This window comes from Pleurodeles waltl, chromosome 1_1 (assembly GCF_031143425.1).
Source record: "Pleurodeles waltl isolate 20211129_DDA chromosome 1_1, aPleWal1.hap1.20221129, whole genome shotgun sequence".
In the NCBI taxonomy this organism is placed as follows: Eukaryota; Metazoa; Chordata; class Amphibia; order Caudata; family Salamandridae; genus Pleurodeles; species Pleurodeles waltl.
Window position 1 is genome coordinate 913,626,437 of NC_090436.1, and position 72,089 is coordinate 913,698,525.

Here is a 72,089-nt window from a genome sequence, read left to right on the forward strand (position 1 = left end):
TCATTCCCACAAATAAAGTGTCATGCTCAGATTTCGGCCTCTATATACAAAGCCTTCCTAAGTGTAAAGCATCTATAGCTAATTTGCCCTGTGTCTTTATTGCAGTGTAAGCATAATCATTTGCAAACGTGCGTTTTTCTAATCCCTTTTCTAGCCTTTCCTTTAATGCTTTCCGTCTATCATCAGTGTGATCTAAGAAGCTCTTTTCTACAGGTGTTAGTAAGCAAGTTAGATTATTGTGGTGCGCATAAGCTGTCCCAAATGTCAGTGTCGGCTCAAAGAAACCCCTAACTAATTTTATGCTGTGTTCTTTAGCTAATTTATTTAGAAACTCAATCACAGGCACAAAGGAAAACACTACATCTAAGTTAGAATAAAAGTATTGAGCATGTTCTTGATCATAGAATCTTTTTAACAGCAAACTACAGCTTATCCCGTAAGTTAATGGCAGACCATGATAAGTAATCCCTTCTTGTACTGACAAAGGAATCTTTGTGAACACAAAGCAATTCTTCGCATCCATTGTGTCAACATACTCATTCAACAAGCGATAGAAGACATTAGTAGATAGTTCCCCTTTTGAATTAGTTCCCTCATGCAAGTATTTTGTATCCTGCTCAAACTTCTCCTGTGGTGTTAGTGTAGAAGTCTCAGGATTTGAAGCATTGTTAGTCACTTTCTTATCCACCAATGGCATTCCCACAAGCACAGCTATTATCACTACCGCACACATAATTCCCACACCAACAACCAAACATGCATATGTCCTACCCCTATTACTATTATCTCTGGTGTAACCCATGATCTGTAAAGAATCAGAAAGTAGAATAATACAAAACAAACAATCAACTTGAGGACGATATAAAAGCTCTTTTTTTTTTCTTCTGTGCAAAGTCTCTCTCTTTCTCTGCGAGTATTTACAGCGTTTCACTCACTCCACGACCCCTTTGTCAAATCAGGTTAGCAGCTTATCATAATGTTTTTTTTTTCCAGAGTCAATTCAGGTTAACAGTGTCACATCCGGTAATTTATCAGTCTCTTTTCTCAGCTTTTCAGCTTTCAATTTCAATTTCAATTTAACACAGTCTCTTTCTAAAGTTTAATTCAGGTGCCATAGTATTGACCTGGAACCTCGCGATCAAAACAGAATATCAAGAATTCTTGTTGCCATTCAGCTGATGTTGCATACGCCCATTCAGGACCTGCGTACCGTCTGTTTGCAACTCTCTTTCTTTTCAGTTTGCAATCACCCTGCAACTCTCCTTCACTAAGATCTTCTTTCGTGGTTGTGTCAACTTCTTCCTCTATTGTTTCATTAGGGATCACTTTCTCTCCTGCAGCTTGTGGCTCTGGCCAATTATCTCCTTTAAGTGTTTTCTTTCTGCTTGGCCTTTCAGGACGTTGAGCAGCGCCCTCCTCTTGTGCTATGGTGTTTTCTCTTGATGGCTCTGCAAGTGGCTCAGGAGGAGTCAGAACACCTCGACTTCAGGGTCAGTTATGGGCTCAACTTCAAACCTGTATCCGTCTGCTTCTGGGAGAACCTCTCTTTGTGTTGGTTCCCCTGTTGCCTCAGCTGAGATAGGCTCACTGTCACCCCTCTGGAACTTGTTTTTTGTTTGAGTGACTAAGCCGTCCTCAGCAGGTTCTCCTTCAGTCTCAGTTCCCCTTTGAATACTCTCCGGCCCTGAGACTTCCTTCTCTGCAGCTGCTGTTTTGGACACGTCAAGTTCCTCATCAATTGGACACGTCACCTTCTTTGTGTGACTGGCATGTATCCAATTTTGAAGACCTGCACATTTCACAGCAGTAGTAGTTGTCAGCATTACTTGATACGGCCCCTTCCAACGTGGCTCCAAACACGACTTCCTCACGTGTTTCTTGACAACAACCCAGTCACCGGCTTTCAGGTTGTGACCTAGATCACTTATCGGTGGCAATGTAGTAGCCTCCACCTGGTGAGAAAAAGAGCGGACCACGTCAGCCAGACCCTTGCAGTAGTCCAACACCATATCATCTGTGATATTCACAAGAGCATTTGCAGGCACTGCGGGCAAACGCATAGCTCGGCCCATGAGAATTTCATGAGGAGACAGTCCTGTTTTCATATCAGGGGTGTTTCTCATTGACATCAGCACTAAGGGCAATGCATCTGGCCACTTCAAATTGGTAGCTGCGCACATTTTTGCCATTCTCGACTTCAAGGTACCATTCATCTGCTCCACTAGTCCTGATGCTTCACGGCGATAGCTACAATGCAACTTCTGCTCAATGTTTAATGCAGCACACAAGAGCCTAATCACCTCATTGTCGAAGTGTCTGCCCCTATCTGTTTCTAAAGAAATCGGAAACCCGAAATGTGGTATTAACTCCCTAAGCAGCAGCTTCGCTACTGTGAGACTGTCATCCCTACGTGTAGGGTAAGCTTCAATCCAGTGGCTGAAAATGCACACAATCACCAACACGTACCACAATCCTCCACACACAGGCATTTCAATAAAATCCATCTGCATTCTGCTAAATGGACCTCCTGCTCTCCCAACGTGGCTCAAATTCACCACAGTCACTTTTCCTGCATTCATCTGCTGACAGATGATGCACCTGTGACAGATAACCTCTGCAGCTTGTCTGAATTTCAGATTGAACCAATCGATTTTGAACAACCTGATCATTGCGTCTCTCCCAACATGTGCTTGACCATGGTAAAACCTCACAAACTGTGACAAAAGACTGTTTGGCAAAACCATTTTTCCCTCCTCTGAAACCCATAAGTCATCAGATCTCTGTACGCATTGCATTCTCTGCCAGGAACGTTTCTCCTCTTTGCTGGCACGTCCCTGCAAGGATTTTAGCTCATCTAATGTGTCAACCACCGTTAATGCATACCCTGTGCATGTTTCATTTTCAGTTTCAGGTAACAATTCCCACTGATCTCGAAACGATATACAGTTCAATGAACAAAACCTTGCGACTTGATCTGCATATCCGTTTCCCATTGACACAAAATCTTGTGACTTAACATGAGCATTGCATTTCACCACGGCAATTTCAAGAGGTAACTGAATCACGTGCAACAAATCCTTAATCTTTTCACCATTTTTCACTGGAGAACAAGAAGAGGTCATGAAACCCCTCTGTGACCATAACTGGGCAAAATCATTTACAATTCCAAATCCATATCTGCTGTCAGTATAGATAGTGACTTTTAGATTTTCAGCTGCTTGGCATGTCCTAGTAAGAGCAATTCATTCAGCCACTTGAGCAAAGTACACTCTTTTGTGCCAGGAAGATTCTAAGATACCAATGATTGTACACACGGCATATCCAGCTCTCAGTACTCCTACTGCGTCTCTCAGGCATGAACCATCAACAAAAATAATGTAATAATTTTCTTCCAGTTGGGTATCTTTAATATCTGGTCTTGGTTTGGTGCACAGATCTGTTACCTCAAGACAATCATGTTCTACCTCCTCGGCATCATCAATGTCTACATTATCAATAGGAAGTAAAGTTGCCGGGTTTAATAAAGTACATCTTTTAAGGGATACATTAGGTGACCCCAGTATAATTGTTTCGTATTTTGGCAATCTCGCATTTGTCATGTGCTGCGTCTCGGTTCGGGTTAACAAGATTTCAACTGAATGGGGGATCATTACTGTTAAAGGATGTCCCATCACTATTCCTTCACACTGGGTGAGGCTTTGACCAACTGCTGCAACTGCACGCAAACAACCCAGTAAGGCTGCTGCGACTGGGTCCAAAGTAGCTGAAAAATATGCTACTGGGCGGTTTGCACCTCCATGGACCTGTGTCAGGACAGACAAGCATCACGTTCATAACAAAACAGTACAAAAGGCTTTGTGTAATCAGGCATACCTAAAGCTGGTGCCCTGCACATACTTTCCCTCAATTCCATGAATGCCTTCACCCCTTTCTCGGACATGGTTATGGCACCCGGGCCATCCTGAACTTCTTCAACAGTCAGTCTCACCAAAGGTTTAGAGATAATCGAGAAGTTGGGGATCCACTGACGACAGTAGCCCACCATTCCCAAAAAAAATCCTAACATCTATTTTTGTTGTCAGGGGATTCATCTGTAATATGGCTGTCACTCTTTCTTTGGATATTTTTCTCGACCCTTTCTCAATCAGGTGACTTAAGTATTTCCCCTCTCTCTGACAGTATTGCAGCTTCTTTGGGGACACTTTATGTCCGTTCTTTCCCAAATGGTTTAATAAGGCAATTGTGTCATACCTGCAGTCATCTTTTGTTCTGGCTACCAGAACTGCTAACGCGTCCCTTTATGACTAATTTACTCACCCTCGGACTCGTTTTGGGCCAATGAATCTTTTGACCCTGATTGAAGACACCTTAGGACGAGATAACTAATCAACATGTCAATAAATATGTCAATAACATCATTAATGTACTGTACTAGAGTCGAACTGAAAGGCAATTCTAACGATTCCAAATCCTTCTTCAATATCTGATTGAAGATGGAAGGTGACTCAGAAAACCCTTGAGGAATTATGCACCAACTGTAAACCTTATCCAGGAATTTGAAACTGAAGAGAAATTGGCTATCCTCATGAAGTTCCTTCCACTAGTTCCATGGCTTCTACACCCAGTCTCACAAAATTCAGGTATTCTTCCCTTTCTGACCTCTCTGCGGTCACTGTAGTAGCCTGCGGAGTGTTGAGTTTGTCTAACCACTCGTTCAATTGTTGTGCTGTTAAGCCTTGTAAGAAAATCTTTCCAGACTGCACCATTGGTGTCTGTGTTGTATTTGTACTCATTACCTGTGGGGTTAGTGTTCCCAACCCTGCTTGCCTCATTGTCTCCAAAGGAACCCCAATCAGACTAAAGTCTAACTAGGATCTAGACCTTTCAACTGTCTGTTCTCCCTGCAAGTGTCCTTGTGACCCTCCTCTTATTGCCTCTTGGGTCATTACTCCCTGATCACATACGCCAGGCTTACCTTGCGCATACAGCGGTACTGGTGGACCCAACAGTAATTGGCAATGATGTAGCAGCTGGTGTCTGACCAACTCCCAAATCCTGTGGAGCATTAACTCCCATAGCTTGATTCATCATTGGTGCTGTAGCTACTGACTGCGGTCCTGCAACTGAAGTGTAACTCGGAACCACCTGTTGCTGCGGCTGGGGCAGCAATTGCGGAGTTGGCTCAATCTGCACTAACTTTGATCTCGTGTATACCGGATCAGGCGGCACCCTCAGACTCGTAGTTGTTTCTAATACTGGAACATCAGGATAAAGCCTCTGAATCTGTGGTGGCTGCAACTGTATTTGTGTGTCTGGCGCAGTGGGTACACTGACACCATTCTGTATCAAAACTGTATCACTTGTCTGCACTGTATTTGAGATTCCCTTATTTTGTGCCGGGTCTTCAGAACTCACACTAGTGCCCTGTACATTGTCATTTATGGCATATGGTGGCGGGCGATCATGCAACAACTGATTTAGAAACTCTTCATCGTCTGAATCATCTGCGTCTACCCAAGACCTCTGAGTCTCCTATGGCTTACTAGAGCCCGTGTCTGTCTTACAAGTAGCTTTCTTTCACTGTGTCACTTCTTCTTGTGTAATTGCCGGAAACATTTTAAGTCCGTCAACTATTCCCCTTCTCCACATCTTGGTCTCATTATCCCATCTAGCCTCTGCTAAAGTCTTTTCTGCTCATTTCAAATCCCTGCTGTCTCTGTTGTATGGCCATCAAATCCCAGATTGATAATGCCTCATACTGAGCTGGTCTCTGAGGTTTTTTTAACACTTAATATCATTCGCAAATGTTCGAAAATTCTTACATTAAACGTTCGTGTTCCGGAAAAGCCAAACATCCCTCCTTCTCTGTCAATTTGCACCACAGTTTTAACCAAAGACATGGCGCAACTCCCTTCTCCTCCATTACAATATAAGCTGGAGTACCCTCAGTTTAGTTTGAATAAAATACTAGCTCCCCATGGCTCAGAAGAAGTTACTATTGCTAGTTTTTGTTATCATTTTAGGTCTTCTTTGTTGTGTCCTGATAGTAGTCTGGTCTCAGTCTTTACAAGTTCACAGTGTAAATAATATAACCCACCTACTCTGTGTTTTCTTTTAATCTAGTTGACTGTTTTGGATAAATCTTTGAGTAATCCTATGGTTGGGGTTTACCTAGTTGGGAGTGGGATCTCACTGTGATTCCTTTCTTTCCCTGTTAGCACGTTAACATGTTACAACTTCCACCACCATAAGATGGCAACTTAGGAAACCTTGCAGTAAAAAGATTTAGAGAGGTAGCAGCCCTTGCTATATCTACTCAGGTAAGTGAATTCTGGAGTGAAGTGAACTAGTTTAGTTAGTAACTAATTTTACTGAAAATGTTGTTTGTGTTTATCTACGTTGTTGTAAGCAATATAGGCAATGGCAATCCCCCCTACTGGTCACTATAGTTACAGAGGGTAGTAGGACAAGGGTATAACTAACAAGTATACACTTTTAAAGCAGATTTTGACTCGGAGGTGGTTTTTGTACACTTAACATCATTCACAAATTTTCCAAAATTCTTACATTAAACATTCTGTGGTCCGGAAACGCCAAACATCCCTCCTTCTCTGTCAATTTTCACCACTGTTTTAACCAAAGACATGGCGCAACTCCCTTCTCCTCCATTATAATATAAGCTGGAGTACCCTCAGGCTGTGTAGGCTCCCCCACACTCGCTGTAATGTATGTATCTCCCCTCCAAGCACTCTTCAGAGCCTTGAAAAACTTCATTTTTTGTGTCTTTTATTTTGTTTTAGAATCTAATCAGGAAGTGACTTTAATTCCCAGAACACTCTTCACCCACCTTTCTCAACCAATTGCCTCTCACGGACAGCTGCCAATCTGCGCGAGACCCCTCTAAGCAACTGACATATCCCAGTGCAGCTCAAATGACGTCACACTCACACACACTGCAGCTGACAAAGTCTTGCGGCTTGTCCTCCTCACACAAAACTAATGCAGAACATTGCAAGCACCTTTAACAACAAAAACCCAAATTTGCTGGTTTACTACAGGAAGGGTAACACAATCGCTTCAGAACTTTACAGAGATTTCACTTGAAGCCTCGGCCGCTACTCTCTCCTTCTCAGCTCCCGCACTCGCAAGCAGAATTCGACCCACAAATCATACTCTTGACTTGTCAATGGTTTGTTCTAGTGCACTTTAGAACTTGCCAAATCTCCATCTAAGGTTTCACTCACACAATTTGACTCAAACTCGACTTGTCAACCACGCCCGATTGACCTGTTAAACCGCACAAATTACAACATAAACCCAAGTGTCTCCTACACTTGTCAATATACTCCAGAGTCTTAGACCACGACGGGTCCATACATCACCAACAACCACGTGGATAATTTTTTAGCACAAAGCGCCACACTCACATGAAGTTCGCCGACTTCCCTACTCTCATACTGCGGAGTGCACCACTCCTACTAAAACAACATTAACTGACCTAAATCCATACAAACTTCACAAATCACCTGCAATATGCATAAGCTGAGCAAGCGCAAATTCAACACCACACATGCTAAAACGCCGAGAACATACCCAACTCACTTAGGCGAGCTCTGAGATTCCGGGAAAAGTCATGGGGAATTTAGATACGCATCATACCTCCAATTTGCATTATTTCGAGAAACACTTTTAAACAATGGTCCTTCGTCCTAGGGCCCCAAAAAGCCAGAACCATCGCTCTGCTACCAGAATTGCTAAAGCGTCCCTTTATGACTAATTTACTCACTCTGGGACTCGTTTTAGAATAATGAATCTTTTTACCCTGATTGAAGACACCTTAGGACGAGATAACTAATCAACATGGCAATCAATATGTCAATAACGTCATCAATGTTTGCCATAATAAGACAATTAAGATTAGTCGAAGACATTAATAAAACTTAGAAACCACCATGACCTTGCAGTCATGAATAACCACACCAGTTTAGTACTATTATATGAAGTTTATTCCCTATTGATTACAATTCTACTAGTAAGTTTATTAGTCTCAAAACCAAGAAACACATTAGCATAGTCACAATATGGCAACTCTGATAAGATTTCATCAAAGCAAAAATCATGAATATTAGAATATAGCATGGTGTCAACATAGGTTATCCTTAGCAGAGTATCATTATCACATTATTCAACAAAGCATAGATTCAGTCATTTACCTATTTGCGTCTGTTTAGTGTACCCCTCATCTAACCTCGAATTAGCATTGGCATGTTGGGCTTCATGCAAAACAATTTAGCAACACCAAGTTAGAAAATATCTAACTATGGTCTCTGTCAAAAGAAGCAGTTGGTACTTAGAAAGGAAAGCAAACAGACAATTACAATTTCATTGTCATATAGTTACCCTCCGTATTGGGTCAGCATATAGATTCAGTCTTCATCCTCAGGACATCAGTTGATTCGCCATCAGCCAGGAATTCAGCAAGTCGGGTAAAGGGACACTTCCCTCAAAGGGAGGTAAAGTGTAAACGGGCAATATAAGGGCAAGGATGGTTTGAAGAACCAAACAGCAAAGTCTCTATGCAGAGTAACAAAGTGTCTGGGTCATAGCAAATCGCAATGGCATCTCCCTAACTAACTCATTTTCTTGTGTCAAGGGTTTTTATTCCTATTCTGTTGTATAGTCCCCTAAATTTCAATTGGTTGGGGTTGGCACCCCACTATCTCCCTCCAATGGGGTTTCAATGACTTCATTAAAATTGTCACTCCATAACAGTTCTCACGTAGTTTATTGGCCCTTATGATTAACGTCTTCAGTGGGTAGAATGTCCGGTATGATTTCATACTCTCGTGGTCCTCTTTGCATCTTCAGTCAGTGGTGCCATTGTCTGTACCGGTTTAGGCGACCTTGTACCTGTAACTAGTCTACACTGTTGCATTCAGCAAGAATGTTTCACTAAGCAAGTCGAATTTCATGAGAAGAGATCTACTACAGTTACATTCATCTTCTAGCTTTGGAAAGATACAAGTTCATGTCCTTCAGCAAGTCAGCACACTGTACTTTAGAAAAAGACATTTAATATGAAACCAGGCAGCTAGGCCTCGACTCATTCTAGCTAAGGCCTAATGATTTATTAGCAAAACCCTTACATATAACCTTTTGTCTTAGTGCAAAATCATACTTTAACATAACATTTCATCATTATTTATCAATTTCATTAGTCATTGTATATATTGGAAGCCACTCCCCGTGGGCACATTTCAAGCGCACGTTTAGCAAAATACATTAAGACATTTTCTATGCTGCATTATTATACATTACTTCATAAACATTTCATATTAATTTCTAAGTATATAAGCTGCGCTCTCTGCTCTCTCAATCAGACAAGGCAATTTGTTGCAACAGATAACAGTTTTTACAGCAAACAAATCAAGAAGGGGCAAGAGCTATTTAAATTTGTAAACCATGCAGGTTCATTAAAATAATTAGGTGAACTACAGAAGGCAAAAGTAATAGTTACTCTAAAATGTATGGTAAATCAACATAGGGAACACGCATGCGGATCAATAAAATGCTGCAAAGAGTATGAAATGTCCAGAATGAAAATATTCCATATTGAAAGACAGGCTGATAACGTTCAGCTCTCAAGTATTTGTGGCAAAATAGAGTTTCAGGGTCTTTTATAGTAAAATACACAGTGAAAATCTCATTGTCAGCATAAACTAACCATACATCATTTTACAAATTGACAAACTAAAACACAAAAGGTAAATACAGCATCATCTAACACTATACCAATTACATCCTGATATTAAATAATAAAGTCATCTGTTTTGACCTAATGTCATCCAATGTGTCAGCACAAATTGTGTTACAGTCAAGCAATGACAATCTCATTTATTAATAGGCACACAGAAACACAGACAGGAACATCCTTGAATGTTGTGAGAGGTTTCCTGTAGAGTACTTTTAGAACTGCATGTCAATACAAAGTATTTCAGAATTTCATATTTTGGTATGCATGTTGAGAGAAGAAATGAAAGAACACATCATTGTTACGTTAAAGTCCAAAGTGGAATCTAGGGGCCAGATGTATCAGTTTATTAAATTGCGATTCCCTAATTGCGATTCCCAGTGAATCACTATTAGGGAATCGCTATTCAAATGTATGAAGCCCATTGAGTTTCATTTTGCATTTCCTAATGGGTCCCAAAGTGACCTACCTCATTAATATTCATGAGGTTGGCCACAATTTATGACCCATTAGGAACCGTTAAAGTCATAAGGATGGTGGCCTGCTGGTCTCAGCAGACCACCATGCCTGTGATTGCTTTTGAATAAAGCAATCTTTTTTTTTTTTAAAGCAGACGGTTTTCCTTAAAGGAAAATGGTATGCATTTAAAAAAGAAAAGTTAAGTTTTCTTTTAATTTTTTAAGAATTTTTTTTTTCTCATGCATTCACAAAGGGGAAGGGCTCCCTTGGGGACCCCTACCCGTTTACGGATGGGTCAGCACCTACTTGAAGTAGGTGGTAAAATGTGAATGTTTTGAGACCGTATTTTGGTCACAAAACACTCCTACATACCGCTGTGATTTGGTATTAGGAAGGGACGCCCTTAACATGCCCCTTCCTAATACTGAATCGGTATGTAGTCGCCATTCAAATTTGCGATTCGGCAACAAGTTACTGAATAACAAATTGGGATTCATACATACCAAAATGCATTTTTTGCATTTGCAAACGGCCCAATTGGGCCATTTGCGACCACAAAAATGCATGATACATCTGGACCTAGGTCTTTGTGGGTCCTAGTTGAGCCAAGGACATTTGTTTGTGAAAATGTTCATAATATTAGACACAGATTGTTTTAAAATCAGAATCAGCTCTCCTAAAGCCACCAATCATTAATGGACAGCCTATTCTGCCAAACTCTAAATAAGGCACAAATTAAACCATAATATTTTAGTTAATTCCTAACCATCTTCTTTACAGCTTGACTGGTGTTGAGCATATTCCTACCAAGCAATAACATTATTTATCTATGGACATACATTTTTCATATCAGTACTTTCTAATAGCATTAAACATTTTAAAGGTAATTTAGTCCATCTAAATCACATTGTAATTATGTGAGATAGAAATGTAGCACCAAGTGCACTTTTTTTTATTAAATCCTTAGACTATGTGGCAGTGAAGCATAGCTCAAATGCAAACACTTTCTTGTATCCAGAGTATTCACCTAATGGCTAAAAATACTGAATAAAGGTTTGATAGCCACAGAGATAGTGAGACTTGAAATAAAGGAAATAAAAATTAAGTGACATACAAGGCAATGATGCTTACAGTCACTGCAATGTTTCGCATTGGATCCTAGATCTATGGTGATGTTCTTTAGATGACTAACCCGCTTCCACAAATGTAACAAGATGAAATAGTTTCTTTTGCAGATGACATCGTCTTGTACCTAACGTTGAGAAGAAGACCTGTGCTAAAACAATGTGAATGTTAAAGTGAATGTAAATAAGCCAGAGAGAATTTCAGCACCAGTAGTTGGCCATGCATGGTGCAGGATTTACTTTAGGTCTGAGCTGGGGTACATTTACTCATGTTCTGGGCCCTTTTTGGCTGCAGTAACTTTAGAAGTGCAGTTTGTGAATGAGCTTACTCTTTTGCGGGTCGGTGTCCCTCCCCAAACTCCTTCTTAGCACTCTCTAAACCTCCCTGATTCTCCCTAAAATCCTCCCATTTAAGCCCTCATCACACGTTTGTCAGAATAGAGTGAGGTATTTACCACATGTGGCAAATACAACTACCCAAAGGTGAAGTATTTATCACATGTAGTGAATATGCTGTTATGAGTTTTCTACAAGTAAATAAGGCGCAGCATATAGAATAATTTTTAACACACCGAATTCCACGTTTTGCATTTTTTCTGGCCTTTTCTTCTGATAAATTTCAGCAAGTTTGACCTGCCGCAATTTATCAGACAAAAAGTGAGAGAGTGTAGCAATTATCACACAACTTGCAATTCCAATAGTTGTGAAAGCACATGTTTGCACCAGGACTGGAATTAAACACTTGTTAGACCTGACATGCCTTAGGGTGGTCACCCCTAACTTTTTGCCTGCCTCCCTCCACTTTTTGGACCCTGTTTTGCTGGCTTTTAGACTCTGCGCACTTTACCACTGCTAACCTGTGCTAAAGTGCATATGCTCTCTTCCTTTTTAAAACATGGTAACTTTGGATCATACCTGATTGGACTATTTAATCTATTTATAAGTCCCTAGTAATGTGCACTACATGTGCCTAGGGCCTGTAGATTTAATGCTACTAGTGGACCTGCAGCACTGGTTGTGCCACCCACTTAAGTAGCCCCCTTAACCTTGTCTCAGGCTTGCCATTGCAAGGCCTGTGTGTGCAGTTTCACTGCCACCTCGACTTGGCATTTAAAAGTACTTGCCAAGCCTAGAACTCCCTTTTTTCTACTTATAAGTCACCCTTAATGTGTGCCCTAGGTAACCCCTAGAGCAGGGTGCTGTGTAGGTAAAAGGTAGGACATGTACCTGTGTAATTATATGTCCTGGTAGTGTAAAACTCCTAAATTCGTTTTTACACTACTGTGAGGCCTGCTCCCTTCATAGGCTAACATTGGGGCTGCCCTCATACATTGTTGAAGTGGCAGCTGCTGATCTGAAAGGAGCAGGAAAGTCATATTTATATGGCCAGAATGGTAATACAAAATCCTGCTGACTGGTGAAGTCGGATTTAATATTACTATTCTAGAAATGCCACTTTTAGAAAGTGAGCATTTCTTTGCACTTAAATCTTTCTGTGCCTTACAATCCACGTCTGGCTGGGCTTGGTTGACAGCTCCTTGTGCATTCACTCAGACACACCCCAAACACAGGGTACTCAGCCTCACTTGCATACATCTGCATTTTGAATGGGTCTTCCTGGGCTGGGAGGGTGGAGGGCCTGCTCTCACACAAAGGACTGCCACACCCCCTACTGGGACCCTGGCAGACAGGATTGAACTGAAAGGGGACCTGGTGCACTTCTTAGCCACTCTTTGAAGTCTCCCCCACTTCAAAGGCACATTTGGGTATAAAACAGGGCCTCTGCCCTACCTCATCAGACACTTGCTGGAGAAGAAACCTGAACCAGAAACTACATCGTGCCAAGAAGAACTGCCTGGCTGCTCAAAGGACTCACCTGTATGCTTTCTACAAAGGACTGCTGCCTTGCTGTTGGCCTGCTGCCTGGCTGAACTCTTGTCTGGCTGTGAAAGTGCTCTCCAAGGGCTTGCCTCCTGTTCCCTGAAGTCTCAGGACCAAAAAGACTTCCCTTTTTCACTTGGACGCTCCGTGCGCCTAAAATTTCGACGCACAGCTTGTTCCGCGGCGAGAAAAACGCCGCACACTGACGCTGAGCAACGCGACGCTCGGGGGACGACCGGAAATCCGACGCACGGCTTCGCAAGGACAACGCCGCCTGACCTCTAGAGGAGAAATCGACGCGACGCCTGCCGTGAGATCGTAATTTCAACGCGCAGCCCCGCAGAACGACGCGCAGCCGGAAAACAAGCAGGAAAATCCACGCACAGACCCAGGACATCTGGTAATCCCCGCGATCCACAGAAAGAGACGCTCCGCGCGCCGGAAAACGACGCACGACTTCCCCGCGTGGAAAATAACGACGCAAGTCCGTGTGTGCTGGGGAGAAATCGACGCACACACTCTTTTTCCACGCACCTCTCCTTTTCTGGCCCTCTGAGGAGATTTTTCCACTCTAAACCAGGTACTTGTGCTTGAAAGAGACTTTGTTTATATTCTAAAGACTTAAGACACTTTATATCACTTTTCAGTGATATCTCTACAATTTCCCATTGCACCTTTATTCTTTTTGACCTACAATTATCCTGATAAATATTATATATTTTTCTAAACACTGTGTGGTGTATTTTTGTGGTGCTATATGGTGGTATTGTATGATTTATTGCACAAATACTTTACACATTGCCTTCTAAGTTAAGCCTGACTGCTCGTGCCAAGCTACCAGAGGGTGGGCACAGGATAATCTTGGATTGTGTGTGACTTACCCTGACTAGAGTGAGGGTTTTTGCTTGGACAGGGGGTAACCTGACTGCCAACCAAAAACCCAATTTCTAAGATTGGTGATCAGCAGTGAGGATAGGACTTGTATTTGTGCAGTGACATACAGTAGCTAAGTATTTCACTACCTACCCACAGATGAAGGTCAACTTGGCTTTTTATCTCTTTTTGCAAATCCGTTTTTTTCTTCCTGACAATTTTCAAAAACTAAATCCTCACTCAACATGTCTCTGACTGGGTCTCAGACAGGGGACTTTGACCTAGTCCAGTTGGATACATATACGGTCAAACAACTAAGAGGATTCTGTAGGGCATTGAGGGTACCCACCCAAGGGGCCTCCAGAAAGGAGGACTTTCAAGTGGCGCTGAGGGCCTGGGCAGAAGCCCATTTAGAGGATGATGAGGAAGAGGAGCAAGAAAATGGCACCTCAGAGGAATTTTCACTATCTGTGGATGGTGTTACCACTGCAATTGTGCCCCCTTCCAGACCAGGGAGCAGTGTCTCTATGCAAAGCAGGACCGCAGAGGAAAGGAGAGAGGAAAGGGAGTTCCAATTGCAAATGGCAAAACTGAAAATTGAGGCTCAACAGGAGGAGAGAAGGGCAGAGAGAGAAGCCAAACAAGCTAAGGCTGAAAGAGCAGCCAAACAGAAACAAGCGGAAGCTGAAAGAGCAGCCAAACAGGTGGAAGCTGAAAGAGCTTTGGCTGAAAAGAAATTATTGTTGGCTCATGAACTGAGTCTCAAGGAGCTGGAGATCAAGGCGAGACAGTCTGAATCCAGCAATAATGGTGCCAGCATACAAACAGGACCTGCTGGAGAAAAGAAGGTTCGTATACCCAAAAATGTGGTGCCCAGTTTTGTGGTGGGAGATGACATAGATAAATGGTTAGCTGCTTATGAAGTTGCACTAAGGGCTCATGAGGTTCCTGAAGGGCAATGGGGGGTAGCTATGTGGGGTTATGTGCCGCCATTGGGGAGGGACACACTTCTCACATTGGATCAACCTGATCAAAACACATACCCACTTCAGAAAGCCACTTTACTTGCCAAGTTTGGGCTGACCCCTGAGTGATACCGTCAGAGGTTCAGGGACAGCACCAAACAAAACACACAAACATGGGTAGATTTCTTTGACTTTTCCAGTAAGGAACTGAATGGATGGGTGCGGGGCAACAAAGTAAATGACTATAAAGGGTTATATGACTTGATTCTGAGAGAGCATATGCTTAATACTACTTTTACAGAGTTGCGCCAGCACTTGGTAGATAGTAAGCTGACTGATCCCAGGAAGCTTGCTGAGGAGGCGGACCTCTGGGTTAGCACCAGAGTGTCCAAAAAGGTACCTGGGGGGGACTCCCACAAAGGTGGTCAGGGTTCCCAACAGAAGAAAGAGGGGGGAGATAAACTTACAGATAAGGAACTCTCAAAAGGCCCCCAAAAGAATTCCCAGGGAGGGGGTGGCAACCATTCCTTCTCTAGATTTGGGAAGAAGCCAGGGACATTTGATAAGTCAGGGAAATCCAACCCCAAATGTATGGAGTGTTACCAGTATGGTCACTATAAAGGCGACCCCCAGTGCTCCAAAAGGATACCATCCACTACCGGACAGACACCTGGGCTAACTAGTGTAACGCTTGGAGGGGAGATGGACCCAGATAGCAATGGGGAGCAAGTAGAGATTTCCCAAGTGTCCCTGGGAGAAAGAGAAATGGTGCCCAAAGCCCACATGCCCGAAATACTTCCAAGTACAGGCAGTGGGTCACCATTAATGGGCAGAAGGTGGAGGCTCTGCGTGACACAGGAGCCAGTATGACTACTATCCAGAGTCAGCTGGTGTCCACAGAGCAGATAGTCCCTAATACATTCCACCAGGTCACAGTCGCTGACAATCGTGAGAGTCACCTACCGGTGGCTCTGGTTCCCTTTGAGTGGGGGGGGTCACTGGTACTCTGAAAGTAGCTGTGAGTCCTGCCATGCCTGTAGATTGTCTGTTAGGCAATGATCTTGAGCTCACTGCTTGGAAAGAAGTAGAGCTCAGATCTCACCTAGAGATGTTAGGGTTACCTGAGTGGGTCTGCATGACCACCAGGTCCATGGCTGCCCGGGAAGGGAGTCAAGGGCGTCTGGAGCCTGGACAAATGGCCCAGACCGCCGCCCAAGAGGGGGGCCAGGGGCGTGGGAAACCCGCCTCCAATGTTCCCACAGTGGTAGACGAGGTCCCTGAGGAAGAGGAGGCCCCCGAGCCAACCGGGGAGGACATAGCTGCCCTGGGTGACCTACCTGAACTTGCTGGCTGGCAAGTAGAGGGGGGGCCAACCAGGGAAGCATTCTGCAAGGCGCAGAGAGAATGCCCCACCCTTGAGGGTCTGAGGAAGCAAGCCACAGACCACGCAGCAGGTGACGCCTCTGGCGCTCACCATATTTACTGGGAGAATGATCTCCTTTACAGTGAGCGTAGAATTCCAGGTCCTGGGCCACACCGTGTGCTGGTGGTCCCCCAGTGTTACCGGAAATTCCTACTAGGACTGGCTCACGACATTCCCCTGGCAGGACACCTGGGCCAAGACAAGACCTTTGACAGGCTTAACACCCACTTTCATTGGCCCAGAATGAGGAAAGCCTCAGATAACTTCTGCATAGCTTGCCCCACCTGCCAGGCTAGTGGGAAGGCAGGAAATTGCTTAAAGCTCCCCTGATCCCACTCCCAGTCGTTGGCACCCCCTTTGAAAGGGTGGGCATCGACATTGTTGGTCCCTTGGACCCCAAAACTGCCCTGGGCAACAGGTTTATCCTGGTTTTGGTGGACCATGCCACCCGCTATCCAGAGGCAATCCCTCTGAGAACAGTGACTGCAAAGGTGGTGACCAGAGCCCTGATGGGAATATTTACCCGTGTGGGATTCCCTAAGGAGGTCGTGTCTGACAGGGGCACAAACTTCATGTCTGCATACATGAAGACCCTGTGGGATGAGTGTGGGGTGACCTACCGGTTTACCACCCCTTATCATCCTCAAACCAATGGGCTGGTTGAGAGATTCAACCAGACCCTGAAAGGCATGATTGGTGGCCTGACTGAGGCCATGAGGCGTAAGTGGGACGTCCTCTTACCCTGCCTGTTGTTTGCTTATAGAGAGGTGCCCCAGAAAGGGGTGGGGTTCAGCCCCTTTGAGCTTCTCTATGGTCACCCTGTCAGGGGACCCCTAAGCATCGTTAAGGAGGGCTGGGAGAGAGCTCCCCAGGCCCCTCCCCAGGATGTGGTCAGCTACATGCTGGCCCTCCGCAAACAAACCCAACGCTTCAGGAAGGAGGCCCAGAGTAACCTCGAGGCCAGTCAAGAGGTGATGAAGGAGTGGTACGACCAAAAGGCCACTCTAGTTGAGTTCTCACCTGGAGACAAAGTTTGGGTGATGGAGCCAGTAGAGCACAGGGCTCTCCAGGACCGCTGGACTGGCCCCTTTGAGATCAAGGAGCGTAAAGGGGAGGCCACTTACCTAGTGGACCTCAAGACCCCTAGGCAACCCCTAAGGGTCCTCCATCACAACCGGCTCAAACCTCACTTTGAGAGGTCTGAGGTCAGTATGCTCCTAGTCACCGATGAGGGCATGGAAGAGGAGAGTGAACCTCTCCCCGACCTCCTCGCTGTCAAAGAAGGGGATGGGTCAGTAGGTCGTGTCATTCTCTCTGACTCCCTGACTCCAACACAGTGAGGGGACTGCTATGAGCTGTTAGAGCAGTTCTCCCCCCTGTTCTCCCTTACACCTGGACTAACCCACCTCTGTGTGCATGACATTGACACAGGTGACAGTGCTCCTGTAAAGAACAAAATTTACAGGTTGTCAAATAAGGTGAAGGCCAGCATCAAGGAGGAGGTCTCCAAGATGTTGACTTTGGGGGTTATTGAGAAATCCAGTAGTCCCTGGGCCAGCCCTGTGGTATTGGTTCCCAAGGCTACTGCCCCAGGTGCGAAACCAGAACTCCGGTTCTGTGTGGACTACCGGGTTCTCAATTCAGTCACCCGGACTGATGCTCACCCCATCCCCCGAGCTGATGAGCTCGTTGACAGACTAGGCGCTGCCAAGTTCCTGAGTACGTTCGATCTTACTTCCGGGTACTGGCAGATTGGTCTGACTGAGGGGGCTAAAGGAAGATCTGCTTTTTCCACCCCTGATGGCCATTACCAATTCCGGGTGATGCCATTTGGGCTGAAAAATGCCCCCGCTACCTTCCAACGGTTGGTTAACGGGGTCCTAGCTGGTAAAGATGCCTTCTGTGCAGCTTACCTAGACAACATAGCTGTCTACAGTTCCAGCTGGGAGGAACACCTGCTCCACCTCAAGGAGGTGCTTCAGGCCCTGCAACAGGCAGGCCTGACTGTCAAGGCTAGTAAGTGCCAGATTGGGCAGGGTTCCGTGATGTACTTGGGACACCTCGTAGGTGGTGGAAGGGTGCAGCCGCTCCAGGCCAAGATTGAAACTATCAAGGCCTGGCAACCACCTAGAACACAGACTGAGGTGAGAGCCTTTTTGGCCCTCACTGGATGCTACCGCAGGTTCGTCAAGGGCTATGGTACCATTGTGTCCCCCTTGACTGAACTCACTTCCAAGAAACAACCTAGGTTGGTGAATTGGACAGAGGCCTGTCAGAAAGCCTTTGATTCTCTGAAGGAAGCCATGTGCATGGCCCCCGTGCTCAAGGCCCCTGACTACTCCCAGGAATTTATTGTTCAGACAGACGCTTCAGAGCATTGCATAGGGGCTGTACTAGCACAGCTGAATGAGGAGGGCTCAGACCTACCAGTAGTCTTTATTAGCAGAAGACTATTACCACGGGAACAAAGGTGGAGTGCTATTGAAAGAGAAGCATTTGCTGTGGTCTGGGCACTGAAGAAGCTAAGACCCTACCTGTTTGGGACTCACTTCCGGGTTCAGACAGACCACAGGCCCCTCAGACGGTTCATGCAGATGAGGGGTGAGAATCCAAAACTCTTGAGATGGTCCATTTCCCTACAGGGGATGGACTTTACGGTGGAGCATCGCCCAGGGGTTGACCACACCAATGCTGATGGTCTCTCCAGATACTTCCGCCTTAGCGATGAGAGCTCCCAGGAGGTCGGGTAGCTCTCCCCACTTTCAGCTGGGGGGGACACATGTTAGACCTGACATGCCTTAGGGTGGTCACCCCTAACTTTTTGCCTGCCTCCCTCCACTTTTTGGACCCTGTTTTGCTGGCTTTTAGACTCTGCGCACTTTACCACTGCTAACCAGTGCTAAAGTGCATATGCTCTCTTCCTTTTTAAAACATGGTAACTTTGGATCATACCTGATTGGACTATTTAATCTACTTATAAGTCCCTAGTAATGTGCACTACATGTGCCTAGGGCCTGTAGATTAAATGCTACTAGTGGACCTGCAGCACTGGTTGTGCCACCCACTTAAGTAGCCCCCTTAACCTTGTCTCAGGCTTGCCATTGCAAGGCCTGTGTGTGCAGTTTCACTGCCACCTCGACTTGGCATTTAAAAGTACTTGCCAAGCCTAGAACTCCCCTTTTTCTACTTATAAGTCACCCTTAATGTGTGCCCTAGGTAACCCCAAGAGCAGGGTGCTGTGTAGGTAAAAGGCAGGACATGTACCTGTGTAATTATATGTCCTGGTAGTGTAAAACTCCTAAATTCGTTTTTACACTACTGTGAGGCCTGCTCCCTTCATAGGCTAACATTTGGGCTGCCCTCATACATTGTTGAAGTGGCAGCTGCTGATCTGAAAGGAGCAGGAAAGTCATATTTAGTATGGCCAGAATGGTAATACAAAATCCTGCTGACTGGTGAAGTCGGATTTAATATTACTATTCTAGAAATGCCACTTTTAGAAAGTGAGCATTTCTTTGCACTTAAATCTTTCTGTGCCTTACAATCCACGTCTGGCTGGGCTTGGTTGACAGCTCCTTGTGCATTCACTCAGACACACCCCAAACACAGGGTACTCAGCCTCACTTGCATACATCTGCATTTTGAATGGGTCTTCCTGGGCTGGGAGGGTGGAGGGCCTGCTCTCACACAAAGGACTGACACACCCCCTACTGGGACCCTGGCAGACAGGATTGAACTGAAAGGGGACCTGGTGCACTTCTTAGCCACTCTTTGAAGTCTCCCCTACTTCAAAGGCACATTTGGGTATAAAACAAGTCCTCTGCCCTACCTCATCAGACACTTGCTGGAGAAGAAACCTGAACCAGAAACTACATCCTGCCAAGAAGAACTGCCTGGCTGCTCAAAGGACTCACCTGTCTGCCTTGCTGTTGGCCTGCTGCCTGGCTGAACTCTTGTCTGTCTGTGAAAGTGCTCTCCAGGGCTTGGATAGAGCTTGCCTCCTGTTCCCTGAAGTCTCAGGACCAGAAAGACTTCCCTTTTTCACTTGGACGCTCCGTGCGCCGAAAATTTCGACGCACAGCTTGTTCCGCGGCGAGAAAAATGCCGCACACCGACGCTGAGCAACGCAACGCTCGGGGGACGACCGGAAATCCGACGCACGGCTTCGCAAGGAAACCGCCGCCCGACCTCTAGAGGAGAAATCGACGCGACGCCTGCCGTGAGATCGTAATTTCAACGCGCAGCCCCGCAGAACGACACGCAGCCGGAAAACAAGCAGGAAAATCCACGCACAGACCCGGGACATCTGGTAATCCCTGCGATCCACAGAAAGAGACGGTCCGCGCGCTGGAAAACGACGCACGACTTCCCCGCGTGGAAAATAACGACGCAAGTCCGTGTGTGCTGGGGAGAAATCGACGCACACACTCTTTTTCCACACACCTCTCCTTTTGTGGCCCTCTGAGGAGATTTTTCCACTCTAAACCAGGTACTTGTGCTTGAAAGAGACTTTGTTTATATTCTAAAGACTTAAGACACTTTGGTGGTCATTCTGACCCTGGCGGTCTTTGACCGCCAGGGCGGAGGACCGCGGGAGCACCGCCGACAGGCCGGCGGTGCTCCAATGGGGATTCCGACCGCGGCGGTAAAGCCGCGGTCGGACCGGCACCACTGGCGGGGTCCCGCCAGTGTACCGCCGCCCCATTGAATCCTCCGCGGCGGCGCAGCTTGCTGCACCGCCGCGGGGATTCCGACCCCCTCTACCGCCATCCAGATCCCGGCGGTCGGACCGCCGGGATCCGGATGGCGGTAGGGGGGGTCGCGGGGCCCCTGGGGGCCCCTGCAGTGCCCATGCCACTGGCATGGGCATTGCAGGGGCCCCCGTAAGAGGGCCCCTACATGTATTTCTCTGTCTGCTGCGCAGACAGTGAAATACGCGACGGGTGCAACTGCACCCGTCGCACAGCTTCCACTCCGCCGGCTCGATTCCGAGCCGGCTTCATCGTGGAAGCCTCTTTCCCGCTGGGCTGGCTGGCGGTCTGAAGGCGACCGCCCGCCAGCCCAGCGGGAAAGTCAGAATTACCGCCGCGGTCTTTCGACCGCGGAACGGTAACCTGACGGCGGGACTTTGGCGGGCGGCCTCCGCCGCCCGCCAAGGTCAGAATGAGGGCCTTTATATCACTTTTCAGTGATATCTCTACAATTTCCCATTGCAACTTTATTCTTTTTGACCTACAATTATCCTGATAAATATTATATATTTTTCTAAACACTGTGTGGTGTATTTTTGTGGTGCTAAATGTGGTATTGTATGATTTATTGCACAAATACTTTACACATTGCCTTCTAAATTAAGCCTGACTGTTCGTGCCAAGCTACCAGAGGGTGGGCACAGGATAATCTTGGATTGTGTGTGACTTACCCTGACTAGAGTGAGGGCTTTTGCTTGGACAGGGGGTAACCTGACTGCCAACCAAAAAACCCATTTCTAACAACACTGAACTCATAATCAGGGTCTTAGTGGTAAATATGCCTAATTTTCCAGCCACTTCCCCTGGTGTCTCCCACATTACTATTAAGAAGTGAACTTACATGTGTAAGGATCTCCCCATGGAAAAGATAAGCGAAGTGGAGGTGGAGATTTACACTTGTATGTTTTTTTGTACTAAATAAATAGTACTAATATAGAACTAATTTAATCATTACAAAATTGAATTTTTTTATCAGGTCCACATTATTTACATTATACCTGAGCATCCTCATTAACTGCAGCCATATTGTGAAGGTTAGTGTAAAATATTGGAGATGAAAAATCATACACATTATGATTTGAACTTTTCCTTTTTCTTATAGCTAGGATATAATATAACCTCTTATCAGTGATGTCTGAGAAGATGTCAAAAATGGATGTTTAAGATGTAGTGGATGCCAGATAGATCCGTGGTTCTCTGCAGTTTTAATTTTGTTACACGTGATAAAAAGACATACAAAAAGAAAACTGATAAGTAGTAGTTCGCTTAATGTAGATTTCCTGGAACTTCTTTTTCCAAAAAACATATTTACTCTTTATGTACGATTATCCTTGCCTCACCCTTAGCTTCTAGTTAATAATACAAAAGAAGCTAGGGGGTTCCAGGGATTTTAGCAGAAGGCTTTATTGACTCAAACAACAAATGGTACATAATAAAGTGCAAATCTGATTAATTTGCCAGGATAACCATGACAAACTTTGGGATTGATTTGTGTCACGGGAAAGTTATACGGGACCCCGGAAATAGCTGTAAATCTCTTACTGATATTCAAAGGGAACAGAAATTCGATTTTATCAGGTTTCCCTGGGGCCCATTGTGAGTTCGGTCACCTGCTCAAGTAAGGCAATACATCATTAAAATTAAGCAACGTTGCTAGTTAGCCAAAAACTTTCACACAATCTATTGCACCATCGATCTACTTGACTTTTCTGATGTACTAAAAAGGCGATATGTGTGAAGTGCCAATAATCAGGAATAATTAGGAGATTCGTCTAATGACATTTTTAAATAGCCTTCTTTCTGAAGTATAGAGTAGAAATAGTCAATATTCCACTAACATGTTTGTGATCACCATCCGATTCCATGAACTGCGAAAATATGCCTATATCTCCTTGGCTAATATGTGGCCTGATCACAAGTTTCTTCATGCCAGATTTCGTATCTTTGCGTGGTAAACACAGGGGAATCTTCTTTTAATACAGTGCCCCTCATTGCTGTTGAGATGTGGGAGTCTCAGGAGCGTCTCTACCAACTCTTATGGGGGTGGCCATCATTTTGTGTTTCGCCACCGATTTTCCTGTGCATAATGGTTATGACCTTAACTTGAATTTAATATTCAGTGTAGGGTCCTCGGGATGTAATGTGTTGCCATCTTGATACACCAATCAGGTTTTTGGGAGATATGTTTTGCCAAACAGCTGGTGGGATGTTTTTTTGGCTCCACCACTTTATAGAGGATTGAGATAGTTGTTCAAGAACCTCAGTCTCACTGGCGCTTCCGAGAAAAGTGACATCAGGAAAAAAAAATCACTAAAAAGAAGGACATTGCCGTCTCATAAAAGCAGCAATGTAAACAACAGAAGCAGTAATGCATTAAGGTTGTATCCTTGACCCTAAATATGAGAAGCTCATCTCCAATGCAAATGTCAATTCAATTAGATTTCTGATCATGGGAAAGTTTCTAAACTAGCATTCTTCGTAAATCCTGTTTTTGTCCAGGCAAGCTTTAGTTATCCAACCATCCTCACAAGCTTTTGCGGCCTGGAAAAGAAGTGTCAACATGGCATTTGCTTACTTTATTAAAACGTGTTATGGTTACTATTGTTAAGACAACCATGTGGGCTTCATTAATTTTCAATAAATATGCACCAGATTCTCAGAATGCGCCAGATCCTCAGAATGGATTAAAAAAAAATCCTCACTGACGGATGATGATTTGTTTTCAAGCCTGCCGTCTGATATTCTCCCCATGGTGACCGTTCTGGCAAGCTGCTATTAATGTGGAAATAAAAATTCATTATAAAAATGAATGTCACCAGCCGTTGACGGCTGTGTAAATATATTTTCTATTCGGGGGAGGATGGCTTCATCTTTCTTTTCTTTCTCTCTGTTCATTGTTTAATTTTAGTACAGGCTGTGGAAGGTGGACTTTTGGGCTTCGCGCAGGAAGGCATTTTACTTTATGTAATGTAAATCCCATAACGACCGTCAGCTTCCTTTTACACCCAGCCCAGTCAGCCAGATGATAAATACGCTTATGCTGGTGTTAGGGTTTAACGAGCAATGAATTTCACTTTATTGCAATATTTATGAAAGCATTTAAAACGCGCTTAAGTGAAAGCCTTCCAACAGGCTGCAGTCTGTAATTCTCAAGCTGAATTACTTTAAAGCCGCTAAACCTGGCTCTTGTTTTCTGGAGGTGTTTTTCTTCCTTCAGTGCTCAATATAAGTAATTTGTTTAAAAGCACGACCACCCTTGCCCCACCCTTTCCAATTGCACTGGTTTCTTCAAATACAAATAGGGATGTTTCTGATTCCATTGGCTTCCTTTTAGTGACTGCAGAATGAACTGTCAAGGCAAAGAGACTGCGGCCTGGACATCAAAACAACCATAATTACCCCTTTCAGTTTGATTGGACGTGTTTCCTATTAAGCCCGGGAAGCAATTAGGAGTGCTTTATAACAGTTGGGAGGTTTGCTGTTTGACCCCATTTTCATTAAAGCTGTGACTTCTCCACGAACAATTTGTAGAAAGTGTCACTGTTAAAGAATATATTTATCCCCCCCCCCCAAAAAAAAAAAACGAGGACTTTTTCCAGATGCGTTCGAATCAAACTTCCCTTGGCGTGTTGAGAGTGGTGCTGTTGTCTTACATCCAAGAAACATTATAATTTAAACATGACAGGGTGGTTGGGTTATCCCAATTTCCTTCCTTTTTGTAAACAGAAGGCTGTGGGAAGTGTGGTTAGGGCATAAGTTAAAAAGCAAAAGATCGGAGGTTCATGGCCCGATTTTCTCCTGACATTCTAAAACATGATTTATGTTTTATTCAGCTGTGCTTGGCTTACTCATTTGAACGCAGTAACCATGCTGGCACCATTTTGTGACATCGTATGACAGTGATGTCCGATCTATGTCCTTGTAGGCCTGAAATGTGCCAGGTTGTATGCATTGCCTTTGATTATGTAGAATAGTTTTAGAAGAACTGCATGCAAATATATGTGACGTGTATTGAAATTGACTACGCAAAGATTTTTTGCTTTTTGGATTACTAATTTTTTTACTTTTTCACTCATGGTAATTAGATGGCAAATGGACAGTGCATGTTTGCCATCAGTGTCTGCCTTTTAAGATACAGTTGCTGCTCCTCAGCAGTGGGAAGTGGCAATTGAATGATTACATGCGAACACACGTGCACACGTGTGCACATGTGTGAGGACTACTCATGTGAGACTTTTGTTGTGTGCAGCCTGGTGACTGTGCACAGGTAGCATGGTGTAGAGGGGATGCTGCAGGATTAGATATTGACCTGTGGTGGGCCTTATAATGTTAATGCACATTAATAGGAAAAGTCAGTTGATTTACTGTTTTATCTGTAGTGACACATTATTAAACACATGGGGGAAAACTGCCTTAGAGTGCAGTTTTGATTCCCTGTGGCCTACGAGATCAGTGACGTATCAAAATGGGGTGTAACCTCTGCAAGACAATTAAATCTGCAAATTCCCAAAAGATATCTGTACAATTTATGGGTCATCAAGAATTGTTAGATTTCTTGGGCTCAGCTCAGGATCAGAGCCCAGGCCTTTTGTCACTGTGCTGTGTCAGGTTAAGTACATATTTCTCCAGCAGCAGGGAAAAAGGCCTCCCCACATAAAGGGAAGAGAGCAATTAACTGTGATTCACTCAGCTCCTAAGGAGAAAGGGGGTGGGGCAGAAGGATCTGCATCAACCAATCAACTATAACACTTGGCCAGAGATGGGCCTGCCCAAGCCCACAGAACAAAGGAGAGAGCCCAGACCTCTGGAGCCAACACAGGAGGAGGCTCCTTTTTGAAGATCTGGTGAGAGAGGCTTGGCAGTGATGTCAGTGAGGGGTGGAGCTGAGACCCCAGAGGAGATGTCACTAGGTTCTCCTAGATGATGCCTGTTAGAAATTGGGTTTTTGGTTGGCAGTCAGGCTACCCTCTGTCCAAGCAAGAACCCTCACTCTAGTCAGGGTAAGTCACACACTATCCAAAATTAGCATGTGCCCACCTTCTGGTAGCTTGGCACGAGCAGTCAGGCTTAACTTAGAAGGCAATGTGTAAAGCATTTGTGAAATAAATCATACAATACCATAATATAACACCACAAAAATACACCACACAGTGTTTAGAAAAATATATAATATTTATCTGGGTATTTGCAGGTCAAAACGATCAAAGATGCAATATGAATTTGTAAAGATATCACTGAAAATTGATATAAAGTGTCTTAAGTCTTAAGCAAACAAAGTCTCTTTCAAGCACAAAGTACCTCCGCAAGGGGCAGCAGAAGAAGAGATATGTGGAAAAATGGTGTGTGCGTCGATTTCTCCCCAGCACACACGGACTTGCGTCGTTATTTTTCACGCGGGGAAGTCGTGCCTCATTTTCTGGCACGCGGACAGTCTCTTTCTGTGGATCGCAGGGATTACCAGATGTCCAGGGTCTGTGCGTGGATTCTCCTGCTTGTTTTCCGGCTGCACGTCATTCAGCGGGGCTGTATGTCGAAGTTTCGCTCTCACGCAGGCGTTGCGTCGATTCCTCCTCTGGAAGTCAGGCGGCGTTGTCCTTGCGAGGCCGTGCGTCGAAGTTCCGGTCGTCCCGAAGGCGTCGCATCGATCAGCATCGATGTGCGGTGTTTTTCTTGCCGCGGAACAAGCTGTGCGTTGAAAATTTCAGCGCACGAAGCGTCCAAGTGAAAAAGAGAAGTCTTTTTGGTCCTTAGACTTCAGGGAACAGGAGGTAAGCTCTATCCAAGCCCTTGGAGAGCACTTTTACAGCCAGACAAGAGTTCAGCAAGGCAGCTGGCCAACAGCAAGGAAGCAGTCCTTTGGAGAAAGCAGACAGGTGAGTCCTTTGAGCAGCCAGGCAGTTCTTCTTAGCAGGATGTAGTTTCTGGTTCAGGTTTCTTCTCCAGCAAGTGTCTGATGAGGTAGGGCAGAGGCCCTGTTTTATACTAAATTGTGCCTTTGAATTGGGGGTGACCTCAAAGAGTGTCTAAGAAATGCACCAGGTCCCCTTTCAGTTCAATCCTGTCTGCCAGTGTCCCAGTAGGGGGTGTGGCAGTCCTTTGTGTGAGGGCAGGCCCTCCACCCTCCCAGCCCAGGAAGACCCATTCAAAATGCAGATGTATGCAAGTGAGGCTGAGTACCCTGTGTTTGGGGTGTGTCTGAGTGAATGCACAAGGAGCTGTCAACTAAACCTAGCCAGACGTGGATTGAAGGGCACAGAAAGATTTAAGTGCAAAGAAATGCTCACTTTCTAAAAGTGGCATTTCTAGAATAGTAATATTAAATCCGACTTCACCAGTCAGCAGGATTTTGTATTACCATTCTGGCCATACTAAATATGACCTTCCTGCTCCTTTCAGATCAGCAGCTGCCACTTCAACAATGTATGAGGGCAGCCCCAATGTTAGCCTATGAAGGGAGCAGGTTTTACAGTAGTGTAAAAACGAATTTAGGAGTTTTACACTACCAGGACATGTAACTACACAGGTACATGTCCTGCCTTTTACCCACACAGCACCCTGCTCTAGGGGTTACCTAGGACACACATTAGGGGTGACTTATATGTAGAAAAAGGGGAGTTCTAGGCTTGGCAAGTACTTTTAAATGCCAAGTCGAAGTGGCAGTGAAACTGCACACACAGGCCTTGCAATGGCAGGCCTGAGACAAGGTTAAGGGGCTACTGAAGTGGGTGGCATAACCAGTGCTCAGGCCCACTAGTAGCATTTAATCTACAGGCCCTAGGCACATGTAGTGCACTCTACTAGGGACTTACAAGCAAATTAAATAGTCAATCATGGATAAACCAATCAATAGTACAATTTACACAGAGAGCATATGCACTTTAGCACTGGTTAGCAGTGGTAAAGTGCCCAGAGGTCAAAAGCCAACAAAAACAGGTCAGAAAAAATAGGAAGAAGGAGGCAAAAAGTTTGGGGATGTCCCTGTCAAAAAGCCAGGTCCAACATGACCCCCTACCAGCCTAAAGCCAGGCGAGAACAATCACTATCCTGATGTACTTCCCTGTTTGAGGCGACAGAACAAGGACCCAGGCCCACAACAGCAGGGGCATGCTCCAGTTCTTTGCCTTCCTGACCCCAATTGGATCCCTCTGTCCATACTCTCAGGGCCCACTAAGCCAACCCATGGGGAACCTTTCTCCTTACCTGCGGATCCCATCTGTGCAGCACCTAACCTTACTTTGCTCACAGATGTATGCCAGGAGCAGGATAGTACCACCAGGACCAACACAGTGGTGTGGCCCACTCTACCCCCGGGGTGTGACACTTGTCCCCTCCCCAGGGATAACTCTGTCCACCCGGACAGCAAGCCACAGTGTTTACTGACAGCTGCCAGGGATGAGAGCCAGGCCCCAGGCCTCTCAAAGCTCTCCCCCCACTGTGGCTGTGGAGAGTGGGGGCGTTAGCCCCAGGTGCTGGGCACCCTTTAACTACTCTCCCTTCCACCAGGTCAGGGATGACAGCCTGAACCTTGTCCTCCCCTCTGGGGCTCTGTACCCTCCCTCCTGGAGCGGTACCCCCAGAGTCCAACATGGTCAGGGTGCTTATAGAAGTCGCCCTGTACCATTCCTCCACCAGTGCAGGGCTGTTAACCTGCAACTGGCCCTCCATCCTGGGGTCTGTACCCTCAGGTTGGACTAGGGCCCGGGGTGAGGCTTCCTTCCTGGGGTCCAGCACCCTCCAACTAGGAGTGGCCTCCTCAGAAGACAACATGGTAGGGGCACTGTTATCAGTAGCCCCTCCCTCCAGGTCCGGGGGGACACCCTGAACCTGGCCTTCCAGCCCAGGGTCTGTACCCTCAGACTGGATCACTACCTGGCAAACCAGGACTTTCTGGGGAGCACACCTACCCCCCACCAGGTCAGAGTTTAACCTCTGCACCTGACCATCCAACCCAGGGTCACCACCCCGTGGTTGGGCAATTGCCTGTACACCAGGACTTTCTGGGGGGGCACACCTACCCCCACCAGGTCAGAGGTTAATCCCTGAACCTGGCCATCCAACCCAGAGTCAACACCCTGAGGTTGGACAATTGCCTGGCACAGCAGGACTTCCTGGGAGGCACACCTACCTCCCACCAGGTCAGAGTTTAACCTCTGAGCCTGGTTATCCAACCCAGAGTCACCACCCTGAGGTTGAACCATTGCCTGTCATGCCAGGACTTACTGGGGGGCACACTCACCCCCCACAAGGGACACACCATCCCCAAGGGCCACACAAGAGTCTGGTTGGCGCAGGTCTCCTGACCTCGGCCCATCTGGCACAGTCTGGATCTCCCCCAAACCAGAAACGGTTTCACCTGGGTCATTCCTGGGGGGCTCTGCTCTCAGAGCTAACCCCGAACTCTCCAGGTCCTCCACTGGGGTCCGCAACCCCCTCTCAACCCTCTGTCTGGACTTCTGCACCCCCTCACTAGGAGTGGTACTGCCAGACACCAGAACTGTTGGGATGCTGGCTACAGTCACCCGCCCAAGTTCTTCTGACACTGCGGGGCTTCCCTCAACAGGTGGCCCTACAGTACAGGCTAGGCTCTGGGACCTACCTGGGACACTACAATCCTCTCCCACCTCACTTGGTTGGGAAACACCTAGACCACTCCCTTCAGGAGCACCCCCAAATGCCTCTTCAGAATCTCTGGTACTCACCCAGAAGTCTGCCTCCATTGTAAGCTCTCTGGGGTCAGAGAACTCACACTCCACCTGGTGTTGGCGTAGCTCTGGTAAATAAGGACCAGACATATGCTCTCCAGCAATTACATCACTCTGCCCTTCGCATGTATTAACCACAGTACCCTTCACCCACCCATCCAGTAACTCAGCCTTGGAAAAGCACTCTACATCACCCTCCTGAGACTGATGAGACAGTATCTGACTGTCCCTGACACTCAACCCATACTCTTCTGGGATGTCTCTACACTCTATATCCAGGACGTCCACAGGGGGGGAACCCTTTTCCCTGTCACTCTCTGCTAGAGCGAGTAAAGTGTCCCTCCCCCAGTAGGAATATGACTCCCTGTGCCAGGTCCCCAATCCTTCTCAGGGACCCTGTGCATAACTGGAACTACTTCATACCTTTGAACCACCTGGGGTGTGTCAACTCCCTTCTTCAAGGTGGGCACCACATCTCTGGGCTTGTGCCCTTCTTTAGCAGTACTGGATGCAAGATTTTTGCTGCCACCATCTGAACTGGACTCAGCCCTTCCGGCCTCCAGTTTCAGCTCTTCACAGCTCAGCTCTTGAGCTGCAATCCTTTCTTCTTCTAGGGCTAAGAGTCTTGCTGCCTCAGCCCTTTCAAGAAACTCATTTAACTGTTGCACCTGCCGCTCTTGAGCTAGGAGCCATTCATCTCTCTCTGGTTCTCTTTCCTCATCTGAGTAGTCTTCCTCCTCATGTGAGCAGTCCTCCTCCTCATCTGAGGAGTACCTAGTCATTTGGTTTTTTGCTGCCTCTCTCTCTGCCCATCTTTCTTCCCCCCCAGACTATGTAGTTATGTAGCATTTCCATCTTAGTAGACCTCCTTGATACAGGAAGGCCCCATTTTCTGCAAAGCCTCCTTAGGTCAGCCTTAGTGAGGTGGTCAGTAGGCAGAAAGAATGAGTAGGTAAGCATTCTTAATCTGATTACCGGCAAAAACCAAAATCCAAAATCCAAAATATCAATAGTATATCCAGGAGGACATCAGAGAACCAAAAGCAAAAAGATGAAAACATCAAGTTGACCTTCAACTGTGGGTAGGTAGTGAAATACTTAGCTACTGTATGTCACTGCACAAACACAAGTCCTATCCTCACCGCTGATCACCAATGTTAGAAATGGGGTTTTTGGTTGGCAGTCAGGTTACCCTCTGTCCAAGCAAGAACCCTCACTCTAGTCAGGGTAAGTCACACACAATCCAAAATTAGCTTGTGCCCACCCTCTGGTAGCTTGGCACGAGCAGTCAGACTTAACTTAGAAGGCAATGTGTAAAGCATTTGTGCAATAAATCATACAATACCATAATATAACACCACAAAAATACACTACACAGTGTTTAGAAAAATATATACTATTTATCTGGGTATTTGCAGGTCAAAACGATCAAAGATGCAATATGAATTTGTAAAGATATCACTGAAAAGTGATATAAAGTGTCTTAAATCTTTAAAAAGCAAACAAAGTCTCTTTCAAGCACAAAGTACCTGGTTTGGATTGGAAAATCTCCGCAAAGGGCCGCAGAAGAAGAGATACGTGGAAAAATGGTGTGTGCGTCGATTTCTCCCCAGCAGACACGGACTTGCGTCGTTATTTTTCACGCGGGTAAGTCGTACGTCGTTTTCCGGGGCGCGGACAGTCTCTTTCTGTGGATCAGGGGGATTACCAGATGTCCCGGGTCTGTGCGTGGATTCTCCTGCTTGTTTTCCGGCTGTTCGACGTTCCGCAGGGCTGTGAGTCGAAGTTTCACTCTCACGGCAGGCGTTGCGTCGATTCCTCCTCTGGAAGTCGGGCGGTGTTGTCCTTGCGAGGCCGTGCGTCGAAGTTCCGGTTGGCCCGAAGGCGTCCCGTCGATCAGCGTCGGTGTGCGGCGTTTTTCTCGCCGTGGAACAAGCTGTGCGTTGAAAATTTCAGTGCACGAAGCGTCAAAGTGAAAAAGAGAAGTCTTTTTGGTCCTGAGACTTCAGGGAACAGGAGGCAAGCTCTATCCAAGCCCTTGGAGAGCACTTTTACAGCCAGACAAGAGTTCAGCAAGGCAGCAGGCCAACAGCAAGGCAGCAGTCCTTTGGAGAAAGCAGACAGGTGAGTCCTTTGAGCAGCCAGGCAGTTCTTCTTGGCAGGATGTATTTTCTGGTTCAGGTTTCTTCTCCAGCAAGTGTCTGATGAGGTAGGGCAGAGGCCCTGTTTTATACTAAATTGTGCCTTTGAAGTGGGGGTGACTTCAAAGAGTGTCTAAGAAATGCACCAGGTCCCCTTTCAGTTCAATCCTGTCTGCCAGTGTCCCAGTAGGGGGTGTGGCAGTCCTTTGTGTGAGGGCAGGCCCTCCACCCTCCCAGCCCAGGAAGACCCATTCAAAATGCAGATGTATGCAAGTGAGGCTGAGTACCCTGTGTTTGGGGTGTGTCTGAGTGAATGCACAAGGAGCTGTCAACTAAACCTAGCCAGACGTGGATTGAAGGGCACAGAAAGATTTAAGTGCAAAGAAATGCTCACTTTCTAAAAGTGGCATTTCTAGAATAGTAATATTAAATCCGACTTCACCAGTCAGCAGGATTTTGTATTACCATTCTGGCCATACTAAATATGACCTTCCTGCTCCTTTCAGATCAGCAGCTGCCACTTCAACAATGTATGAGGGCAGCCCCAACGTTAGCCTATGAAGGGAGCAGGCCTCACAGTAGTGTAAAAACGAATTTAGGAGTTTTACACTACCAGGACATATAACTACACAGGTACATGTCCTGCCTTTTACCCACACAGCACCCTGCTCTAGGGGTTACCTAGGACACACATTAGGGGTGACTTATATGTAGAAAAAGGGGAGTTCTAGGCTTGGCAAGTACTTTTAAATGCCAAGTCGAAGTGGCAGTGAAACTGCACACACAGGCCTTGCAATGGCAGGCCTGAGACAAGGTTAAGGGGCTACTGAAGTGGGTGGCATAACCAGTGCTCAGGCCCACTAGTAGCATTTAATCTACAGGCCCTAGGCACATGTAGTGCACTCTACTAGGGACTTACAAGCAAATTAAATAGTCAATCATGGATAAACCAATCAATAGTACAATTTACAGAGAGAGCATATGCACTTTAGCACTGGTTAGCAGTGGTAAAGTGCCCAGAGGTCAAAAGCCAACAAAAACAGGTCAGAAAAAATAGGAAGAAGGAGGCAAAAAGTTTGGGGATGTCCCTGTCAAAAAGCCAGGTCCAACATGACCCCCTACCAGCCTAAAGCCAGGCGAGAACAATCACTATCCTGATGTACTTCCCTGTTTGAGGCGACAGAACAAGGACCCAGGCCCACAACAGCAGGGGCATGCTCCAGTTCTTTGCCTTCCTGACCCCAATTGGATCCCTCTGTCCATACTCTCAGGGCCCACTAAGCCAACCCATGGGGAACCTTTCTCCTTACCTGCGGATCCCATCTGTGCAGCACCTAACCTTACTTTGCTCACAGATGTATGCCAGGAGCAGGATAGTACCACCAGGACCAACACAGTGGTGTGGCCCACTCTACCCCCGGGGTGTGACACTTGTCCCCTCCCCAGGGATAACTCTGTCCACCCGGACAGCAAGCCACAGTGTTTACTGACAGCTGCCAGGGATGAGAGCCAGGCCCCAGGCCTCTCAAAGCTCTCCCCCCACTGTGGCTGTGGAGAGTGGGGGCGTTAGCCCCAGGTGCTGGGCACCCTTTAACTACTCTCCCTTCCACCAGGTCAGGGATGACAGCCTGAACCTTGTCCTCCCCTCTGGGGCTCTGTACCCTCCCTCCTGGAGCGGTACCCCCAGAGTCCAACATGGTCAGGGTGCTTATAGAAGTCGCCCTGTACCATTCCTCCACCAGTGCAGGGCTGTTAACCTGCAACTGGCCCTCCATCCTGGGGTCTGTACCCTCAGGTTGGACTAGGGCCCGGGGTGAGGCTTCCTTCCTGGGGTCCAGCACGCTCCAACTAGGAGTGGCCTCCTCAGAAGACAACATGGTAGGGGCACTGTTATCAGTAGCCCCTCCCTCCAGGTCCGGGGGGACACCCTGAACCTGGCCTTCCAGCCCAGGGTCTGTACCCTCAGACTGGATCACTACCTGGCAAACCAGGACTTTCTGGGGAGCACACCTACCCCCCACCAGGTCAGAGTTTAACCTCTGTACCTGACAATCCAACCCAGGGTCACCACCCCGTGGTTGGGCAATTGCCTGTACACCAGGACTTTCTGGGGGGGCACACCTACCCCCACCAGGTCAGAGGTTAATCCCTGAACCTGGCCATCCAACCCAGAGTCAACACCCTGAGGTTGGACAATTGCCTGGCACAGCAGGACTTCCTGGGAGGCACACCTACCTCCCACCAGGTCAGAGTTTAACCTCTGAGCCTGGTTATCCAACCCAGAGTCACCACCCTGAGGTTGAACCATTGCCTGTCATGCCAGGACTTACTGGGGGGCACACTCACCCCCCACAAGGGACACACCATCCCCAAGGGCCACACAAGAGTCTGGTTGGCGCAGGTCTCCTGACCTCGGCCCATCTGGCACAGTCTGGATCTCCCCCAAACCAGAAACGGTTTCACCTGGGTCATTCCTGGGGGGCTCTGCTCTCAGAGCTAACCCCGGACTCTCCAGGTCCTCCACTGGGGTCCGCAACCCCCTCTCAACCCTCTGTCTGGACTTCTGCACCCCCTCACTAGGAGTGGTACTGCCAGACACCAGAACTGTTGGGATGCTGGCTACAGTCACCCGCCCAAGTTCTTCTGACACTGCGGGGCTTCCCTCAACAGGTGGCCCTACAGTACAGGCTAGGCTCTGGGACCTACCTGGGACACTACAATCCTCTCCCACCTCACTTGGTTGGGAAACACCTAGACCACTCCCTTCAGGAGCACCCCCAAATGCCTCTTCAGAATCTCTGGTACTCACCCAGAAGTCTGCCTCCATTGTAAGCTCTCTGGGGTCAGAGAACTCACACTCCACCTGGTGTTGGCGTAGCTCTGGTAAATAAGGACCAGACATATGCTCTCCAGCAATTACATCACTCTGCCCTTCGCATGTATTAACCACAGTACCCTTCACCCAACCATCCAGTAACTCAGCCTTGGAAAAGCACTCTACATCACCCTCCTGAGACTGATGAGACAGTATCTGACTGTCCCTGACACTCAACCCATACTCTTCTGGGATGTCTCTACACTCTATATCCAGGACGTCCACAGGGGGGGAACCCTTTTCCCTGTCACTCTCTGCTAGAGCGAGTAAAGTGTCCCTCCCCCAGTAGGAATATGACTCCCTGTGCCAGTTCCCCAATCCTTCTCAGGGATCCTGTGCATAACTGGAACTACTTCATACCTTTGAACCACCTGGGGTGTGTCAACTCCCTTCTTCAAGGTGGGCACCACATCTCTGGGCTTGTGCCCTTCTTTAGCAGTACTGGATGCAAGATTTTTGCTGCCACCATCTGAACTGGACTCAGCCCTTCCGGCCTCCAGTTTCAGCTCTTCACAGCTCAGCTCTTGAGCTGCAATCCTTTCTTCTTCTAGGGCTAAGAGTCTTGCTGCCTCAGCCCTTTCAAGAAACTCATTTAACTGTTGCACCTGCCGCTCTTGAGCTAGGAGCCATTCATCTCTCTCTGGTTCTCTTTCCTCATCTGAGTAGTCTTCCTCCTCATGTGAGCAGTCCTCCTCCTCATCTGAGGAGTACCTAGTCATTTGGTTTTTTGCTGCCTCTCTCTCTGCCCATCTTTCTTCCCCCCCAGACTATGTAGTTATGTAGCATTTCCATCTTAGTAGACCTCCTTGATACAGGAAGGCCCCATTTTCTGCAAAGCCTCCTTAGGTCAGCCTTAGTGAGGTGGTCAGTAGGCAGAAAGAATGAGTAGGTAAGCATTCTTAATCTGATTACCGGCAAAAACCAAAATCCAAAATCCAAAATATCAATAGTATATCCAGGAGGACATCAGAGAACCAAAAGCAAAAAGATGAAAACATCAAGTTGACCTTCAACTGTGGGTAGGTAGTGAAATACTTAGCTACTGTATGTCACTGCACAAACACAAGTCCTATCCTCACCGCTGATCACCAATGTTAGAAATGGGGTTTTTGGTTGGCAGTCAGGTTACCCTCTGTCCAAGCAAGAACCCTCACTCTAGTCAGGGTAAGTCACACACAATCCAAAATTAGCTTGTGCCCACCCTCTGGTAGCTTGGCACGAGCAGTCAGACTTAACTTAGAAGGCAATGTGTAAAGCATTTGTGCAATAAATCATACAATACCATAATATAACACCACAAAAATACACTACACAGTGTTTAGAAAAATATATACTATTTATCTGGGTATTTGCAGGTCAAAACGATCAAAGATGCAATATGAATTTGTAAAGATATCACTGAAAAGTGATATAAAGTGTCTTAAATCTTTAAAAAGCAAACAAAGTCTCTTTCAAGCACAAAGTACCTGGTTTGGATTGGAAAATCTCCGCAAAGGGCCGCAGAAGAAGAGATACGTGGAAAAATGGTGTGTGCGTCGATTTCTCCCCAGCAGACACGGACTTGCGTCGTTATTTTTCACGCGGGTAAGTCGTACGTCGTTTTCCGGGGCGCGGACAGTCTCTTTCTGTGGATCAGGGGGATTACCAGATGTCCCGGGTCTGTGCGTGGATTCTCCTGCTTGTTTTCTGGCTGTTCGACGTTCCGCAGGGCTGTGAGTCGAAGTTTCACTCTCACGGCAGGCGTTGCGTCGATTCCTCCTCTGGAAGTCGGGCGGTGTTGTCCTTGCGAGGCCGTGCGTCGAAGTTCCGGTCGTCCCGAAGGCGTCCCGTCGATCAGCGTCGGTGTGCGGCGTTTTTCTCGCCGTGGAACAAGCTGTGCGTTGAAAATTTCAGTGCACGAAGCGTCAAAGTGAAAAAGAGAAGTCTTTTTGGTCCTGAGACTTCAGGGAACAGGAGGCAAGCTCTATCCAAGCCCTTGGAGAGCACTTTTACAGCCAGACAAGAGTTCAGCAAGGCAGCAGGCCAACAGCAAGGCAGCAGTCCTTTGGAGAAAGCAGACAGGTGAGTCCTTTGAGCAGCCAGGCAGTTCTTCTTGGCAGGATGTATTTTCTGGTTCAGGTTTCTTCTCCAGCAAGTGTCTGATGAGGTAGGGCAGAGGCCCTGTTTTATACTAAATTGTGCCTTTGAAGTGGGGGTGACTTCAAAGAGTGTCTAAGAAATGCACCAGGTCCCCTTTCAGTTCAATCCTGTCTGCCAGTGTCCCAGTAGGGGGTGTGGCAGTCCTTTGTGTGAGGGCAGGCCCTCCACCCTCCCAGCCCAGGAAGACCCATTCAAAATGCAGATGTATGCAAGTGAGGCTGAGTACCCTGTGTTTGGGGTGTGTCTGAGTGAATGCACAAGGAGCTGTCAACTAAACCTAGCCAGACGTGGATTGAAGGGCACAGAAAGATTTAAGTGCAAAGAAATGCTCACTTTCTAAAATATCATTTCTAGAATAGTAATATTAAATCCGACTTCACCAGTCAGCAGGATTTTGTATTACCATTCTGGCCATACTAAATATGACCTTCCTGCTCCTTTCAGATCAGCAGCTGCCACTTCAACAATGTATGAGGGCAGCCCCAACGTTAGCCTATGAAGGGAGCAGGCCTCACAGTAGTGTAAAAACGAATTTAGGAGTTTTACACTACCAGGACATATAACTACACAGGTACATGTCCTGCCTTTTACCCACACAGCACCCTGCTCTAGGGGTTACCTAGGACACACATTAGGGGTGACTTATATGTAGAAAAAGGGGAGTTCTAGGCTTGGCAAGTACTTTTAAATGCCAAGTCGAAGTGGCAGTGAAACTGCACACACAGGCCTTGCAATGGCATGCCTGAGACAAGGTTAAGGGGCTACTGAAGTGGGTGGCAAAACCAGTGCTCAGGCCCACTAGTAGCATTTAATTTACAGGCCCTAGGCACATGTAGTGCACTCTACTAGGGACTTACAAGCAAATTAAATAGTCAATCATGGATAAACCAATCAATAGTACAATTTACACAGAGAGCATATGCACTTTAGCACTGGTTAGCAGTGGTAAAGTGCCCAGAGGTCAAAAGCCAACAAAAACAGGTCAGAAAAAATAGGAAGAAGGAGGCAAAAAGTTTGGGGATGTCCCTGTCAAAAAGCCAGGTCCAACATGACCCCCTACCAGCCTAAAGCCAGGCGAGAACAATCACTATCCTGATGTACTTCCCTGTTTGAGGCGACAGAACAAGGACCCAGGCCCACAACAGCAGGGGCATGCTCCAGTTCTTTGCCTTCCTGACCCCAATTGGATCCCTCTGTCCATACTCTCAGGGCCCACTAAGCCAACCCATGGGGAACCTTTCTCCTTACCTGCGGATCCCATCTGTGCAGCACCTAACCTTACTTTGCTCACAGATGTATGCCAGGAGCAGGATAGTACCACCAGGACCAACACAGTGGTGTGGCCCACTCTACCCCCGGGGTGTGACACTTGTCCCCTCCCCAGGGATAACTCTGTCCACCCGGACAGCAAGCCACAGTGTTTACTGACAGCTGCCAGGGATGAGAGCCAGGCCCCAGGCCTCTCAAAGCTCTCCCCCCACTGTGGCTGTGGAGAGTGGGGGCGTTAGCCCCAGGTGCTGGGCACCCTTTAACTACTCTCCCTTCCACCAGGTCAGGGATGACAGCCTGAACCTTGTCCTCCCCTCTGGGGCTCTGTACCCTCCCTCCTGGAGCGGTACCCCCAGAGTCCAACATGGTCAGGGTGCTTATAGAAGTCGCCCTGTACCATTCCTCCACCAGTGCAGGGCTGTTAACCTGCAACTGGCCCTCCATCCTGGGGTCTGTACCCTCAGGTTGGACTAGGGCCCGGGGTGAGGCTTCCTTCCTGGGGTCCAGCACCCTCCAACTAGGAGTGGCCTCCTCAGAAGACAACATGGTAGGGGCACTGTTATCAGTAGCCCCTCCCTCCAGGTCCGGGGGGACACCCTGAACCTGGCCTTCCAGCCCAGGGTCTGTACCCTCAGACTGGATCACTACCTGGCAAACCAGGACTTTCTGGGGAGCACACCTACCCCCCACCAGGTCAGAGTTTAACCTCTGCACCTGACCATCCAACCCAGGGTCACCACCCCGTGGTTGGGCAATTGCCTGTACACCAGGACTTTCTGGGGGGGCACACCTACCCCCACCAGGTCAGAGGTTAATCCCTGAACCTGGCCATCCAACCCAGAGTCAACACCCTGAGGTTGGACAATTGCCTGGCACAGCAGGACTTCCTGGGAGGCACACCTACCTCCCACCAGGTCAGAGTTTAACCTCTGAGCCTGGTTATCCAACCCAGAGTCACCACCCTGAGGTTGAACCATTGCCTGTCATGCCAGGACTTACTGGGGGGCACACTCACCCCCCACAAGGGACACACCATCCCCAAGGGCCACACAAGAGTCTGGTTGGCGCAGGTCTCCTGACCTCGGCCCATCTGGCACAGTCTGGATCTCCCCCAAACCAGAAACGGTTTCACCTGGGTCATTCCTGGGGGGCTCTGCTCTCAGAGCTAACCCCGGACTCTCCAGGTCCTCCACTGGGGTCCGCAACCCCCTCTCAACCCTCTGTCTGGACTTCTGCACCCCCTCACTAGGAGTGGTACTGCCAGACACCAGAACTGTTGGGATGCTGGCTACAGTCACCCGCCCAAGTTCTTCTGACACTGCGGGGCTTCCCTCAACAGGTGGCCCTACAGTACAGGCTAGGCTCTGGGACCTACCTGGGACACTACAATCCTCTCCCACCTCACTTGGTTGGGAAACACCTAGACCACTCCCTTCAGGAGCACCCCCAAATGCCTCTTCAGAATCTCTGGTACTCACCCAGAAGTCTGCCTCCATTGTAAGCTCTCTGGGGTCAGAGAACTCACACTCCACCTGGTGTTGGCGTAGCTCTGGTAAATAAGGACCAGACATATGCTCTCCAGCAATTACATCACTCTGCCCTTCGCATGTATTAACCACAGTACCCTTCACCCAACCATCCAGTAACTCAGCCTTGGAAAAGCACTCTACATCACCCTCCTGAGACTGATGAGACAGTATCTGACTGTCCCTGACACTCAACCCATACTCTTCTGGGATGTCTCTACACTCTATATCCAGGACGTCCACAGGGGGGGAACCCTTTTCCCTGTCACTCTCTGCTAGAGCGAGTAAAGTGTCCCTCCCCCAGTAGGAATATGACTCCCTGTGCCAGTTCCCCAATCCTTCTCAGGGATCCTGTGCATAACTGGAACTACTTCATACCTTTGAACCACCTGGGGTGTGTCAACTCCCTTCTTCAAGGTGGGCACCACATCTCTGGGCTTGTGCCCTTCTTTAGCAGTACTGGATGCAAGATTTTTGCTGCCACCATCTGAACTGGACTCAGCCCTTCCGGCCTCCAGTTTCAGCTCTTCACAGCTCAGCTCTTGAGCTGCAATCCTTTCTTCTTCTAGGGCTAAGAGTCTTGCTGCCTCAGCCCTTTCAAGAAACTCATTTAACTGTTGCACCTGCCGCTCTTGAGCTAGGAGCCATTCATCTCTCTCTGGTTCTCTTTCCTCATCTGAGTAGTCTTCCTCCTCATGTGAGCAGTCCTCCTCCTCATCTGAGGAGTACCTAGTCATTTGGTTTTTTGCTGCCTCTCTCTCTGCCCATCTTTCTTTCCCCCCAGACTATGTAGTTATGTAGCATTTCCATCTTAGTAGACCTCCTTGATACAGGAAGGCCCCATTTTCTGCAAAGCCTCCTTAGGTCAGCCTTAGTGAGGTGGTCAGTAGGCAGAAAGAATGAGTAGGTAAGCATTCTTAATCTGATTACCGGCAAAAACCAAAATCCAAAATCCAAAATATCAATAGTATATCCAGGAGGACATCAGAGAACCAAAAGCAAAAAGATGAAAACATCAAGTTGACCTTCAACTGTGGGTAGGTAGTGAAATACTTAGCTACTGTATGTCACTGCACAAACACAAGTCCTATCCTCACCGCTGATCACCAATGTTAGAAATGGGGTTTTTGGTTGGCAGTCAGGTTACCCTCTGTCCAAGCAAGAACCCTCACTCTAGTCAGGGTAAGTCACACACAATCCAAAATTAGCTTGTGCCCACCCTCTGGTAGCTTGGCACGAGCAGTCAGACTTAACTTAGAAGGCAATGTGTAAAGCATTTGTGCAATAAATCATACAATACCATAATATAACACCACAAAAATACACTACACAGTGTTTAGAAAAATATATACTATTTATCTGGGTATTTGCAGGTCAAAACGATCAAAGATGCAATATGAATTTGTAAAGATATCACTGAAAAGTGATATAAAGTGTCTTAAATCTTTAAAAAGCAAACAAAGTCTCTTTCAAGCACAAAGTACCTGGTTTGGATTGGAAAATCTCCGCAAAGGGCCGCAGAAGAAGAGATACGTGGAAAAATGGTGTGTGCGTCGATTTCTCCCCAGCAGACACGGACTTGCGTCGTTATTTTTCACGCGGGTAAGTCGTACGTCGTTTTCCGGGGCGCGGACAGTCTCTTTCTGTGGATCAGGGGGATTACCAGATGTCCCGGGTCTGTGCGTGGATTCTCCTGCTTGTTTTCTGGCTGTTCGACGTTCCGCAGGGCTGTGAGTCGAAGTTTCACTCTCACGGCAGGCGTTGCGTCGATTCCTCCTCTGGAAGTCGGGCGGTGTTGTCCTTGCGAGGCCGTGCGTCGAAGTTCCGGTCGTCCCGAAGGCGTCCCGTCGATCAGCGTCGGTGTGCGGCGTTTTTCTCGCCGTGGAACAAGCTGTGCGTTGAAAATTTCAGTGCACGAAGCGTCAAAGTGAAAAAGAGAAGTCTTTTTGGTCCTGAGACTTCAGGGAACAGGAGGCAAGCTCTATCCAAGCCCTTGGAGAGCACTTTTACAGCCAGACAAGAGTTCAGCAAGGCAGCAGGCCAACAGCAAGGCAGCAGTCCTTTGGAGAAAGCAGACAGGTGAGTCCTTTGAGCAGCCAGGCAGTTCTTCTTGGCAGGATGTATTTTCTGGTTCAGGTTTCTTCTCCAGCAAGTGTCTGATGAGGTAGGGCAGAGGCCCTGTTTTATACTAAATTGTGCCTTTGAAGTGGGGGTGACTTCAAAGAGTGTCTAAGAAATGCACCAGGTCCCCTTTCAGTTCAATCCTGTCTGCCAGTGTCCCAGTAGGGGGTGTGGCAGTCCTTTGTGTGAGGGCAGGCCCTCCACCCTCCCAGCCCAGGAAGACCCATTCAAAATGCAGATGTATGCAAGTGAGGCTGAGTACCCTGTGTTTGGGGTGTGTCTGAGTGAATGCACAAGGAGCTGTCAACTAAACCTAGCCAGACGTGGATTGAAGGGCACAGAAAGATTTAAGTGCAAAGAAATGCTCACTTTCTAAAATATCATTTCTAGAATAGTAATATTAAATCCGACTTCACCAGTCAGCAGGATTTTGTATTACCATTCTGGCCATACTAAATATGACCTTCCTGCTCCTTTCAGATCAGCAGCTGCCACTTCAACAATGTATGAGGGCAGCCCCAACGTTAGCCTATGAAGGGAGCAGGCCTCACAGTAGTGTAAAAACGAATTTAGGAGTTTTACACTACCAGGACATATAACTACACAGGTACATGTCCTGCCTTTTACCCACACAGCACCCTGCTCTAGGGGTTACCTAGGACACACATTAGGGGTGACTTATATGTAGAAAAAGGGGAGTTCTAGGCTTGGCAAGTACTTTTAAATGCCAAGTCGAAGTGGCAGTGAAACTGCACACACAGGCCTTGCAATGGCATGCCTGAGACAAGGTTAAGGGGCTACTGAAGTGGGTGGCAAAACCAGTGCTCAGGCCCACTAGTAGCATTTAATCTACAGGCCCTAGGCACATGTAGTGCACTCTACTAGGGACTTACAAGCAAATTAAATAGTCAATCATGGATAAACCAATCAATAGTACAATTTACACAGAGAGCATATGCACTTTAGCACTGGTTAGCAGTGGTAAAGTGCCCAGAGGTCAAAAGCCAACAAAAACAGGTCAGAAAAAATAGGAAGAAGGAGGCAAAAAGTTTGGGGATGTCCCTGTCAAAAAGCCAGGTCCAACATGACCCCCTACCAGCCTAAAGCCAGGCGAGAACAATCACTATCCTGATGTACTTCCCTGTTTGAGGCGACAGAACAAGGACCCAGGCCCACAACAGCAGGGGCATGCTCCAGTTCTTTGCCTTCCTGACCCCAATTGGATCCCTCTGTCCATACTCTCAGGGCCCACTAAGCCAACCCATGGGGAACCTTTCTCCTTACCTGCGGATCCCATCTGTGCAGCACCTAACCTTACTTTGCTCACAGATGTATGCCAGGAGCAGGATAGTACCACCAGGACCAACACAGTGGTGTGGCCCACTCTACCCCCGGGGTGTGACACTTGTCCCCTCCCCAGGGATAACTCTGTCCACCCGGACAGCAAGCCACAGTGTTTACTGACAGCTGCCAGGGATGAGAGCCAGGCCCCAGGCCTCTCAAAGCTCTCCCCCCACTGTGGCTGTGGAGAGTGGGGGCGTTAGCCCCAGGTGCTGGGCACCCTTTAACTACTCTCCCTTCCACCAGGTCAGGGATGACAGCCTGAACCTTGTCCTCCCCTCTGGGGCTCTGTACCCTCCCTCCTGGAGCGGTACCCCCAGAGTCCAACATGGTCAGGGTGCTTATAGAAGTCGCCCTGTACCATTCCTCCACCAGTGCAGGGCTGTTAACCTGCAACTGGCCCTCCATCCTGGGGTCTGTACCCTCAGGTTGGACTAGGGCCCGGGGTGAGGCTTCCTTCCTGGGGTCCAGCACCCTCCAACTAGGAGTGGCCTCCTCAGAAGACAACATGGTAGGGGCACTGTTATCAGTAGCCCCTCCCTCCAGGTCCGGGGGGACACCCTGAACCTGGCCTTCCAGCCCAGGGTCTGTACCCTCAGACTGGATCACTACCTGGCAAACCAGGACTTTCTGGGGAGCACACCTACCCCCCACCAGGTCAGAGTTTAACCTCTGCACCTGACCATCCAACCCAGGGTCACCACCCCGTGGTTGGGCAATTGCCTGTACACCAGGACTTTCTGGGGGGGCACACCTACCCCCACCAGGTCAGAGGTTAATCCCTGAACCTGGCCATCCAACCCAGAGTCAACACCCTGAGGTTGGACAATTGCCTGGCACAGCAGGACTTCCTGGGAGGCACACCTACCTCCCACCAGGTCAGAGTTTAACCTCTGAGCCTGGTTATCCAACCCAGAGTCACCACCCTGAGGTTGAACCATTGCCTGTCATGCCAGGACTTACTGGGGGGCACACTCACCCCCCACAAGGGACACACCATCCCCAAGGGCCACACAAGAGTCTGGTTGGCGCAGGTCTCCTGACCTCGGCCCATCTGGCACAGTCTGGATCTCCCCCAAACCAGAAACGGTTTCACCTGGGTCATTCCTGGGGGGCTCTGCTCTCAGAGCTAACCCCGGACTCTCCAGGTCCTCCACTGGGGTCCGCAACCCCCTCTCAACCCTCTGTCTGGACTTCTGCACCCCCTCACTAGGAGTGGTACTGCCAGACACCAGAACTGTTGGGATGCTGGCTACAGTCACCCGCCCAAGTTCTTCTGACACTGCGGGGCTTCCCTCAACAGGTGGCCCTACAGTACAGGCTAGGCTCTGGGACCTACCTGGGACACTACAATCCTCTCCCACCTCACTTGGTTGGGAAACACCTAGACCACTCCCTTCAGGAGCACCCCCAAATGCCTCTTCAGAATCTCTGGTACTCACCCAGAAGTCTGCCTCCATTGTAAGCTCTCTGGGGTCAGAGAACTCACACTCCACCTGGTGTTGGCGTAGCTCTGGTAAATAAGGACCAGACATATGCTCTCCAGCAATTACATCACTCTGCCCTTCGCATGTATTAACCACAGTACCCTTCACCCAACCATCCAGTAACTCAGCCTTGGAAAAGCACTCTACATCACCCTCCTGAGACTGATGAGACAGTATCTGACTGTCCCTGACACTCAACCCATACTCTTCTGGGATGTCTCTACACTCTATATCCAGGACGTCCACAGGGGGGGAACCCTTTTCCCTGTCACTCTCTGCTAGAGCGAGTAAAGTGTCCCTCCCCCAGTAGGAATATGACTCCCTGTGCCAGTTCCCCAATCCTTCTCAGGGACCCTGTGCATAACTGGAACTACTTCATACCTTTGAACCACCTGGGGTGTGTCAACTCCCTTCTTCAAGGTGGGCACCACATCTCTGGGCTTGTGCCCTTCTTTAGCAGTACTGGATGCAAGATTTTTGCTGCCACCATCTGAACTGGACTCAGCCCTTCCGGCCTCCAGTTTCAGCTCTTCACAGCTCAGCTCTTGAGCTGCAATCCTTTCTTCTTCTAGGGCTAAGAGTCTTGCTGCCTCAGCCCTTTCAAGAAACTCATTTAACTGTTGCACCTGCCGCTCTTGAGCTAGGAGCCATTCATCTCTCTCTGGTTCTCTTTCCTCATCTGAGTAGTCTTCCTCCTCATGTGAGCAGTCCTCCTCCTCATCTGAGGAGTACCTAGTCATTTGGTTTTTTGCTGCCTCTCTCTCTGCCCATCTTTCTTCCCCCCCAGACTATGTAGTTATGTAGCATTTCCATCTTAGTAGACCTCCTTGATACAGGAAGGCCCCATTTTCTGCAAAGCCTCCTTAGGTCAGCCTTAGTGAGGTGGTCAGTAGGCAGAAAGAATGAGTAGGTAAGCATTCTTAATCTGATTACCGGCAAAAACCAAAATCCAAAATCCAAAATATCAATAGTATATCCAGGAGGACATCAGAGAACCAAAAGCAAAAAGATGAAAACATCAAGTTGACCTTCAACTGTGGGTAGGTAGTGAAATACTTAGCTACTGTATGTCACTGCACAAACACAAGTCCTATCCTCACCGCTGATCACCAATGTTAGAAATGGGGTTTTTGGTTGGCAGTCAGGTTACCCTCTGTCCAAGCAAGAACCCTCACTCTAGTCAGGGTAAGTCACACACAATCCAAAATTAGCTTGTGCCCACCCTCTGGTAGCTTGGCACGAGCAGTCAGACTTAACTTAGAAGGCAATGTGTAAAGCATTTGTGCAATAAATCATACAATACCATAATATAACACCACAAAAATACACTACACAGTGTTTAGAAAAATATATACTATTTATCTGGGTATTTGCAGGTCAAAACGATCAAAGATGCAATATGAATTTGTAAAGATATCACTGAAAAGTGATATAAAGTGTCTTAAATCTTTAAAAAGCAAACAAAGTCTCTTTCAAGCACAAAGTACCTGGTTTGGATTGGAAAATCTCCGCAAAGGGCCGCAGAAGAAGAGATACGTGGAAAAATGGTGTGTGCGTCGATTTCTCCCCAGCAGACACGGACTTGCGTCGTTATTTTTCACGCGGGTAAGTCGTACGTCGTTTTCCGGGGCGCGGACAGTCTCTTTCTGTGGATCAGGGGGATTACCAGATGTCCCGGGTCTGTGCGTGGATTCTCCTGCTTTTTTTCCGGCTGTTCGACGTTCCGCAGGGCTGTGAGTCGAAGTTTCACTCTCACGACAGGCGTTGCGTCGATTCCTCCTCTGGAAGTCGGGCGGTGTTGTCCTTGCGAGGCCGTGCGTCGAAGTTCCGGTCGTCCCGAAGGCGTCCCGTCGATCAGCGTCGGTGTGCGGCGTTTTTCTCGCCGTGGAACAAGCTGTGCGTTGAAAATTTCAGTGCACGAAGCGTCAAAGTGAAAAAGAGAAGTCTTTCTGGTCCTGAGACTTCAGGGAACAGGAGGCAAGCTCTATCCAAGCCCTTGGAGAGCACTTTTACAGCCAGACAAGAGTTCAGCAAGGCAGCAGGCCAACAGCAAGGCAGGAGTCCTTTGGAGAAAGCAGACAGGTGAGTCCTTTGAGCAGCCAGGCAGTTCTTCTTGGCAGGATGTATTTTCTGGTTCAGGTTTCTTCTCCAGCAAGTGTCTGATGAGGTAGGGCAGAGGCCCTGTTTTATACTAAATTGTGCCTTTGAAGTGGGGGTGACTTCAAAGAGTGTCTAAGAAATGCACCAGGTCCCCTTTCAGTTCAATCCTGTCTGCCAGTGTCCCAGTAGGGGGTGTGGCAGTCCTTTGTGTGAGGGCAGGCCCTCCACCCTCCCAGCCCAGGAAGACCCATTCAAAATGCAGATGTATGCAAGTGAGGCTGAGTACCCTGTGTTTGGGGTGTGTCTGAGTGAATGCACAAGGAGCTGTCAACTAAACCTAGCCAGACGTGGATTGAAGGGCACAGAAAGATTTAAGTGCAAAGAAATGCTCACTTTCTAAAAGTGGCATTTCTAGAATAGTAATATTAAATCCGACTTCACCAGTCAGCAGGATTTTGTATTACCATTCTGGCCATACTAAATATGACCTTCCTGCTCCTTTCAGATCAGCAGCTGCCACTTCAACAATGTATGAGGGCAGCCCCAACGTTAGCCTATGAAGGGAGCAGGCCTCACAGTAGTGTAAAAACGAATTTAGGAGTTTTACACTACCAGGACATATAACTACACAGGTACATGTCCTGCCTTTTACCCACACAGCACCCTGCTCTAGGGGTTACCTAGGACACACATTAGGGGTGACTTATATGTAGAAAAAGGGGAGTCCTAGGCTTGGCAAGTACTTTTAAATGCCAAGTCGAAGTGGCAGTGAAACTGCACACACAGGCCTTGCAATGGCAGGCCTGAGACAAGGTTAAGGGGCTACTGAAGTGGGTGGCATAACCAGTGCTCAGGCCCACTAGTAGCATTTAATCTACAGGCCCTAGGCACATGTAGTGCACTCTACTAGGGACTTACAAGCAAATTAAATAGTCAATCATGGATAAACCAATCAATAGTACAATTTACACAGAGAGCATATGCACTTTAGCACTGGTTAGCAGTGGTAAAGTGCCCAGAGGTCAAAAGCCAACAAAAACAGGTCAGAAAAAATAGGAAGAAGGAGGCAAAAAGTTTGGGGATGTCCCTGTCAAAAAGCCAGGTCCAACATGACCCCCTACTAGCCTAAAGCCAGGCGAGAACAATCACTATCCTGATGTACTTCCCTGTTTGAGGCGACAGAACAAGGACCCAGGCCCACAACAGCAGGGGCATGCTCCAGTTCTTTGCCTTCCTGACCCCAATTGGATCCCTCTGTCCATACTCTCAGGGCCCACTAAGCCAACCCATGGGGAACCTTTCTCCTTACCTGCGGATCCCATCTGTGCAGCACCTAACCTTACTTTGCTCACAGATGTATGCCAGGAGCAGGATAGTACCACCAGGACCAACACAGTGGTGTGGCCCACTCTACCCCCGGGGTGTGACACTTGTCCCCTCCCCAGGGATAACTCTGTCCACCCGGACAGCAAGCCACAGTGTTTACTGACAGCTGCCAGGGATGAGAGCCAGGCCCCAGGCCTCTCAAAGCTCTCCCCCCACTGTGGCTGTGGAGAGTGGGGGCGTTAGCCCCAGGTGCTGGGCACCCTTTAACTACTCTCCCTTCCACCAGGTCAGGGATGACAGCCTGAACCTTGTCCTCCCCTCTGGGGCTCTGTACCCTCCCTCCTGGAGCGGTACCCCCAGAGTCCAACATGGTCAGGGTGCTTATAGAAGTCGCCCTGTACCATTCCTCCACCAGTGCAGGGCTGTTAACCTGCAACTGGCCCTCCATCCTGGGGTCTGTACCCTCAGGTTGGACTAGGGCCCGGGGTGAGGCTTCCTTCCTGGGGTCCAGCACCCTCCAACTAGGAGTGGCCTCCTCAGAAGACAACATGGTAGGGGCACTGTTATCAGTAGCCCCTCCCTCCAGGTCCGGGGGGACACCCTGAACCTGGCCTTCCAGCCCAGGGTCTGTACCCTCAGACTGGATCACTACCTGGCAAACCAGGACTTTCTGGGGAGCACACCTACCCCCCACCAGGTCAGAGTTTAACCTCTGCACCTGACCATCCAACCCAGGGTCACCACCCCGTGGTTGGGCAATTGCCTGTACACCAGGACTTTCTGGGGGGGCACACCTACCCCCACCAGGTCAGAGGTTAATCCCTGAACCTGGCCATCCAACCCAGAGTCAACACCCTGAGGTTGGACAATTGCCTGGCACAGCAGGACTTCCTGGGAGGCACACCTACCTCCCACCAGGTCAGAGTTTAACCTCTGAGCCTGGTTACCCAACCCAGAGTCACCACCCTGAGGTTGAACCATTGCCTGTCATGCCAGGACTTACTGGGGGGCACACTCACCCCCCACAAGGGACACACCATCCCCAAGGGCCACACAAGAGTCTGGTTGGCGCAGGTCTCCTGACCTCGGCCCATCTGGCACAGTCTGGATCTCCCCCAAACCAGAAACGGTTTCACCTGGGTCATTCCTGGGGGGCTCTGCTCTCAGAGCTAACCCCGGACTCTCCAGGTCCTCCACTGGGGTCCGCAACCCCCTCTCAACCCTCTGTCTGGACTTCTGCACCCCCTCACTAGGAGTGGTACTGCCAGACACCAGAACTGTTGGGATGCTGGCTACAGTCACCCGCCCAAGTTCTTCTGACACTGCGGGGCTTCCCTCAACAGGTGGCCCTACAGTACAGGCTAGGCTCTGGGACCTACCTGGGACACTACAATCCTCTCCCACCTCACTTGGTTGGGAAACACCTAGACCACTCCCTTCAGGAGCACCCCCAAATGCCTCTTCAGAATCTCTGGTACTCACCCAGAAGTCTGCCTCCATTGTAAGCTCTCTGGGGTCAGAGAACTCACACTCCACCTGGTGTTGGCGTAGCTCTGGTAAATAAGGACCAGACATATGCTCTCCAGCAATTACATCACTCTGCCCTTCGCATGTATTAACCACAGTACCCTTCACCCAACCATCCAGTAACTCAGCCTTGGAAAAGCACTCTACATCACCCTCCTGAGACTGATGAGACAGTATCTGACTGTCCCTGACACTCAACCCATACTCTTCTGGGATGTCTCTACACTCTATATCCAGGACGTCCACAGGGGGGGAACCCTTTTCCCTGTCACTCTCTGCTAGAGCGAGTAAAGTGTCCCTCCCCCAGTAGGAATATGACTCCCTGTGCCAGTTCCCCAATCCTTCTCAGGGACCCTGTGCATAACGGGAACTACTTCATACCTTTGAACCACCTGGGGTGTGTCAACTCCCTTCTTCAAGGTGGGCACCACATCTCTGGGCTTGTGCCCTTCTTTAGCAGTACTGGATGCAAGATTTTTGCTGCCACCATCTGAACTGGACTCAGCCCTTCCGGCCTCCAGTTTCAGCTCTTCACAGCTCAGCTCTTGAGCTGCAATCCTTTCTTCTTCTAGGGCTAAGAGTCTTGCTGCCTCAGCCCTTTCAAGAAACTCATTTAACTGTTGCACCTGCCGCTCTTGAGCTAGGAGCCATTCATCTCTCTCTGGTTCTCTTTCCTCATCTGAGTAGTCTTCCTCCTCATGTGAGCAGTCCTCCTCCTCATCTGAGGAGTACCTAGTCATTTGGTTTTTTGCTGCCTCTCTCTCTGCCCATCTTTCTTCCCCCCCAGACTATGTAGTTATGTAGCATTTCCATCTTAGTAGACCTCCTTGATACAGGAAGGCCCCATTTTCTGCAAAGCCTCCTTAGGTCAGCCTTAGTGAGGTGGTCAGTAGGCAGAAAGAATGAGTAGGTAAGCATTCTTAATCTGATTACCGGCAAAAACCAAAATCCAAAATCCAAAATATCAATAGTATATCCAGGAGGACATCAGAGAACCAAAAGCAAAAAGATGAAAACATCAAGTTGACCTTCAACTGTGGGTAGGTAGTGAAATACTTAGCTACTGTATGTCACTGCACAAACACAAGTCCTATCCTCACCGCTGATCACCAATGTTAGAAATGGGGTTTTTGGTTGGCAGTCAGGTTACCCTCTGTCCAAGCAAGAACCCTCACTCTAGTCAGGGTAAGTCACACACAATCCAAAATTAGCTTGTGCCCACCCTCTGGTAGCTTGGCACGAGCAGTCAGGCTTAACTTAGAAGGCAATGTGTAAAGCATTTGTGCAATAAATCATACAATACCATAATATAACACCACAAAAATACACTACACAGTGTTTAGAAAAATATATACTATTTATCTGGGTATTTGCAGGTCAAAACGATCAAAGATGCAATATGAATTTGTAAAGATATCACTGAAAAGTGATATAAAGTGTCTTAAATCTTTAAAAAGCAAACAAAGTCTCTTTCAAGCACAAAGTACCTGGTTTGGATTGGAAAATCTCCGCAAAGGGCCGCAGAAGAAGAGATACGTTGAAAAATGGTGTGTGCGTCGATTTCTCCCCAGCAGACACGGACTTGCGTCGTTATTTTTCACGCGGGTAAGTCGTACGTCGTTTTCCGGGGCGCGGACAGTCTCTTTCTGTGGATCAGGGGGATTACCAGATGTCCCGGGTCTGTGCGTGGATTCTCCTGCTTGTTTTCCGGCTGTTCGACGTTCCGCAGGGCTGTGAGTCGAAGTTTCACTCTCACGGCAGGCGTTGCGTCGATTCCTCCTCTGGAAGTCGGGCGGTGTTGTCCTTGCGAGGCCGTGCGTCGAAGTTCCGGTCGTCCCGAAGGCGTCCCGTCGATCAGCGTCGGTGTGCGGCGTTTTTCTCGCCGTGGAACAAGCTGTGCGTTGAAAATTTCAGTGCACGAAGCGTCAAAGTGAAAAAGAGAAGTCTTTTTGGTCCTGAGACTTCAGGGAACAGGAGGCAAGCTCTATCCAAGCCCTTGGAGAGCACTTTTACAGCCAGACAAGAGTTCAGCAAGGCAGCAGGCCAACAGCAAGGCAGCAGTCCTTTGGAGAAAGCAGACAGGTGAGTCCTTTGAGCAGCCAGGCAGTTCTTCTTGGCAGGATGTATTTTCTGGTTCAGGTTTCTTCTCCAGCAAGTGTCTGATGAGGTAGGGCAGAGGCCCTGTTTTATACTAAATTGTGCCTTTGAAGTGGGGGTGACTTCAAAGAGTGTCTAAGAAATGCACCAGGTCCCCTTTCAGTTCAATCCTGTCTGCCAGTGTCCCAGTAGGGGGTGTGGCAGTCCTTTGTGTGAGGGCAGGCCCTCCACCCTCCCAGCCAGGAAGACCCATTCAAAATGCAGATGTATGCAAGTGAGGCTGAGTACCCTGTGTTTGGGGTGTGTCTGAGTGAATGCACAAGGAGCTGTCAACTAAACCTAGCCAGACGTGGATTGAAGGGCACAGAAAGATTTAAGTGCAAAGAAATGCTCACTTTCTAAAAGTGGCATTTCTAGAATAGTAATATTAAATCCGACTTCACCAGTCAGCAGGATTTTGTATTACCATTCTGGCCATACTAAATATGACCTTCCTGCTCCTTTCAGATCAGCAGCTGCCACTTCAACAATGTATGAGGGCAGCCCCAACGTTAGCCTATGAAGGGAGCAGGCCTCACAGTAGTGTAAAAACGAATTTAGGAGTTTTACACTACCAGGACATATAACTACACAGGTACATGTCCTGCCTTTTACCCACACAGCACCCTGCTCTAGGGGATACCTAGGACACACATTAGGGGTGACTTATATGTAGAAAAAGGGGAGTTCTAGGCTTGGCAAGTACTTTTAAATGCCAAGTCGAAGTGGCAGTGAAACTGCACACACAGGCCTTGCAATGGCAGGCCTGAGACAAGGTTAAGGGGCTACTGAAGTGGGTGGCACAACCAGTGCTGCAGGCCCACTAGTAGCATTTAATCTACAGGCCCTAGGCACATGTAGTGCACTCTACTAGGGACTTACAAGTAAATTAAATAGCCAATCATGGATAAACCAAGCAATAGTAGAATTTACACAGAGAGCAAATGCACTTTAGCACTGGTTAGCAGTGGTAAAGTGCCCAGAGGTCAAAAGCCAACAAAAACAGGTCAGAAAAAATAGGAGGAAGGAGGCAAATCGTTTGGGGATGTCCCTGTCAAAAAGCTAGGTCCAACAATGCCCTTTTGAAATGTTCGAACATGATTTGCAAGAGGGTTGGGACGGGATGAAGAGGTGACGTGGTGCCCTAGCACTGGCCAAAGATGCCTGGTTTTTGGAACTTTACACTCCTTGTTAAAAACTTGTGCACAAGGGAGGTACTCTCTCTAGCCTTGAGTTTTTCTGTTCTGCTCTGTAGAATCCTGGTACTATCATGGGCAACTGGAAGGAGGAACCCCTTGATGCCCAGAACGGACTAAGGCCCCAGTTGACCCAAGCCCAGTGGGTATCCCCAAGAGCAGTAAGGCTGGCCCCGTTTCACCGCCTAAGAACCCGTTAGGAGAAAGCCCTTGACGTCTGCATCCAGGGACAAAGACCAGAAGGAAGGCTGGTGTAGGGAACTAGGAGAACCAGCTCCCTGTGGATTATTCACCTTTGGAGGTGAGCAAGTCAGCTGCTACTGCCCCTGGTGGCTAGAGCTAACCACTACAAGCACAATGAGTCCAAGATCTTCCAGGTCACCTCAAGGGGACCTAAGTTATGACATTCGGATGATTGTCAGCCTTTGACCTCTTTCCTGAACAGAACATGTGGAGATCCACTTCCTTTACAAGAATTACCCTCAGGGTGGGCCAGGGCCCAAGGGTCAGTGCACAAAGGTTCTCGATAATCTTTCCAGAGAGGTGGCATGTGTGGAGCCCCCTCCTGAGACTCTCCCTTGGCCCAGCTACTCGATCCCCCAGGCCAAGTTTGTAGAAGGAGAGGGCCGGGATCCCATCTCTGACCCCCAAGTGCCAGAAGACAAGGAGAAAAGGGGAGCATCATTGCACCTCCCCAGTGTTGCTGTGCCTGCCCTCCAAACCTGTGTTTAGGGTGAGAGGGCAACCACCATGAGTATAAGGATCCCTTCCTGCAGAAATGGGCAGGAAAGGAAAAGCTGCTAACTCCCACAGCAGTACATGGAAGTGTAAGCTGCGTGGGAGCTGGCTGGGCAGCAAGAGGTGGGATCCCTCAGCTGCACTCAACATTGGCAACATGGAAATTTCTGGGTGAGACCGGGCACCCCCAGACTAAAAAAGGAGGAAAAGCCATGTGGTGTGATGCCACGCAGCACCAAAAAAAAACAACAGCGGATCCCCGGCACAGCGGGAGAGCCAAGAATTTCATACTCATTGGTCCGGCTAGAACGATCCATAACGCCCTGCATTGGCTCTTTCATTTGCATATCTTTCATAACTCATGGTGGCCCCAGGATCGCAGGGGCACCACCAAGATGCTAAAATAATGTGTGTGAGGGCTGCAGGAGCACAGCAGCTCCCCCCTAAAGAACTTATTTCAAGGGACTGACCCTATGCTTGCAGGGTCCTAAAATCCTCAAGGATTTTCTAAAATGCTTCAAAGCACTCTCATGGCTTCTGGTCTACAGCTGGAACTGCAGCATTTTCTAGGGGCTTTTTTCATGCCTTTATTAATGGTAGCTTGAAGAGTTTAAAGAAAGTACATATGTGCAGCATCCTCTAGGAGCTATTTCTGTGGTTGCATGTTATGGGATCAAAACGTGGTGTCTTCTAAGGAATGTATTTATGATGGCTTTTTTATGGTTGGAAAGTTTATAAAGCACACAGTCACGTTATGCTCATTTAAATGCTTTATTGAAATAATAATGTTGATAGTGATTCTGGATCACAGTGAATACTCTGTAATAACATCAACAAGCACATTTATACCTGATTATTATAACTGATGATTACATTTTGGTCCAAATTATGTTTTTACATGTGATTTGTTGATCTTGAACCTTTGACCAAGCCAACAGACTTGCCTAACATGTTTGGATGGTCTCTTTGTGGCTGGGAGATGTTTCAAAGGTGATTATGCAATGCCATCTATGGTTTTTTCCATCTGCCAATATCTACACTTGTAAATTAATGCATAGTTTATAGTAGTGTGTGCAATAAATGTACTTTTCCTTTTCTAAAGAAAAAGCACTAACTGGACGATCATTTATTAAGTGTTAATATTGTGTGCCAGTGAGCTGTGAGTACCAGCCCACACCACCTCCCCTGAATAAGCCTTGAACTGCTCTGCTTCGCTACCCTGAGAGAATCAAGTGCTATAATGAGGTGCTTGGTTCCCAGTAATGGGAAATTATAGACCTAATATTTGTGCAGGCCACAAAACTTATGGTCCCATTTCCTACAATATGTCTATCCTGAAAATCCACCAATGATTCAGCTCTCATGGACTTGTTGATGGGCACTCCTATCGTACACAGTCAAGCTGATAAAATAATAGCCCACCTGCAACCCAGGCAAGTATGATATGCAATGCAGGAAAATGTTAAAAAATACTATCATCAGGCAAACTTTCAAGAAAATATTGAGGTTACAAAATCAGTTGTCAGGAAATAGACATGGAATATGCCATAACCACACATAATAAACAAACAAAACTTCCAGCTAATAAGTCATGTTTGCTTCTTACATAGTCTGTGGATATGGGCTCCCAGGTTTTCTGAATATAAAAGCATTTGACTTACCACATCCATCAAAAATAGCAAAGACTACAATTACATTGTCAAAATGACAAAAGACGCCTGCTTTGCATAACCACTTTGTCCCGTATTCTAAAAAAATCTAGATTGTATGAAAAGCACTTCACAAAAACAAAATTATTACCCAAAAATGATTTATCAGAAACACAGCATACACAAACTGCAATAACAATGGAACACACAAATCAGGGAGTAGTGCAGAAGTAAAGGTACACACCTCTAGCATTACTACTTTGGTGAATTAATCTGCTGGTGGGGGTCAGGGGTGTGACGCTCCTTTGACCCCTCAATAGGGGCTACTGGCATTGGGGGAAACGTTGACATGGCCCCGGAAGCATGCCAGTGCTTCTGGACTGCGCATAGAGATGACGTGCCAGACTCCGCCCATAAAAGGTGGTCTCAGTCGTCCAGCGGGTCTCTTGCTCCCGCTTGCCAGCCGTGACCAAAGAAGTGCTTAGCAGCAGCCCAATGTGTATTAGGGACTTTGAGACTTTTCCTCTTTTCTGGTTTTCTTTTTTTATTCAGATGCTGGCACAAGGAAGGGAATGCTCCATTCGTGCTCTGCATATTCCGGCAGCAATTGTATCATGCCCTCCAGCGCACCTCACTGGGAGTCGCATGGGTATGAGCCTCGCTCACCTGACCCAAGTCTTTATTTGTGGTGGCTCCAGTGGGGACCCTGGTGCTGCAGTTGAGGGGACAGTTGGGCCATAACTTTAGTATTTGAAGTATATTTAGAGGGCTTTATTGGGCCAATTTGATGAGCATATTTGTGGCATAGTTTACAGGGTGTGTTGTGTTGTTTATGCCATATTTTCAAGTGTATTGGACGTCTTCTGGCAGTGTGACGTCAGTGGGGTTATTGCTAGGTATTGCAGGAGGAGTGGTCTTTTCCCCTTGCTGTGACATTTGGGTACACTGGTTCTATTTGGCTGCTCTTTGGATGGTTGGGTGTGTATTCTGTGTAGGGTTTGGGTTCTTCGTGGGCTGGGCCACGTGCTCTGGTCTTTTGTTGTTTAGTAGTATTTTGGTTCCCTTCACCATGGCAGCAGGGGTGCATAGAGGTGCAAAGCATTCATGCTCAGAGGCATTGCTGGAAGTGAATATGTTTCGGGTGTACGCTATGGATGAGGCCAAAGTATCATTGAGGTTGCAGACCTCTGTCTCAGATCCATTACCCAGTGATCAGGTGGACAGGGCCAGGCAGACGGGGGAGCCTCCTAGGGAGGCATTTGCCCCAGTTGCGGTTCTGAAGTGGATATGTGGGCAAAAGAAGGGTAGGGGGCTACACTAGGACAGGCAGGTCACGCTTTCCCAGGTCACGCTTTCCCAGGTGTCTGGTGGTGCAGAGGTGTTTCCAGAGGGCCTGGCCCCATTACAGCCCCCTCCTTTGCAGACTGTGGCTCAATCAGTGGCTGTGGTGAAACTAGCGCTGCCCACTAGTGTGACACCATTGCTGGCAGGTACCACCCAGGTCACCATGAATACAACAACTGAGAGTTTAGCTTGGGCAGTGGTGACTGGTGGTGGGTCCGGTATGACAGTTGGTGCTACCCCCTGTGGGGGAGTAGGGCAACAGGACTTGGTAGGTCACATAGCATCCATAATAGCATGGCTTTCTGAGGTGGGTATGCTACCTGCCTCCCTGGTTTGAGGCCCCTTAGCAGGTACAGTGGAAGAGAACGTTATGGAGAGGGCACAGCATCTGTTTTTGCATCTAGGCAGTACAAGGGGTAGTCAGGGGTCTCAAGGTAACGTGACTGGGACAGAGCACAGCAAAGAGGCAAAGAAGGTAGATCCCGCAGCACCCACACTGGACTGCCCTACTGAAGGTCGGGTCACCCCGTGCCAGTGGTGTCGTTCCAACAATCGGTCAAAGCGCCGGCAGCTATGAGCACTACAGTGACATTTTTTTCTATCCAGGGAACAGCAAACTCAGGTACAGGTCACGCTTCACCCCTTATGGACCTTCATGATATTCACTCTGAGCATGAGTACCTAGGGCTGAATGTGTTGATTGAGGTGTACGAAATTGTTTGAAGGGGGGCTTACATTGACATTTTTGAGCTACTTATTGACAAATCAGAAAAGGATCAGGTTAAGAGGTGTAAAGAGTTCGCTCATTCTAGGTAGTGTAGCCAGTAGCCTCAGAAGAAGAAGGCTGAAGAGTCATTGCTGAATTGGGTGGGTGCTTGCTTGATCTATCAGTCCATACTAGAGGACCATTTTAGAGATTTGGGAGCCCAGTTAGCCTGTCATCTGAATAGGATAGAGGGTGCACATGACGAATATGGTGGTACTAAGTGAAGAGATTATGATAAGCAGTTTAGGAGGATTAAGGCCAATAAGCCTACCCTAGGTTGGGACCAGATTTATACAATCACATGGCTGTGATACATGAATCAACCACAGGGGGTTGGAGAGCAGCCCTTTTGACAGGGTCAGGAACTGCCTCAGGCACCACAGGGAGGAGCATGACAAAGAAGGGGACCTGCTGGAATTTCAACTGGTGCACATGCTCCTGGCCCCGGGGCCCTGCCGTTTCAAGCACTGCTGTTCTTTCTGTGGCCAAGCACCCCACCCTTAATTTAAGTGTTTCAAGAAGTCACAAGATAAAGGTAGCAAGAAGCAGGATTGATGATTTGTTAGAAAGTAGAAATGGTGATTCAGTTCTTGGCAAGGCCTCATCCCCTGTTAATTTGTTGGCTATGGTACCTTGGCTCAACCCCTTCTGTGCCGAGGACGTAGTGGTTACGTCCTTCGGCACAGTGCTGCTGTGCCGAGGACGTAACCACTACGTCCTCGGCACACAGCCCAGAGGGAGCGCTCTCGCTCCCGCTGTGTGCTTCCCCCCACCCCCCCAAGTCAGGGATGGAAGGGGAAGCCCTTCCCCTTCCACCCCCGACCCCCCCCGTGACATCAGCGCACAAGCGCGCGCTGATTTGTCACAGGGTCTCCCAATTGAAAGAGAAATGCTCAGAATTTCTCTTTCAATCATGTGGGGGAGGCCCAGAGAGGCTTCAAAGGGAAGGAAATGTATTTCCTTCCCTTTGAAGGCTCTCCCAGGGTTTCAAAAGCCGGATTGCTTGCAAACCCCACTAGACACCAGGGACGTGTTTTTTTTTTTTGTGAAAGTGACATAAGGGAGCGACCCCTTGGGCAAGGGTCGCTCCCAGGGGGGCATTTTTTTTTAAGGCCTTTTCTGCCCCCAGGGGCGGCAGAAACATCTAGACACCAGGGATACTTTTTGTTTTTGTTTTTTTGTTTTGTGTTTCAGGTCTGGGGAGCGACCCCTTGGGCAAGGGTCGCTGCCATAGGGGGCAAATTATATTTAGGCCATTTCTGCTGCCTATTTTCATGAGGCCAATCTGCCCCCAAGGGGGGTAGAAACCACTAGAGTTTTTTCTTTTGTTTGTTTTTCACGTAAGGGGAGCGGCCCCTTAGGCAAGGGTCGTTCCCCTGGGGGGCAAATTTATTTTAGGCCATTTCTGCCCCCTATGGCGACAGGTCAGCCTATTGTAATTAGGCCGATCTGCCCCCAAGGGGGGCAGAAACCACTAGGCACCGGGGATTTTTTTTTGTTGTTGTTTTACAGATGGGGAGCGTCCCCTTAGGCAAGGTTCGCTCCCCTGGAGGGGCAAATTGTATTTAGGCCATTTCTGCCCGCTTTGGGGGCAGATCGGCCGATTATAGGTCAATCTGTCCCCAAGTGGGGCAGAAACCACTAGGCACCAGGGATCTTTTTTTTGGCGCCAATGTCACGCAGGGGGAGCGACCCCGTAGGCAAGGGTCGCTCCCGGGGGGGTTGGGGGGTCAAATTTATTTTAGGCCATTTGTGCCCCCCCTGGGGGCAGATCGGCCTATTGTTATTAGGCCGATCTGCCCCCGGGGGGGCAGAAACCTCTAGGCGCCAGGGCAAATCTTTTATTTTGTGTGTTTTTATTGTTTGTTTGTTTTTTCAGAGATGGGGAGCGACCCATTAGGCAAGGGTCGCTCCCCTGGGGGATAAATTGTATTTAGACCATTTCTGCCCCCCTTGGGGGCCCATTGGCCGATTTTAGGTCAATCTGCCCCCAAGGGGCAGAAACCACTAAGCACCGGGGATTTATTTTTTTTGGCGCCAATGTCACACAGGGGGAGCGACCCCGTAGGCAAGGGTCGTTCCCGGGTGGGGGTTGCGGGTGTGGGGGGGAAATTTATTTTAGGCCATTTCTGCCCCCCCCCCGGGCCGGTTGAGCTAGAGGCCAAAATGCACAGGTAGGCACTGTTTTCTATGAAAAAATGTGATGTGTCCATGTTGTGTTTTGGGCCATTTCCTGTCGCGGGGGCTAGGCCTACCCATACAAGTGAGGTATCATTTTTATCGGGAGACTTGGGGGAATGCTGGGTAGAAGGAAATTTGTGGCTCCTCTCAGATTCCAGAACTTTCTGTCACCGAAATGTGAGGAAAACGTGTTTTTTAAGCCACATTATGAGGTTTGCAAAGGATTCTGGGTAACAGAACCTGGTCAGAGCCCCACAAGCCACCCCATCTTGGATTCCCCTGGGTTTCTAGTTTTCAAAAATGTGCTGGTTGGCTAGGTTTCCCCAGGTGCCGGCTGAGCTAGAGGCCAAAATCCACAGGTAGGCACTGTTTTCTTTGAAAAAATGTGAAGTGTCCACGTTGTGTTTTGGGCCATTTCCTGTGGCGGGCGCTAGGCCTACCCACACAAGTGAGGTATCATTTTTATCGTGAGACTGGGGGAACACTGGGTGGAAGGAAATTTGTGGCTCCTCTCTTATACCAGAACTTTCTGTTACCAAAATGTGAGGAAAATGTGTTTTTTTAGCCAAATGTTGAGGTTTGCAAAGTATTCTGGGTAACAGAACCTGGTCAGAGCCCCACAAGTCACCCCATCTTGATTTCCCTAGGGTCTCTAGTTTTCAAAAATGCACAGGTTTGGTAGGTTTCCCTAGGTGCCGGCTGAGCTAGAGGCCAAAATCTACAGGTAGGCCCTTTGCAAAAAACACCTCTGTTTTCTTTAAAAAAATGTGATGTGTCCACGTTGCGTTTTGGGGAATTTCCTGTCGCGGGTGCTAGGTCTACCCACACAAGTGAGGTATCATTTTTATCGGGAGACTTGGGGGAACGCTGGGTGGAAGGAAATTTGTGGCTCCTCTCTGATTCCAGAACTTTTTGTCACCAAAATTTGAGGAAAATTTGTTTTTTTAGCCAAAGTTTGAGGTTTGCAAAGGACTCTGGGTAACAGAACCTGGTCAGAGCCCCACAAGTCACCCCATCTTGGATTCCCCTAGGTCTCTAGTTTAAAAGAATGCACAGGTTTGGTAGGTTTCCCTAGGTGCCGGCTGAGCTAAAGGCCAAAATCTACAGGTAGGCACTTTGCAAAAAACACCTCTGTTTTCTTTAAAAAAATGTGATGTGTCCACGTTGCGTTTTGTGGCATTTCCTGTTGTGGGCGCTAGGCCTACCCACACAAGTGAGGTATCATTTTTATCGGGAGACTTGGGGGAACGCTGGGTGGAAGGAAATTTGTGGCTCCTCTCTGATTCCAGAACTTTCTGTCACCAAAATGTGAGGAAAATGTGTTTTTTTAGCCAAAGTTTGAGGTTTGCAAAGGATTCTGGGTAACAGAACCTGGTCAGAGCCCCAAAAGTCACCCCATCTTGGATTCCCCTAGATCTCTAGTTTTAAAAAAGGCACAGGTTTGGTAGGTTTCCCTAGGTGCCGGCTGAGCTGAAGACCAAAATCTACAGGTAGGCACTTTGCAAAAAACACCTCTGTTTTCTTTAAAAAAATGTGATGTGTCCACGTTGCGTTTTGGGGCATTTCCTGTCGCGGGCGCTAGGTCTACCCACACAAGTGAGGTATCATTTTTATCGAGAGACTTGGGGGAACACCGGGTGGAAGGAAATTTGTGGCTCCACTCTGATTCCAGAACTTTCTGTCACCAAAATATGAGGAAAATGTGTTTTTTTAACCAAATTTTGAGGTTTGCAAAGGATTCTGGGTAACAGAACCTGGTCAGAGCCCCAAAAGTCATCCCATCTTGGATTCCCCTAGGTCTCTAGTTTTCAAAAATGCACAGGTTTGGTAGGTTTCCCTAGGTGCCGGCTGAGCTAGAGGCCAAAATCTACAGGTAGGCACTTTGCAAAAAACACCTCTGTTTTCTTTCAAAAAATGTGATGTGTCCACGTTGCATTTTGGGGCATTTCCTGTCACGGGCGCTAGGCCTACCCACACAAGTGAGGTATCATTTTTATCGGGAGAATTGGGGGAACGCTGGGTGGAAGGAAATTCGTGGCTCCTCTCTTATACCAGAACTTTCTGTTACCAAAATGTGAGGAAAACGTGTTTTTTTAGCCAAATGTTGAGGTTTGCAAAGGATTCTGGGTAACAGAACCTGGTCAAAGCCCCACAAGTCACCCCATCTTGATTTCCCCAGGGTCTCTAGTTTTCAAAAATGCACAGGTTTGGTAGGTTTCCCTAGGTGCCGGCTGAGCTAGAGGCCAAAATCTACAGGTAGGCACTTTGCAAAAAACACCTCTGTTTTTTAAAAAAAAATGTGATGTGTCCACGTTGCGTTTTGGGGCATTTCCTGTCGCGGGCGCTAGGTCTACCCACACAAGTGAGGTATCATTTTTATCGGGAGACTTGGGGGACCGCTGGGTGGAAGGAAATTTGTGGCTCCTCTCTGATTCCAGAACTTTCTGTCACCAAAATTTGAGGAAAATGTGTTTTTTTAGCCAAAGTTTGAGGTTTGCAAAGGATTCTGGGTAACAGAACCTGGTCTGAGCCCCAAAAGTCACCCCAGCTTGGATTCCCCTAGGTCTCTAGCTTTGAAAAATGCACAGGTTTGGTAGGTTTCCCTAGGTGCCGGCTGAGCTAAAGGCCAAAATCTACAGGTAGGCACTTTGCAAAAAACACCTCTGTTTTCTTTCAAAAAATGTGATGTGTCCACATTGCGTTTTGGGGCATTTCCTGTTGCGGGCTCTAGGCCTACCCACACAAGTGAGGTATCATTTTTATCGGGAGACTTGGGGGAACACTGGGTGGAAGGAAATGTGTGGCTCCACTCTGATTCCAGAACTTTCTGTTACCAAAATGTGAGGAAAACGTGTTTTTTTAGCCAAATGTTGAGGTTTGCAAAGGATTCTGGGTAACAGAACCTGGTCAGAGCCCCACAAGTCACCCCATCTTGATTTCCCCAGGGTCTCTAGTTTTCAAAAATGCACAGGTTTGGTAGGTTTCCCTAGGTGCCGGCTGAGCTAGAGGACAAAATCTACAGGTAGGCACTTTGCAAAAAACACCTCTGTTTTCTTTAAAAAAATGTGATGTGTCCACGTTGCGTTTTGTGGCATTTCCTGTCGCGGGCGGTAGGTCTACCCACACAAGTGAGGTATCATTTTTATCGGGAGACTTGGGGGAACGCTGGGTGGAAGGAAATTTGTGGCTCCTCTCTGATTCCAGAACTTTCTGTCACCAAAATTTGAGGAAAATTTGTTTTTTTAGCCAATGTTTGAGGTTTGCAAAGGATTCTGGGTAACAGAACCTGGTCAGAGCCCCAAAAGTCACCCCATCTTGGATTCCCCTAGGTCTCTAGTTTTCAAAAATGCACAGGATTGGTAAGTTTTCCTAGGTGCCGGCTGAGCTAAAGGCCAAAATCTACAGGTAGGCACTTTGCAAAAAACACCTCTGTTTTCTTTAAAAAAATGTGATGTGTCCACGTTGCGTTTTGGGGCATTTCCTGTCGCGGGCGCTAGGCCTACCCACACAAGTGAGGTATCATTTTTATCGGGAGACTTGGGGGAACGCTGGGTGGAAGGAAATTTGTGGCTCCTCTCTTATACCAGAACTTTCTGTTACCAAAATGTGAGGAAAACGTGTTTTTTTAGCCAAATGTTGAGGTTTGCAAAGGATTCTGGGTAACAGAACCTGGTCAGAGCCCCACAAGTCACCCCATCTTGATTTCCCTAGGGTCTCTAGTTTTCAAAAATGCACAGGTTTGGTAGGTTTCCCTAGGTGCCGGCTGAGCTAGAGGCCAAAATCTACAGGTAGGCACTTTGCAAAAAACACCTCTGTTTTCTTTAAAAAAATGTGATGTGTCCACGTTGCGTTTTGGGGCATTTCGTGTCGCGGGCACTAGGTCTACCCACACAAGTGAGGTATCATTTTTATCGGGAGACTTGGGGGAACGCTGGGTGGAAGTTATTTTGTGGCTCCTCTCTGATTCCAGAACTTTCTATCACCAAAATTTGAGGAAAATATGTTTTTTTAGCCAAAGTTTGAGGTTTGCAAAGGATTCTGGGTAACATAACCTGGTCAGAGCCCCACAAGTCACCCCATCTTGGATTCCCCTAGGTCTCTAGTTTTAAAAAATGCACAGGTTTGGTAGGTTTCCCTAGGTGCCGGCTGAGCTAAAGGCCAAAATCTACAGGTAGGCACTTGGCAAAAAACACCACTGTTTTCTTTAAAAAAAATTGATGTGTCCACATTGCGTTTTGGGGCATTTCCTGTCACGGGCGCTAGGCCTACCCACACAAGTGAGGTATAATTTTTTTTCGGGAGACTTGGGAGAACACTGGGTGGAAGGAAACTTGTGGCTCCACTCTGATTCCAGAACTTTCTGATACCAAAATGTGAGAAAAACGTGTTTTTTTAGCCAAATGTTGAGGTTTGCAAAGGATTCTGGGTAACAGAACCTGGTCAGAGCCCCACAAGTCACCCCATCTTGATTTCCCCAGGGTCTCTAGTTTTCAAAAATGCACAGGTTTGGTAGGTTTCCCTAGGTGCCGGCTAAGCTAGAGGCCAAAATCTACAGGTAGGCACTTTGCAAAAAACACCTCTGTTTTCTTAAAAAAAAATTTATGTGTCCACGTTGCGTTTTGGGGCATTTCCTGTCGCGGGCGCTAGGTCTACCCACACAAGTGAGGTATCATTTTTATCGGGAGACTTGGGGGAACGCTGGGTGGAAGGAAATTTGTGGCTCCTCTCTGATTCCAGAACTTTCTGTCACCAAAATTTGAGGAAAATGTGTTTTTTTAGCCAATGTTTGAGGTTTGCAAAGGATTCTGGGTAACAGAACCTGGTCAGAGCCCCACAAGTCACCCCATCTTGGATTCCCCTAGGTCTCTAGTTTTAAAAAATGCACAGGGTTGGTAGGTTTCCCTAGGTGCCCGCTGAGCTAGAGGCCAAAATCTACAGGTAGGCTCTTTGCAGAAAACACCTCTGTTTTCTTTAAAAAAATGTGATGTGTCCACGGTGCGTTTTGGGGCATTTCCTGTCGCGGGCGCTAGGCCTACCCACACAAGTGAGGTATCATTGTTATCGGGAGACTTGGGGGAACGCTGGGTGGAATGAAATTTGTTACTCCTCTCTGATTCCAGGACTTTCTCTCACCGAAATGTGAGGAAAATGTGTTTCTTTAGCCAAATTTTGAGGTTTGCAAAGGATTCTGGGTAACAGAACCTGGTCAGAGCCCCACAAGTCACCCCATCTTGAATTCCCCTAGGTCTCTAGTTTTCAAAAATGCACAGGGTTGGTAAGTTTTCCTAGGTGCCGGCTGAGTTAGAGGCCAAAATCTACAGGTAGGCACTTTGCAAAAAACACCTCTGTTTTCTTTAAAAAAATGTAATGTGTCCACGTTGCGTTTTGGGGCGTTTTAGAATCCCAAGGACGCAAATTTGGCATGGATAGCTTATGTGGGCAAAAAGTTATAAGGGCCTAAGCGCGAACTGCCCCAAAAAGCCAAAAAAAGGCTCGGCACAGGAGGGGGAAAAGGCCAGGCAGCGAATGGGTTAATTCCTAATCCTACCACGCAGGCATGCAGGTACTGTATGAGGGCTTTAGGGATGGTTTTAGAATCCCGACTGAAGGCTATGTAGGCTCTCCCCATTGTAGGAACCAACTGTCTTTGAGGTCCAACCCCGAGGTTGCCAGGGCTAAGATCCTCAAGAAGCTGAATTTAAGGCAGGTGGCAGGTCCCTTTGATGGAGTTCCTATGCAGGGTTTTGTTTGTTCTCCCCAGAGGTAGTCCCTAAGAAATAGCCAGGGGAGTTCAGACTAGTCCATAATACATCAGAACCAAAGGGCCAATCTGTGAACAAAGCAATTGATGTGGCTCTGTTTTTGGTTAGGTATGCATCTTTGGATAATACAATCCAGATGCTGCAGGAGCTGGGGCCTGGAGCTCTGATTGCAAAATCAAACATTGAATCCACCTTTAGGCTGCTACCAGTCCACTCAGATGACTTCCATTTCTTGGGTTTTCATTGTGAGGGGAAGTACTACTTTGATAAGTGTATGTCAATGGGCTGCTCTGTGTATTGCTCCTATTTTGAGAGATTTAGCACATTCTTGGAATGGGTTTTTAGATGCAAATCACAACATCAATGGGTACTCCACTACTTGGATGATTTCCTCATTCTTGGCCCCCCGGGGCAGATCAGTGTGCAAGTTAATTTGGAGTCTTTTAGAGTGTTATGGGTGAGTCTGGGGTCCTGCTTGCATATGGTAAAACAGTAGGTCCCTACACAATGATTGAATTCTTGAAAATTAAATTAAATTCTGTGGCAGGGGTGTCGAGGCTTCCAAGGGACAAAGTTGTTGCTTTCTCTCAAGCCTTACAAGCATGCATGATGGTGAAGAAGGTCACTCTTCACCAGTTGAAATGCTTGGTTGGGCAGCTCAATTTTGCTCTGCGGATAATCCCCATTGGGTGCCCTTTCTCTCTGTCCATTGTTCAGGCCATGTCGGGGTTTAAGGTGAAACATCACAGCACCATGCTCTCCAGTGAGGTCAAGCAGGATATGAAGATTTAGGAGTCCTTCCTGTGTAACTTGAATGGGACGATCATGTGGCTGAGTCCTCCTAGAGCTGGGTATCTTTACAGATGGGGCAGGCTGTGAGGGTTTTGGCAGCATATTTGGTACGGCCTGGTGTGTGCAGCGGTGGCCCACGGAATGAGTCCCATCTGGGTTAGTAACTAGCATTGGTTTTGTAGAACTGTTCCCGATTCTTGTGGCATTGTCAATCTGGACTGAAAGATTCCACAACCAGTCTGTGATTTTCTGGTACTGGTAATATGTCAGTGGTGGAATGCATAAATCAACAGGATGCAAGGTGTAAAATGATTCCAAGATTGTTGAAGGAAATTGTATTGCTGTGTTTGTGGTTGAATGTGATTTTTAGAGCAAAACACATGCTGGGTGTCTTGAATAATGCCCGTGACACATTGTCCAATTTTAATGACACAGGTTTTTTAGGTTCCACTGTGCCGAAAGTAGAGGAATTCCCAACACCCTTCCTGCAACATCTGTGGCACATTAGTGCTCAAGACTACCGGACCACATGGCAGCCATTTTAGCACCCAAGACAAAGAAGGCTTAAGAAGTGGCTTTCCTTTGGCATACAGGGTTATCCTTTTGGTGAGACACATCTTCGGTCTTGGCACTTTTCCAGGTTCTGAGGGAGGAGGGGAGAGCAGTCACATGTACTAGGTGGCACACTCCCACCATTTCTTTCTTTGTGCAAATGTGGGGGGGTGCCTGACGGAACAAAATCCTTCTTGGTAAAGAGGGCATCAAGAGTTAGCAGCGGCTCGAAGAGACAAACCAGATTCTAGGTGCCCTATTAACGTGGTGATGCTGGAATCTATTTTGGGGGCCTTGGGGTGTGTCTATACCTCTTCCTGGGGGTCGCCCTATTTATGGCAGCTTTTACGTTGGCTTTTTACAGGGCCCTCAGACTTTGCGAATTGGTGGCCAGTAACAAGAAGAACAGAACAGGAGGGTTGCAGTTGATGGATATTTATTGGCAGGAAGGGGCAAGGTCCTTGATGATCAATATCCATTGTTCTAAGATGGACCAGGAAGGGAAGGGTGACCACATACTTTTGCAAAGAGCCCCTGGCAATGTGTGCTGTCTAGGGTATAATTTGGAGGTTTTCTTCATGCAGTCACCCCGGGGATAAGGGGGTTGGTTTTGGCGCATGCAGGTGGCCCACGGCTGACCAGATACCAATTTTCACATGTTCTAACTGTGGTAGGGTTTGACACCTCTGAATTCGGTACTCACTCCTTTAGGATTGGGGCAGCCACAGTGGTGGTGGCAATGGGGATTTTGGGTACAGCGGTTAGGAGAATTGGCAGGTGGTCCTCTGACTGCTACAAGAAGTATGTGAGATTTCATATGCTGTGAGTGCCTGTTTCTTATACTTTTTGCCTTGTTCCCTCTTCTCTCTAGGTGGCTGAGGCAGTCATTTGCAGGTCCCGAGGATTCTGGTTCATGCAGGAACTGCAGGGATCACAGAAGTATGGGTCATCGCCACTCTTATATCCGACGGGTAGGTGATCTGTATGTGCAGAGTGCCCTTGTGTCACGTGCATCGCAGACTGGATACCGCTTTACTTTCTTTGAGTGATGTGGGCTGCGCCTCACTCAGCTGAGGCTGGTGCTGGACTCAATGCTTCAACTAGGGCACCCGCCACCAGGCATCATTGCATCTTGGGGGTAATGACTTGGTTCCCCTGGGTCGGCGGCAGCTGTTTGAGTTGGTGATCTCAGAATTCAGTTGGTTAGCTAAGAAACTTCCACAGGTGGTGCTTGCCTGGCCAAACATTATCCCCTGATTGCAGTAGCTGTCATCCCACACGGCTGCATTCCTCCAAGACGGAGTGCATTTTTCTCAGGTGGGGAATGACATAATTTTGGAAAATTTCCTGGCTTGGTTGGGCCACCGTCCTCGGTTGGGGAGTGACTGCAGGAGGGGGAGGTGGCATAGTCGGTCTACTCTGCTGACCTGTGGCAGGGAGGGATCACGACTGGGGTAGACAATTTAGGTATCTTTTTCTTACCTAAGAAGGACAGCAAGGTAATTGGACCCTCCAGAGGTGCTGGTTGAGAAGCAAAGATGACATCTACAGGTGCAGGGGGTTGCAAGCGGTTGCTGACATATTGTCCCTAGGACCAACCACCCACACATGTGCAAAGGTCTTAAAGCTCGCAAAGGCCCTTGGTGCGATAGAGTCTGAGGGTAGAGGGGGCACCCAAGGTAAGTATCCTGGGGGCAGATGAGCCCCCTCTACATGGTATACACAAAACAACTGGGTTTTGGGAGGGGATAGGATGATCCCCTATGGAGATCCTACCCCTGAGTCTCCAAGCCATGGGAATGGACAGAAACGGGGTGCTTTAGGAATCAGTCATGATCTCATCCACAATCACTGATGTTTTGATATACAGGATCCCTGACTTGCAGGCACGACAAAGGCTTCCTGGATGTCTGTAGAGTGAGGGCCTGAATGCAGACATGTAGATACGGCCACTGTTCCTACTAGGGGCCTCATTATGAGTGGCTTATTATATTCTGACCTGTGTGTAAACCCCCATTTACCCGCAGGTCAGAATGACCAGTTAAGAGGTATTTAAAACTTATGATTTAACCCCTTCGCTGCCAGGCCTTTTCCCCTTCGTGTCCAGGCCTTTTTTTGCCTATTTGGAATAGTTCTTGCGTAGGCCCTTATAACTTGTTGTCCACATAAGCTACCCACAACAAATTTGCGTCCTTTTTTTCCAACATCCTAGGGATTCTAGAGGTACCCAGACTTTGTGGGTTCCCCTGAAGGAGGCCAAGAAATTAGCCAAAATACAGTGAAAATTTCGTTTTTTAAAAGAAAATGGGAAAAAAGGGCTGCAGAAGAAGGCTTGTGTTTTTTTCTCTGAAAATGGCATCAACAAAGGGTTTGTGGTGCTAAAATCACCAGCTTCCCAGCTGTCAGGAACATGCAGACTTAAATCAGAAAACACAATTTTTCAACACATTTTTGGCATTTTACTGGGACATACCCCATTTTTAAAAAAAATTTGTGCTTTCAACCTCCTTCCAGTCAGTGACAGAAATGGGTATGAAACCAATGCTGGATCCCAGAAACCTAAACATTTCTGAAAAGTAGACAAACCTCTGAATTCAGCAATGGGTAATTTGTGTAGATCCTACAAGGGTTTCCTGCAGAAAATAACAACTGAAATGAATAAATATTGAAATTGAGGTGAAAAAAACTGCAATTTTTCTCTACGTTTTACTCTGTAACTTTTTCCTGCAATGTGAGATTTTTGAAAGCAATATACTGTTACGTCCGCTGGACTCTTCTGGTTGCGGGGATATATAGGGCTTGTAGGTTCATCAAGAACCCTAGGCACCCAGAGCCAATAAATGAGCTGCACCTTGCAGTGGGTTTTCAATCCATACCGGGCATACAGCAATTCATTTGCTGAAATATAAAGAGTCAAAAATAGGTATCAAGAAAAAAAGATAAGGTGCTGAGGAGCAGTGGTTATTTGCATATCTCTGAATTCTGGGGTGCCCACTCTAGACTGTGAATTACAGGGCATTTCTCAAATAGATGTCTTTTTTACATACTGTCTTATATTTGGAAGGAAAAAATTTAGAGAAATACAAGGGGCCATAACACTTGTTTTGCTATTCTATGTTTCCCCAAGTCTCCCGATAAAAATGGTACCTCACTTGTGTGGGGAGGCCTAGTGCCCGTGGCAGGAAATGCCCCAAAATACAACGTGCACACATCACATTTTTCCACAGAGAACAGAGGTGTTTTTTGCAAAGTGCCTACCTGTGGATTTTGGCCTCTAGCACAGCCGGCGCCTAGGGAAACCTTCCAAACCTGTGCATTTTTTAAAACTAGAGACCTAGGGGAATCCAGGACGGGGTGACTTGTGGGGCTCTCACCAGGTTCTGTTACACAGAATCCTTTGCAAACCTCAAAATGTAGCTAAAAAAACACTTTCTCCTCATTTCGGTGACAGAGAGTTCTGGAATCTGAGAGGAGCCACAAATTTCCTTCCACCCAGCGTTCCCCCAAGTCTCCCGATAAAAATGGTACCTCACTTGTGTAGGTGGGCCAAGTGTTTGTGACAGGGAAGAGCCAAAAACCCGTCAAAATTGAGGGGGAACCAAAGTGGGTCCCAAAGGGCAGTTTGAAAAAAAACATTTTTAGGCTGACAAGTGCAGCAGAAATGTTATCGGTATAGATGAGACAATGCTGGGAGGTAGGAATTTTGTGGATTCCTGCAGATTCCGGAAGGTTCCATCACAAAAGTGTGGGAAAAATGTATGCTTTCCAGCAAAGTTGCAGGTTTGCAGGGCATTGTGGGTAAGCAAATGGTGCGGGTGCATGTGAAGCACACCACCCTGGAATCAACTAGATGTTTTGTTATCAGATGTGTCTAGGTCTAATGGATTTTTCTACATGGCACCGTCCCAAAGTAAATGCAGCCCTCACCATTCCAAGTGGGACGATTTTGAGAGTTACCAAGCTCTCATGGCCCAAATGTAAAACAAAAATAATCAAATGTCCTCTTGCTTGCCATGGGATAAGATGTTTCAGTGTGCGGGGATAGCTGAAAGACTGTTAGCCTCTTCAGTTCGGGTGGGGGCATAACCAGGCCCATACTCGGTGGTAGCCAACACCCCACTATTTTCTTTTATTGTTTTTATTCCCTGGCATCTAGTAGACTTTCTGTCCCCCCGGGGTGTGGATCAGAACAACTTTGGCCCCATTTATTTGGGGTGCGGGTATGGCCATGCCCCCAACCTCTTATTTTGAAAAACAAATCTTCCCTGGTCTCTGGTGGGCTTTCTGCCCTTCCTTGGGGGCAGATGGGCCTTCCAAAATAGGCCAGTCTGCCCCCAAGGGGGGCAGTTATGGCCAACAGTAAAATGCCCCCATGGGGAGAGACCCTTTCCCAAGGGGCTGCCCCCTCCAAACAAAACACACACATACACACACACCAATCCATGGTGTCTAGAGGTTTCTGCCCCAAAGGGGGCAGATTGGCCTTACAAAAATAGGCTGATCTGCCCCCAAGGGAGGCAGAAATGGCCTAAATACAATTTGCCCCCCAGGGGAGTGAGCCTTGTCTAAGGGGCCGCTCCCCATACATAAAAATATAAAGTAAATTAAAAAAATATATATCCCTGGTGTCTAGAGGTTTCTGCCCCCGGGGGGCAAATCCGCCTAATTAAAGAAGGACGATCTGCCTCCGGGGGGGCAGAAAAGGCCTAGAAATATTTTGCTCCCCCGGGAGCGACCCTTGCCTAAGAGATCGATCCCCAAACATAAAAAATAAAAGTAAACAAAAAAAAAATTATCCCTGGTGTCTGATGATAATATTAGCAGAAATGGCCTAGAAATTATTTGCCTCCTGAGGAGCGGCCCTTGCCCAAGGGGCCGCTCCCCTTACTTGAAATAGCCCACCCAAAAAAATATTCCCTGGTGTCTAGTGGTTTCTGCCCCCCCTGGGGGCAGATCGCAAGGCCGATCTGCCCCCGGGGGGTGCAGAAATGGCCTAATAATGATTTCCCCCCCCAAGAGGGACCCTTGCCAAGGGGTCGCTCCCCAAACATAAAAAAATAAAAGTAAACAAAAAATAATTAGACCTGGTGTCCAGTGGTTTTCTGCCCCCCCCCCGGGGGCAGATCAGCCTAATAATATTAGGCCAATCTGCCCCCAGGGGGGGCAGAAATGGCCTAGAAATAATTCCCCCC